This window comes from Ambystoma mexicanum, chromosome 14, assembly GCF_040938575.1.
Source record: "Ambystoma mexicanum isolate Mex_15411 chromosome 14, UKY_AmexF1_1, whole genome shotgun sequence".
In the NCBI taxonomy this organism is placed as follows: domain Eukaryota; kingdom Metazoa; phylum Chordata; class Amphibia; order Caudata; family Ambystomatidae; genus Ambystoma; species Ambystoma mexicanum.
Genome location: NC_090940.1, coordinates 298,504,958 through 298,577,046, shown reverse-complemented (window position 1 = coordinate 298,577,046; position 72,089 = coordinate 298,504,958). Strand labels below are relative to the sequence as shown.

The window sequence follows — 72,089 nt, the reverse complement described above, 5'->3', positions numbered from 1 at the left end:
TCCGCCCGCCGCCGCTCCGCACCTATGGCGTGGCCCAACCGCTGCCACACGGAAGACACTCTCTGTCCTGGGTCCCCCTGCCCTCCGGCCGATGCCTGCCCCTCCGATGTTGAAAGCCCCGAGCCTTCATGTCTCCCACCATCTTGCTGCTGCTGCTGCTGCTCTGCCTCTGCCCGTGCACTGCCTCCTGCTGCCTGCACATCCTCCGCCGGCTGGGGTGCACTTGTTGATGTGGCCACCCCTGCTGGACCTCCGACTCCCGACTGTGGCAGGGATGCCTCCTCCACCAGCCTGGCCGCACTGTCAGAGGCAGCTCCACAGGGCACCCAGGTGACTGATGGGTGGGAAGATGGCACAGAGGACGACTGGCGCGTAGGGGGTCCAGTTGAGGAGGGGGTCGGAGCAAGCCCCATCAGACAGCGGAATCCGGCCTGGGTGACCTGTCCCAGCAGGCTGACGTGGTCAACGAGTCATTCGAGATGACGTGCAGTCTCTCCATGAAAAGACTGCAGGTCACCTCGCATGGCCCGTTGACGCAACGCCACACCAGCCAGGACAGGCTCAACCCGGACCTGGATGGCCACGTCCGCAGGCAGAGGAAGGCCAGTTGACGTCAGCTCATGCCCTGCCTGAAAACGGGTCTGGACGTAGGCATCCCTGCTGGTGCAAGATGATGCAGGGACAGGATCGGGGACAGGATTGCACACAGGCACCTCCACGGCCGCTTGTGCTGCCTCCTGTCCCTGGTCCTGCACTGCACCACTAGCACCAGTGGGATCCCCACCTCCAGACCCTGTCTCTGGTGCTTGCGCTGCCCCCTCCTCCACCAAACCCCCCACCAACCTGGATGACTCTGTGCCATCTTCCGCTGTTGGGCCCTGTGGGGTCCCAGCTGCCCCTTCTGCTGCCGAGGAGTCCAACTGCAACCTCCGCCTCTTGGACCTCCCCCCGGCAGCTGCGGCCTGGGACGCGGCACCGGACTCCTCACTCCTCGACGAGATGACAACACGGGAGGGGAGCCGGGCCTTGCGTCTCCGGCTGGCGGTCGGATCCCCGCCGCTGTGCTCCACAGCACCTTCTCCGCCCTCTTCATCAGTTGACGCTGCAGACAGGGAGAAACAAAACACAGGCATCAGGGCACTGTACAATGGACACATACACGCATGACAGTTGCACATGAGTGGCATTGGCAAACCTCAGACATGTCATCACAATCCCCAACACACATGTCATTGCAACTGGCACACATGAGCCATACCACAGCCATATCGCAACTGCCAGCACCATCCCTACACATACAACAGCATCAGCAGCCAAAGGGGAGCCAGACATCACATGCAACACAGGAAGTGCACCACACATGTACACACACCACCACACTTGCATGCATGTCTACACCTCTGCCAAGTGTCGCACTGTTCAGACGGGCATCCATGTCACATCTGCCAATCAGGCTTCCACATACCGCTGTCACATGCATCCATGTAGCATCACTGTTGCACCCTTGTCAAATACACACACATGCACATGTACACAGTGCTCATACATGCAGTCGAAAACAACATACATGCCTGACATCACGGACATGTCTACTTACATACACATTCATCCAAACATGTGTGCACGCACAACTGCATTTGCCATGCAAGCCCACACACACAAGCACCATCCATGTCTCACACATTACAGCCCTCGCATGTGTCAGCCCCACGGCCCTGTACACCCCCACCCATACTCCACCCCATACAAACAGATGTGCAACCGGCACAATGGCGAATGATCACCACACGCCCTGCTCACAACCAGGATGCATGTACACTCACCGCTCGACTCCAGACGGCTCTGCTTCTCTAGGACCTGGACGTGGAGCGCTGGGGATATGCGTTCCAGGACCCCCATCTGTTCTTCCGACAAGTGGCCCCGGCGCCCCTTGGCATCCGCTGCCTTCAAGAGGCGCCGGGCCTTGTTCAGGGTCCTGGACCTGAAGTCCTCCCAGCGCTTCCTGACATGTTGTAAGTCCCGGACTGCCACCCCCTCCGCGTTGATGGCAGTCACGATGTCAGTCCAGATCCGAGTCCGTCCTTCCTTGTCAGCGCGGGAACTTCCAAAGAGGGCATCATACTGCCCTAGGACTTGCTCCACCAGGACACCAACTTCGGTGGCACTGAAGCTGGTGCCCCTCTGCCTCTCTGGCTGGGGGTTGTCAGTGGTCACAGATGGTGTTTGCCCCGACATGACAACCCCAGAGGCAGGAGTGGGTGGGCAACTGGGTCCTGGGGCTGGGCTGTGGAGCGATGGAATTCCAGTCGGGAGTCTTCTGTTCCAGCAGGGGTGGTCACAGCAACAGCACCCCTGGCTGATGTGCAGGCAGCAAATGGCAGTGCACGTGGGCAGCAGGCAGTCAGGCAGCAGCAGATAGCAGGTGGGAGCGTGCTCGGGGCTCTGGGGGGCAGTAGTTTGGCCTTCTGGGCAGGAGCGTGGTCTTCCGTGTGCTTACGCGTGGCCAGCTTGGTACGGAGTGATTTGGCACGTGAAAATCCTGCACGTCAGCGTGAAAACCGAGGAAAGGCCCTTAGCCCGTAAGCGCGTCAGCACGCATACGCGATTCTATTGGACCAAAGGCCCTCAGCGCGTAAGCGCGTCTGTGACGTGACCCGCACGGGTGTTTCCCACACAGCACGTGATGACAGAGCACACGTGGAAAGACTGCACGTCAGAGTCTCATCGCGTGTGATTGGTGGAAATGGCCGTACACGCATAAGTCACAAAGCGTGTAATTGGTGGAAATGGCCGTACACGCATAAGTCACAAAGCGTGTAATTGGTGGAAATGGCTGTACACGCATAAGTCACAAAGCGTGTAATTGGTGGAAATGGCCGTACACGCATAAGTCACAAAGCGTGTAATTGGTGCAAATGGCCCTAGCGCGTACACGCCGCGTAAGTGACGTTGAACGTGTGGGCCTGTATAAAAGGTACGCGTAGAACACCATTTCCTTGTACGTGCTTTTCGTGGAGAGCGAGTGGGTGAATTCTGTACTTCTTGTCGGTTCACACGCGATTTACTTCACGGCGTTTCAAGTTCGTATTCCCTGTTACCTCTGACAGATATTTCTCTTTTTTCTCTTTTACTGGTTTACCTGGGCCTGTTCCCTCAAACAGTGTTCCCTTCTACTGTTGTCCTGTCTCCTCAGACAGCGTACAAATCTTCTTTTGGCGGGGGTGTTGCCAACCAAACGCGCTCCTTTTTCACGCTCTTTTACCTGGCAGACGGTGAGTCACGCACGTATCTAACATCTGTGCTTGCCCCGTGTGTAGCCTACCCCTTCAGAGGTCATTCTAGGCTGCGTGTGACACGCATACGTTCATTCTTGTGTTACTGGGTGCCACAGCGTAGTGCAGGTTTTTCTTTCTGCACACGTGGTCTAGGAGGGGTTGCGTGCACGTCATCTCCCTTTTTTGGGGCTCCTGTGCGTAGCGTGACCCGTCATCTTTCCCCAGGGGTTACAATCAGCCTTGCAAGAGCACTAGGGTACAATTACCATCTGGTACCCAACCCCTTTGACCCCCAATTGCCCAGGACAATATTTGACAGCCACTCCCATACGCACATCAACATCAGTGCCATGGTTGGGAGGCGAGGATTCCGTAAGGGTGGCAAAGGTGGAAGAGCCACAAGTGGTGGCCGTGGTGGATCCGGTAGGGGACGTGGTCGTTACTTGCAGGGTGAGCCTTTCCCCCCATGTGTGGAGGACCAGTCAAGGGCACCCATAATCCCCCCCGCCCCCTCCCGTTGAGGCTGATGTGGCTGACACCATCCATGCTCAGCCCTTGTTGGACCAGCCCATTGTGGCACCAGACCTGGCTGACTCCATGGCTGACTTCCAGGTCAGCAGGCCTATGACACGTGCGCTGGTGCACGTTGATGTCACCATGCCACGTGCATCTGGGGCAGCAAGGTCATCTGCTGCACCAAGTAGGCAGGGCGGAGAGGCTGCAGGGGCAGCTGCGGCTCCATCCACCCCAGCCCTCACACACCCAGCCAGGACAGTGTCGGTCCTAGTCCATGCTGCTGATATTCCCCCTGACACCATCACACTAGAGCCAATGCCTGCACCAACTCCCATGCTGAGTGTGCAATCCCACACTCCTGAAACAGAGTCCACCAGGGCACCTGCCCCTAGTGTCCAGAGCGGCGCAGGACACTCAGGATCACCACCACCTTCCAAGCGGAAGAGGAAGAGTGCTCGTCCGGCACAGGCTGATGCCCCAGACACGGCTACACAGTCCGGCCCATCCAGGAAGCCCAGCTTCACGGATGACGAACTGAATGCACTTGTCGAGTATGTGTCCGGACATGATAACGAGATGGTCATTGTTGCAGGATCCAAGACCACACCTGCACAACACCAGGCACACTGGCAGACCGTTGCGGACATCGTAAGTGCCCTTGGAATCGTGAGGCGCACAGCCAATGATTGCTATAAGCGCTGGAATGACCTAAAGCGCAGGGCAAAGAGTAAGCTGGCCTCAAGTCATGCCGCAACTCTAGTGACTGGAGGTGGGTCTCCAGTTGTAGACATGGAACTCACTCCACATGAGTCAGTCGCTGGGACCTACGTCACGGAGGAACAGATCCAAGGCGTGGGAGATCTCCCTGATTACGAGGCATTGTCCGGTGAGTGCACATGCATGTGTGTGTCATCCATGTGCATGGTGTGTGTGAGGGCTTCTGCTTGTGTGCCAGGTGAGAGTGTGTGCGCCTGAGTCGTATGGGTCATCCATGTGCTTCATGCAATACATCCAGCGCAGCTGCATTTGGCCATAGCTGTATCCCTTCTGCCAACAGTAGACATGTAGTCCAACTGCACGCCAGTTGCCCTTGAAGTGTCACCTTGCCACAACATTGTTGCAAAATTTAGCACTGTTCATTTAGTCAGATATTTACCATTCCACCACTTTTACTAGGCATGTCGCAGTCCTCTAGTCACATGTCTGACATGGCTATGGTAAAGTTGAGTGACTTAGTTACCAGGATATCATTTGTTCAAACATGTCCCTGTGCAATTGCACCATTTCGGACTGGCAGCTCCAGGTGAAGAATCTGACCTGTTAGAATTAGAAAAGCTATTACATGCGGGAACTGGACAGTATGCATAGGTGCTGCCCTCCTCTCCATCTTCACTCAATAGCAATGGTACATGCCATCTGTCTGATGGCATGTGTGTTTCACCTGCCAATCACAGGCCAATGTGTGATGCCACTGCCAGGCAGCATGCAGAACATGTGTTCATCTCCAATCTTGGTGTCATCAGTGTGTGCCATTTGCCTGCCCTTCATACGCAGTGAGGCTGCATGCATGGGAGGGTTTTAGTCATGTGGGACATGTGTCAAACAAGTACTGTTTCTCTTGCTTCTCAGCCCTCATTGTGTGCCATGGTGCTAATGCCTGTTTCCATTTCTTTGTTTTTATGTCTTTGCAGGGGAAGACGCACCTGATACTGCTGGGGTTGTGGAGATGGTGCTGACCCAGGAGGGGCCCGAGGGCCGACCAACCACCAGTGAGGGACGTGGTGTGGTGGTGGGTGAGAACCCACAAGTGCTGCAGGTCCTGCTCTCAAGGGGTGTCTCTGGCTGCACCTCCCCCGAGCTGTACTCAGGTGTTGATTCGGATGAGACCTACGTGCCGTCGCAGGTGAGTGTTCCAGGGAGGGATTCTGTTCTGTCTCACCCACCTGCACCAGGGTCAGAACCCTCAATGGGGATGTCAGTGTTGGCAGCTACGCCTTTGGTGGTTACGGATGCAGGGTCACACTCCGCGACATCTGATCCTGTTCCTGGGCCAGCAGATCAGAGGGGGAATGCAGTCCTGCAGCCTCAGGCAGTGCCGGCACAGCAAGGCGCAGTTCGCCTTGCCCCAGACAGGTGTGGTGCCCGCCGACGTGGTGGCTGTACGCCACCTGGCAATACCGCATGGGAGCAATCCATTTACGGTATGGCAACCCAACAGGCAGCATCATCCGAGATGATGGCTCAGGCCATGGATAGGGTGGCCACTTCCATTGTCCCCCCTGAAAGGCTGATGGAGCGACTAGAGCAGGCAACCGACTCCATCTGCCAGTCACACAGGGAGGACATGTTGGGGTCCAACAGGGACAGGCGGGCGGCACTGGCGACTCTGCAGGAGGCCATCTCCATTGAGTCCCAGGGCCACAGGGAAGCCCTGAGGCAGGAGCTCCTTCACCTCAGGACGACTCTTGTTGAGCTTGAGGCTTCTACACACCAAAGGACAGAACAGCAGCTGGAGCGTCTCACCCGTACGCTCTCAGCTGAGATGCAGGCAACGAGGGCGGAGGTCCGGGCATCCCGTGAGTTGTTGCATGAGGACCTCCGCACACTCATCCTCCAGAACCAGACCTACCACACCCGCATGCTTGCAGCCATGGAGGAGCAGACTAGGGCCTTGCGTGGGCTGCCTCCCATAGTGCAACCACCTCCGGATGCAGCTGCACAGGGTGATAATAGCGACAGCAGTGATACTCCCACAATAGGGTAGCCGTGTGGGCCATGAGCCCATGGAGGTGTTTTTTTTTCCCAGGATCCACGCAGGTGGGTTCTGGTGTGCATCCTGTCCTCGGACCTCCTGGGTGGCCTCCCCAACCCCCCCGGGCCCTTCAATGGCCATTTTTGATTTTTATTTTTTTTTATTTTAATTTTTATTTCTTTTATTCCCAATTTTTTTGGGACAATTTGTTGGCTTCCGTGGTTCCTGTGAGCATACGCTGCATTGTGGCTGGGCACATGCAGGCTTGTAATGTATTTGGTTCAGATGCTTGGGTTTGAGTCACACACACCCCTCCTGCTTCCCGTTTCCATGGGCTTGCAAAGGGTGTGCCCAAGTGACAGTGAATTACACAGTGACGTTGGACTCCCATGAGCTGTGTGGGCAGTCTGTAGTCAATACTGTGTATACATTCCTAGTGCATACTGCTGTTGTGTTGTACACTGCATGTTGCATTGATGTGTAACTCATCTTCTGTGTCTACCTCCAAATTTGCAGGTCCCTTCCTCATGTCTACACAAGGACCTCTAGTCTGGAGATGTGGTCCATGTTGGCAGCAGTGCACCTACAACTCTACAGGCGCCAACACTGCACAGTTGGTAGTGGTGGGAGTGCAGGCATTTCCAGGTGGTGAGACTCATAATATTATACATTAGTGATGTCATGTTAATGGTAGTACGTGCTCAAGTTTGTTGTTGGTCAGGCATTACTGTGAGCATTTCAGGTGTTGCAAGTTTCTAATAGGGACACCGTACATTGTGACACTAGTGTCATGTTGTGGGGATTAATTTGTGTACGTGGAAATAGCATGACATGGCACGGTGTGTCGTGTGGCGGTGCTGGGGTTGGGTTGGCTGACATGGCACTGTCCTCTTGTTGCATTTTGCAAGTGGGTATTCATTTCAGCTGCTTGAATTTGTAACTTCACAAAACTGCATTGGTGGTGTCAGTGTGGGTAGGGATGCACACATTGTGACACTTCCAGGTGAACAATCTCAGGCTGATATGGTTTTCACGGTTCTTTCTCCAGACATTCAGGATCAGTGTCAGGTTGAGTCATCATTGATTGTCAGATGGAATGTGCCAGGGCAGTGTGCACTCCACAGGGGTGTGATTTCTATGTGAAGTAATTAGCCACTAGCTGTGTACGGGCTGCCTCCTCCCGTGCCCTTTCCCCTCCCATGCGCAGCGGCTGTGCATGTGGTTGGGGATGGGGGGGCACCACCATGTCCACGGCCAGGCCCCGGCGTGTTGCAACGTTGTGCAGGACACATGCTGCCACTATGATCCTGCACACTACTGGGGGAGCGTACAACAGCTGACCGCCAGAACGTTCAAGGGAGCGAAAGCGTGACTTCAGCACTCCAAATGTGCGCTCCACTATGCCCCGGGTTGTAATGTGGGCTGCGTTATATCTTACCTGGGGTGGCGTGGTGGGGTTCCGAATTGGCGTCATCATGTGGGGGCTGAGAGGGTAGGCACTGTCCCCTGTGGAGGTGGTGATTGGTATCATTGGTGGGGTTGTGACCTTGCTCAGTATCTGACATGCATGCATGTGCAGTGGCGTTCATACTCACCAAGCAGCCATGTATCGCCATGCCGGCCAGCTTCTAGGTCCCGGCTTAGGGTGGACATTCGGTAAATGAAGCTGTCGTGGGTTGACCCAGGATAGTTGGCATATAGTGAGGTGATGATTCCCTTGGCATTACATACTACCTGCACGTTGATGGAATGCCAGTGCTTGCGGTTCCTATAGATGTGCTCAGATGCCCTGGGGGGACGTAGAGCCACATGGGTGCAGTCAATGGCACCTGGCACTTTGGGGAATCGTGCCACAGCGTAGAAATCCAGGGCGGCAGCATGCCTTTCTGCAGGTGTTCTGGGCAGGTATATGTGCCTGCGGACTGATGGGCGTGCAGTGATGATGTTCAAGACCTGGTGTAGGCACCGTGACTGGGTGGCCTGTGATACACCACCCACAATGGCACTTGTCCGCTGAAATGATCCAGTGGCTAAGAAGTGCAGTACATTGAGGACCTTCTCCCGGGGGCTGAGTGCTTGGGAGCACAGGGTGGGTGATGTGAGGTCGTCCTCCCACTCACTCACCAGGTCCAGTATGATGTGTGGTGGAAACCTGTACCTCCCATGCACCTGGTCATCAGGCATCCCGAAAAGGCTGGTTCTGGGTGTGAATATTCTGGCCCTGACTATCCTCCTCCTCCTCCTTTGGTAGGCCACGCCCACTGCTGCTAGGAACGGTATGTTCATCCTGGGTCTGAGCTAGTTATTTTGTTAGCGCGCAAATTAATGCGTTGCGCGTGTTGTAGGCGAGCGTGTGACCCGCGCACCCCTCCAATCCAGTGCCCAGTACAATAGCGTGTGGAAATTGGCGCGCACACCGGGATACAGGTGCGCTGACGTACTTGCGTGTGTAAGTGTCCGCGCACACCTCATATACACGTACATAGGCCAATCGCGTGTACACGCACTTTTGTCCAATTACACGCGATGAGACTCTGACGTGCTGTCCAATTACACGCGATGAGACTCTGACGTGCAGTCTTTCCACGTGTGCTCTGTCATCACGTGGTGTGTGGGAAACACCCGTGCGGGTCACGTCACAGACGCGCTTACGCGCTGAGGGCCTTTGGTCCAATGGATTCGCGTATGCGTGCTGACGCGCTTACGCGCTGAGGGCCTTTGGTCCAATGGATTCGCGTATGCGTGCTGACGCGCTTACGCGCTAAGGGCCTTTCCTCGGTTTTCACGCTGACGTGCAGGATTTTCACGTGCCAATTCACTCCGTACCAAGCTGGCCACGCGTAAGCACACGGAAGACCACGCTCCTGCCCAGAAGGCCGAACTACTGCCCCCCAGAGCCCCGAGCACGCTCCCACCTGCCATCTGCTGCTGCCTGACTGCCTGCTGCTCACGTGCACTGCCATTTGCTGCCTGCACATCAGCCAGGGGTGCTGTTGCTGTGACCACCCCTGCTGGAACCGAAGACTCCCGACTGGAATACCATCGCTCCACAGCCCAGCCCCAGGACCCAGTTGCCCACAGACTCCTGCCTCTGGGGTTGTCATGTCGGGGCATACAACATCTGTGACCACTGACAACCCCCGGCCAGAGAGGCAGAGGGGCACCAGCTTCAGTGCCACCGAAGTTGGTGTCCTGGTGGAGCAAGTCCTGGGGCAGTATGATGCCCTCTTTGGAAGTTCCCGCGCCGACAAGGAAGGACGGACTCGGATCTGGACTGACATCGTGACTGCCATCAACGCGGAGGGGGTGGCAGTCCGGGACTTACAACATGTCAGGAAGCGCTGGGAGGACTTCAGGTCCAGGACCCTGAACAAGGCCCGGCGCCTCTTGAAGGCAGCGGATGCCAAGGGGCGCCGGGGCCACTTGTCGGAAGAACAGATGGGGGTCCTGGAACGCATATCCCCAGCGCTCCACGTCCAGGTCCTAGAGAAGCAGAGCCGTCTGGAGTCGAGCGGTGAGTGTACATGCATCCTGGTTGTGAGCAGGGCGTGTGGTGATCATTCGCCATTGTGCCGGTTGCACATCTGTTTGTATGGGGTGGAGTATGGGTGGGGGTGTACAGGGCCGTGGGGCTGACACATGCGAGGGCTGTAATGTGTGAGACATGGATGGTGCTTGTGTGTGTGGGCTTGCATGGCAAATGCAGTTGTGCGTGCACACATGTTTGGATGAATGTGTATGTAAGTAGACATGTCCGTGATGTCAGGCATGTATGTTGTTTTCGGCTGCATGTATGAGCACTGTGTACATGTGCATGTGTGTGTATTTGTCAAGGGTGCAACAGTGATGCTACATGGATGCATGTGACAGCGGTATGTGGAAGCCTGATTGGCAGATGTGACATGGATGCCCGTCTGAACAGTGCGACACTTGGCAGAGGTGTAGACATGCATGCAAGTGTGGTGGTGTGTGTACATGTGTGGTGCACTTCCTGTGTTGCATGTGATGTCTGGCTCCCCTTTGGCTGCTGATGCTGTTGTATGTGTAGGGATGGGGGTGGCAGTTGCAAAATGGCTGTGGTATGGCTCATGTGTGCCAGTTGCAATGACATGTGTGTTGGGGATTGTGATGACATGTCTGAGGTTTGCCAATGCCACTCATGTGCAACTGTCATGCGTGTATGTGTCCATTGTACAGTGCCCTGATGCCTGTGTTTTGTTTCTCCCTGTCTGCAGCGTCAACTGATGAAGAGGGCGGAGAAGGTGCTTTGGAGCACAGCGGCGGGGATCCGACCGCCAGCCGGAGACGCAAGGCCCGGCTCCCCTCCCGTGTTGTCATCTCGTCGGGGAGTGAGGAGTCCGGTGCCGCGTCCCAGGCCGCAGCTGCCGGGGGGAGGTCCAAAAGGCGGAGGTTGCAGTTGGACTCCTCGGCAGCAGAAGGGGCAGCTGGGACCCCACAGGGCCCAACAGGGGAAGATGGCACAGAGTCATCCAGGTTGGTGGGGGGTTTGGTGGAGGAGGGGGCCGCGCAAGCACCAGAGACGGGGTCTGGAGGTGGGGATCCCACTGGTGCTAGTGGTGCAGTGCAGGACCAGGGACAGGAGGCAGCACAGGCGGCCGCGGAGGTGCCTGTGTGCAATCCTGTCCCCGATCCTGTCCCTGCATCATCTTGCACCAGCAGGGATGCCTACGTCCAGACCCGTTTTCAGGCAGGGGATGAGCTAACGTCAACTGGCCTTCCTCTGCCTGCGGACGTGGCCATCCAGGTCCGGGTTGAGCCTGTCCTGGCTGGTGTGGCGTTGCGTCAACGGGCCATGCGAGGTGACCTGCAGTCTTTTCATGGAGAGACTGCACATCATCTCGAATGGCTCGTTGACCACGTCAGCCTGCTGGGACAGGTCACCCAGGCCGGATTCCTCCGTCTGATGGGGCTTGCTCCGACCCCCTCCTCAACTGGACCCCCTACGCGCCAGTCGTCCTCTGTGCCATCTTCCCACCCATCAGTCACCTGGGTGCCCTGTGGAGCTGCCTCTGACGGTGCGGCCAGGCTGGTGGAGGAGGCATCCCTGCCACAGTCGGGAGTCGGAGGTCCAGCAGGGGTGGCCACATCAACAAGTGCACCCCAGCCGGCGGAGGATGTGCAGGCAGCAGGAGGCAGTGCACGGGCAGAGGCAGAGCAGCAGCAGCAGCAACATGTTGGGAGCCATGAAGGCTCGGGGCTTTCAACATCGGAGGGGCGGCCATCGGCCGGAGGGCAGGGGGACCCAGGACAGAGAGTGTCTTCCGTGTGGCAGCGGTTGGGCCACGCCATAGGTGCGGAGCGGCGGCGGGCGGAAGAGGCGCGGCTCACAATGGTCAGGGCGGAGAAATCCATGCGGAGGGCCCTGAGGCGGGCCGAGTGCCTCGAGGCAATCCGCAGGGGGTTGGAGGAGGACACAGCGTCGTCCCTGCGGACCCTCGGGGCCATGGAACTAGCATACTTCACTGTGTGGTGTCATCTCATTGGTTTCATGCATGTCATGTTGTGTGTTTTCCCATTATATTGCAACCATTGTGTGTGACGGACATGGGTTCATTAGCTTCATGAAAATTGGGGGTGTGACATGTGATTTCCATTTCCATGTGGGTGAATGGGTTACTTGGTAGGGCTTTTTGGATGTGGAGGCTGTCCATTACGCACATGATTGGGGATTGTGAGCACCTGGTGGAGGGTGACCCTGCACTGCCGGGGGGTGGGGGTGGTGGGAGACATGAGTGGGGGCCTGGTGGAGGGTGACCCTGCACTGCCGGGGGGTGGGGGTGGTGGGAGACATGAGTGGGGGCCTGGTGGAGGCTGCCCCTGCACTGCTGGGGGGTGGGGGTGGTGGGAGACATGAGTGGGGGCCTGCTGGAGGCTGCCCCTGCACTGCTGGGGGGTGGGGGTGGTGGGAGACATGAGTGGGGGCCTGGTGGAGAGTGACCCTGGATGCTGGGGGGTGGGGGTGGTGGGAGACATGAGTGGGGGCCTGGTGGAGGGTGACCCTGGATGCTGGGGGGTGGGGGTGGTGGGAGACATGAGTGGGGGCCTGCTGGAGGCTGCCCCTGCACTGCTGGGGGGTGGGGGTGGTGGGAGACATGAGTGGGGGCCTGGTGGAGGGTGACCCTGGATGCTGGGGGGTGGGGGTGGTGGGAGACATGAGTGGGGGCCTGCTGGAGGTTGCCCCTGCACTGCTGAGGGGTGGGGGTGGTGGGAGACATGAGTGGGGGCCTGGTGGAGGGTGACCCTGCACTGCCGGGGGGTGGGGGTGGTGGGAGACATGAGTGGGGGCCTGGTGGAGGGTGACCCTGCACTGCCGGGGGGTGGGGGTGGTGGGAGACATGAGTGGGGGCCTGGTGGAGGCTGCCCCTGCACTGCTGGGGGGTGGGGGTGGTGGGAGACATGAGTGGGGGCCTGCTGGAGGCTGCCCCTGCACTGCTGGGGGGTGGGGGTGGTGGGAGACATGAGTGGGGGCCTGGTGGAGGGTGACCCTGGATGCTGGGGGGTGGGGGTGCAGGGGGACATGAGTGGGGTCCTGGTGGAGGGTGACCCTGCACTGCCGGGGGGTGGGGGTGGTGGGAGACATGAGTGGGGGCCTGGTGGAGGCTGCCCCTGCACTGCTGGGGGGTGGGGGTGGTGGGAGACATGAGTGGGGGCCTGGTGGAGGGTGACCCTGGATGCTGGGGGGTGGGGGTGCAGGGGGACATGAGTGGGGGCCTGGTGGAGGGTGACCCTGCACTGCCGGGGGGTGGGGGTGGTGGGAGACATGAGTGGGGGCCTGGTGGAGGGTGACCCTGGATGCTGGGGGGGTGGGGGTGCAGGGGGACATGAGTGGGGTCCTGGTGGAGGCTGCCCCTGCACTGCCGGGGGGTGGGGGTGGTGGGAGACATGAGTGGGGGCCTGGTGGAGGCTGCCCCTGCACTGCTGGGGGTGGGGGTGGTGGGAGACATGAGTGGGGGCCTGGTGGAGGGTGACCCTGGATGCTGGGGGGTGGGGGTGCAGGGGGACATGAGTGGGGGCCTGGTGGAGGGTGACCCTGCACTGCCGGGGGGTGGGGGTGGTGGGAGACATGAGTGGGGGCCTGGTGGAGGGTGACCCTGGATGCTGGGGGGTGGGGGTGCAGGGGGACATGAGTGGGGGCCTGCTGGAGGCCGCCCCTGCACTGCTGGGGGGTGGGGGTGGTGGGAGACATGAGTGGGGGCCTGGTGGAGGGTGACCCTGGATGCTGGGGGGTGGGGGTGGTGGGAGACATGAGTGGGGGCCTGCTGGAGGCTGCCCCTGCACTGCTGGGGGTGGGGGTGGTGGGAGACATGAGTGGGGGCCTGGTGGAGGGTGACCCTGCACTGCCGGGGGGTGGGGGTTGTGGGAGACATGAGTGGGGGCCTGGTGGAGGGTGACCCTACACTGCCGGGGGGTGGGGGTGGTGGGAGACATGAGTGGGGGCCTGGTGGAGGGTGACCCTGCACTGCTGGGGGGCAGGGGGGTGGGAGACATGAGTGGGGGCCTGGTGGAGGCTGCCCCTGGTGGCTGGGTGGTGGGGGTGGTGGGAGACATGAGTGGGGGCCTGGTGGGGGCTGGCCATGGTGGCAGGGGGGTGGGGGTGGTGGGAGACATGGGTGGGGGCCTGGTGGAGGGTGACCCTGGATGCTGGGGGGTGGGGGTGCAGGGGGACATGAGTGGGGTCCTGGTGGAGGGTGACCCTGCACTGCCGGGGGGTGGGGGTGGTGGGAGACATGAGTGGGGGCCTGGTGGAGGCTGTCCCTGCACTGCTGGGGGGTGGGGGTGGTGGGAGACATGAGTGGGGGCCTGGTGGAGGGTGACCCTGGATGCTGGGGGGTGGGGGTGCAGGGGGACATGAGTGGGGGCCTGGTGGAGGGTGACCCTGCACTGCCGGGGGGTGGGGGTGGTGGGAGACATGAGTGGGGGCCTGGTGGAGGGTGACCCTGGATGCTGGGGGGTGGGGGTGCAGGGGGACATGAGTGGGGTCCTGGTGGAGGCTGCCCCTGCACTGCCGGGGGGTGGGGGTGGTGGGAGACATGTGTGGGGGCCTGGTGGAGGCTGCCCCTGCACTGCTGGGGGGTGGGGGTGGTGGGAGACATGAGTGGGGGCCTGGTGGAGGGTGACCCTGGATGCTGGGGGGTGGGGGTGCAGGGGGACATGAGTGGGGGCCTGGTGGAGGGTGACCCTGCACTGCCGGGGGGTGGGGGTGGTGGGAGACATGAGTGGGGGCCTGGTGGAGGGTGACCCTGGATGCTGGGGGGTGGGGGTGCAGGGGGACATGAGTGGGGGCCTGCTGGAGGCTGCCCCTGCACTGCTGGGGGGTGGGGGTGGTGGGAGACATGAGTGGGGGTCTGGTGGAGGGTGACCCTGGATGCTGGGGGGTGGGGGTGGTGGGAGACATGAGTGGGGGCCTGCTGGAGGCTGCCCCTGCACTGCTGGGGGTGGGGGTGGTGGGAGACATGAGTGGGGGCCTGGTGGAGGGTGACCCTGCACTGCCGGGGGGTGGGGGTTGTGGGAGACATGAGTGGGGGCCTGGTGGAGGGTGACCCTGCACTGCCGGGGGGTGGGGGTGGTGGGAGACATGAGTGGGGGCCTGGTGGAGGGTGACCCTGCACTGCTGGGGGGTGCGGGGGGGTGGGAGACATGAGTGGGGGCCTGGTGGAGGCTGCCCCTGGTGGCTGGGGGGTGGGGGTGGTGGGAGACATGAGTGGGGGCCTGGTGGGGGCTGGCCATGGTGGCAGGGGGGTGGGGGTGGTGGGAGACATGAGTGGGGGCCTGGTGGAGGCTGCCCCTGCACTGCTGGGGGGTGGGGGTGGTGGGAGACATGAGTGGGGGCCTGGTGGAGGGTGACCATGGATGCTGGGGGGTGGGGGTGGTGGGAGACATGAGTGGGGGCCTGGTGGAGGGTGACCCTGGTGGCTGGGGGGTGGGGGTGGTGGGAGACATGAGTGGGGGCCTGGTGGAGGCTGCCCCTGCACTGCTGGGGGGTGGGGGTGGTGGGAGACATGAGTGGGGGCCTGGTGGAGGGTGACCCTGGATGCTGGGGGGTGGGGGTGGTGGGAGACATGAGTGGGGGCCTGGTGGAGGGTGACCCTGGTGGCTGGGGGGTGGGGGTGGTGGGACACATGAGTGGGGGCCTGGTGGAGGCTGCCCCTGCACTGCTGGGGGGTGGGGGTGGTGGGAGACATGTGTTGTTGATCAGTAGTGCAAGGTGACATGTGGAACGGCTGGGGGCATGCCCATGGTGGATGTGCTGCCTGCGGGACATGAGCAGGGGTGCAGGGTAGTCCCCCGTGGTGTGGGCTGCCTGCAGGGGCCGTGGAGGTTGTGGAGCGTACACCTGGGAGGACCCACAAGGCCAATTCACGTGTAGTACTCCCCAGAACCCCTGAAATACACGTACCCTGATGGAATAGCGTGTGCAACTTCCCGCGCACCCATGTAATACACGTACCCTGCTCGCACTGGCCCATTCGCGTGTGGAACTTCCCGCGCACCCCTGAAATACACGTACCCTGATGGAATCGCGTGTGGAACTTCCCGCGCACCCATGTAATACACGTACCCTGCTCGCACTGGGACTATCGCGTGTGTAACTTCCCGCGCACCCCTGAAATACACGTACCCTGCTCGCACTGGGACTATCGCGTGTGGAACTTCCCGCGCACCCCTGAAATACACGTACCCTGCTCGCACTGGGACTATCGCGTGTGGAACTTCCCGCGCACCCATGTAATACATGTACCCTGCTCGCACTGGCCCATTCGCGTGTGGAACTTCCCGCGCACCCCTGAAATACACGTACCCTGATGGAATCGCGTGTGGAACTTCCCGCGCACCCATGTAATACACGTACCCTGCTCGCACTGGCCCATTCGCGTGTGGAACTTCCCGCGCACCCCTGAAATGCACGTACCCTGCAGTATTCGCGTGTGGAACTTCCCGCGCACCCCTGAAATACACGTACCCTGATGGAATCGCGTGTGGAACTTCCCGCGCACCCCTGAAATACACGTACCCTGCTCGCACTGGGACTATCGCGTGTGTAACTTCCCGCGCACCCCTGAAATACACGTACCCTGCTCGCACTGGGACTATCGCGTGTGGAACTTCCCGCGCACCCATGTAATACACGTACCCTGCTCGCACTGGCCCATTCGCGTGTGGAACTTCCCGCGCACCCCTGAAATACACGTACCCTGATGGAATCGCGTGTGGAACTTCCCGCGCACCCATGTAATACACGTACCCTGCTCGCAGTGGCCCATTCGCGTGTGGGACTTCCCGCGCACCCCTGAAATCCACGTACCCGGCCAAATCACGTGTGAGACTTCCCGCGCACCCCGGTATACACGCACACGTATTTTTTGTCAGCGGGTCCGTGTTTGTGGGTACCCCTTTGCACGTCATTTGTCCTGGAGGGCCACAGTATAGGACATTCATCATGGCAGTTTATAGGTGCTATTTGTTGGCGCACCTTTTGGCGCACATTTCTGACAGCCGCAGAGACGCTACCGCCTGCTTTCTATTCCATGAATACGTGTTGTAGGCTAGCGTGTGGGCGTTCCGCGCACTTGTGCCCTGTACTTCCCCAGTGACGCCCACGTTTTGGCAAGTTGTTCCCCAGTCCGAGTGTTACGCCCGTGTTCCGCCTACTTTTGTTGCGTGCGCCGCGCTATGTGGATTTTCGCTCTGGCCTGTGCGATTTTCGCTGTGACCTGGCGCACGCTGTTAGATGGCCTGTGCGCCAACGTGCGCGGCGCACTTTTTTATCGCACATCCGCTGGTTTTCTCGCGCACGGACTTCCATGAATCGACGTGCGCTGCTTTTCGTGCGATTTTCGCACTTGCACTGCGATTTTCGCTATTCCACTGCGATTCGCACGTTTTTGCCCACTTGCGCCGCGCTAATTATTCCATGAATCGGCCTGTCAGTGTCTTTTCACTTTATCAGGTGACCACTCCAAAGACACTGAGTTCATTAATGCCACATACAACCAAATCGAGCTCTGGATGCTGTATAATGGCCTAGCCTTGAATAACTTAAAAACTGAGATTACTATCCTGGGCACCAGCCCCAAGTGGCGCCAGCTTGATCAGTCCTATTCGTTCTTTCAAATTGCAGACTGTCTGCTCCCCACTTTGAAAAAACAATAAAAACCTTGGTAGTCACGATTGAGGTCCCATATCAGCAGCCTTATGTCAAACTCAACATTATATTACATTATACTTTTGGCACAACTCAGACAATTCCTTGAGGTTGTGATCATAGAGAGCCGCCCGGACTTCTGTGGCAGCAGTCTACTTAGGGTAGGCAAAGGAGAGCTCAATCGTCTGCAAGCTGTCCAGAACAATGCAGTTAGGGTCGTTATGGGGATGCGCAAAACAGATCATGTCTCAAAAGCAAACCGAGCATTACATTGACTACTTATTACAAAGAGAATGAAGTTTCGTACCCTTTGCATTTCAGGGGCTTGCATGTATGGAATAAGCCCTTTTTATATGGCAGCACAGTTGAAGTGGCTATCTAACAGCCGTAATCTAAGATCCAATAACACAGGGTTGCTTTTCACCCCAAAGGCCAAACTGGTACAGGTGCAAAATGGATGCTTCCCAGCCACAATTCCTCACTTGTGGAATACTCTCCTGCCTGATTTGAGGCTGTGTGCCAGTCTTCCCAGGTTCAAATGTGTCCTGAAAACCTTGCCTTTTGAGTAAATGGATCCTTGACCTCCACTTGTTTCTCTCAGGTTTCTCCTTAAGCTTCGCTGAGCTTTATGTTTTTTATTGTATGTCATGTCAGCGCTCTTATGCCCCCGGGCCACTGTCGTTGTGCTTTAGAAATAAATTCAATAAATAAATAAATTAGAAATGAGAAAAGGTAAAAAGGCAGTGATCATTGCTGTGGTACTTAAATATATAGAGTTTTAAGAAGCTGTTTAAGTGTGATTGTTAGGTGATTAGTAATTAAGGGGATACAGAACAAGCTGTGTGAAACAATAACCTTGACATGCATTTCATTTCACGTCGTGTCTGCAAGAGATTTTTTGTAAATTCTCATTCATTGCTATGCTGTAGCTTGTAGGCTTCCATTCAGGATGGGGAAAATAAAGCTACAGTCATAAGGGATTCTTTTCCAGGTCAAGCAGAGTGGAAGAAGTGGCACTAAATGCCTTTAGCTCCACTTTGTATAAGCTACAGGATTTTGTATGATTTGCCAAGCGAAGTTGGAGAGCAGATCAGACTTAACAAGGCCCCCCTGCCAAATCCTATTGGCATTCCAGCAGCATGTATTTTTAAATTGGCTGAAATCCAATGGATTCCTATGAGATCTGCCAACTTTTACACATTGTAAAAGCGGACAGAGTCAAAAGGAATCCTTTGCGGATGACTCCCACAATCATTAATTGTGGAGGTGATTTAAACTTTTCCAGACACGTAGTGGTAAAGTAAAGAACTGTCATGATCTCTGCTTCCAAAAGGTCAGGGTTTTCCCAACTCCCTTGGAAGCAGATCCATAACCCAGGTTCCGAGTGCCAACCAGTCCCAATTGGGACCTTTTGGACCCAGTCCTGGCGCCAGTGGCACCAGGCTCATAAATATGCACAGTCCCAGCGCTGGAAGCGCCGGGCTCATAATGCTTGGGTGGACTTACCTTCAGCAGACCATGCTGCTTACTTGCCTGCCAGTTGAGCCTCTGATCCTCTTCTGTTTGGAACTACTTTTCCTGTTGGGTGGGGCTGGAGCCACTCCCTAGATTCAGAACACTGGAACTCTTCTGGAAGGCAGGAACTCTTTTCTTACTTAGGCGTGGCTGTGGAAGGAGACACCTAAGCACTACAGGAGGCTATTTAAACCACACCCGGTGGATGAATCTTGCTTTGCGTTATTCTGCAACCTCTGCAGCAGAACGCTCATCGTGTCTTCTGCATCCGGTCCTGGGCCTAAGGAAAAAGGCTTACCATCCTGAATCCAGTCTTCAGCAACACCTATAAAGACAAGAAAGAACAGGTTAGCATTCCGGCATCTGAAAGGCAAAGGCTTACCATCCTGAATCCAGTCTTCAGCAACACCTATAAAGACAAGAAAGAACAGGTTAGCATTCCGGCATCTGAAAGACAAAAGTTTACCAACTCTTCGGCGCTGCATCCCGCATCTGAAAGACAAAACAAGGTGCGTTTAAAGACATTGGGGAACTTTAATACTCATGTGCCATTACTCCTTTCCACATCTAATCCAGTGGGTATTCCGGCACCCTGCAGCCGCTCCGAACTCGTACCTGCAAAATAAAAAGACAGTTAGAGCGCATAGTGAAGCAGGCAACAAGCGCTTACTTACGTGCTTCCAGGCGCTTCTATTCATCACACGGGCTCCATCTTCAACTCACTTCAGCCCGTCATCCGCCATCGCCGGAACCCTGCAAAACAAGAGACATCATTACTAAAGACTTTAAAGACATTTGAATGACTCGAAACTTACCGTTCGTGCAGTAAACGACGGACAGCAGTCCTCTGAAGTCAAGAGGCCTGCGCTACCTATCCAGTGAAGAAACTGGTTACAGCACCCTGCCCCGAGGCAGATGGAGAGCTCGGCATTCACTTACCTAAGGTGAGAGCGTTAACCTTTGGGGGTCTACAGGAGAGGATAAGAGGAAAGAGATAGGGACACCCCAATAACCCCAGTTCATTAACCCCATATTTTCTATCTGCAGACATCTTACTCTACACGTCAGGCATACAGTGCACAGAGGTCCAGCCCAAAGAGCCAACCGGGTGCTACACATCACCTTTGAAGATACGGTAGTCGCCCAGTCAAGACCGGCGCCTCTGCGAGAATCAGGTGAGCGTTACAGAAAGCAAAGCCTACCGCAAAACTCTCGCCCAGGCGCTATGGAAACCTCGGATACTGACCCCCTAGCCCGGTTACTTGGGGAACTAAGGGCAGAAGTGCATGCAGCTCGTCAGGAAACGAATGCTCTAAGAAGGGAACTAATTATTTCCAAGGAGAGAACAGACAATCTTGCTAGACAAGTGCTACAGTCACAAGCCGGACAGACCCCGTTACCCGCATCAGGGGCAAATCTTCCTTCAACATCCTCTATGAATCCAGTGCAGATCAACCTACCTGGGAATGTACCTCTGGCTCCGCCCGAACGATTTTCTGGTGACCCAAAGAGGTTTGCAGTATTTATCAATCAGTGCCGGTTGCACTTCTTATGCCGGCCAGCAGCCTTTCCAACTGATCAAGCAAAAGTAGCTTTTGTACTTTCGTACCTTAGTGGCAATGCGGCAGACTGGTCGATCCCTCTAGTTAATCAAGATGATCCGGTTCTCCATGATTTTCAAGCCTTTCAGCTTAGTATGGAAAAACTGTTCGCAAGACATTCACAGGGGCAGGCCTTGGACAATGAGCTTCTTTCGTTGCGACAGGGTAATCAAGACCTTTTGGCTTATATTGCATCTTTCAATAGACTAATAGTGGAAACTCAATGGCCTGAGGACAAAAGGATTACGCTGTTTTATAGAGGTCTACGTGGAGAGCTCAAAGACGTTTTAGCCCAAGTAGTGAATCCCCCACAAGACTGTTCAGATTATATAGACTTGGTCGTTCAAATAGATCACAGGCTGCAGAACAGGAAGGCCGATCGTTCCAAGTTTGATGCTCGAGTATTTTCCAAACCGCCAACTCCTTCCAAAGGAGTAGACTCCGGGGAACCCATGCAAATAGGGGGTCTGAAAGGTCCTCTAACACAAAGGGAGCGGGAAAGGAGGAAACAGTTGCAATTATGCCTATATTGCGGAAACTCAGGGCACTTTCTTCGAGACTGTCCGGTGAAACCTGCCAAGAAGGCAGTAGGAGCTGCAGTTACCAAAGTTACAAACTCTGAGCAGGGAAACGACCTCGCCCGACAAGAATAGAGGTCCTCTTGCCGAGCGTGAAAACCAGTTCCGTGACCTCGCATTTCGTGATACCTATGGTCCTCATTAGCCCTGATAATCCGGATCGATTACATGCAATTGAAGCTTACGTCGACAGCGGTGCCATCGGCAATTATGTGGATCATGAAATGGTTTTGAGGATGAATCTAACTCTTTGTCCCAAGGCTGTAAAGGACGTCATTACTACGGTGGATGGTACGGAGATAGCCTCCGGGCCAGTAACGCATACCACTCAAGAGGTGACGCTAGTAAGTCAAGATGGACACCATGAGAAGATCGTGTTCGATGTGATCAAGGCCCCTCAGTTTCAGATTATTCTAGGAATACCTTGGTTAGAGAAACACAATCCTCTGATCGATTGGCGAGCAAGAACGGTCCAGTTTCCAGAATGTGTCTCTACTTGTCACCCTCCACCTGGTGTTGCACTGGCCGCAATTTCTTCAGAGACTCCCCAGTTACCTCCTGAATACCTAGAATACCAAGATGTTTTCCGGAAGGATCAGGCTAACTCTCTACCTCCTCATAGGTCTTATGACTGCCAGATAGACCTGATACCTGGATCTACTCCTCCTTGTAGTAGAATTTATGCCCTCACCGAGCCTGAGAACCTTCACCTTCGACAATACCTGGATCAATACCTGGCAAATGGGTTTATTCGTCCTTCCAAGTCCCCTGCTTCTTCAGCTTTGTTCTTCGTTCCAAAAAAGGAAGGAGACCTTAGAACTTGTATCGATTATCGCTCCCTGAACCAGATCACCGTTAAGAATAGATATCCGTTACCTTTGATCCCTGAACTCCTGGACCAAGTCAGAAAAGCATGCATATATACTAAGCTGGATCTTAGAGGAGCTTACCACTTGGTACGAGTAAAAGAGGGCGATGAATGGAAGACGGCCTTCCGCACCAAGTATGGGCTATTTGAATATCAGGTCATGCCCTTCGGACTTTGCAATGCCCCGGCCGCCTTTCAATATTTTATGAACGATGTCCTCAGAGAGCTCATAGATGTATGTGTTGTTGTTTACATTGACGACATCCTCGTTTATTCTTCATCGGAATCTGAACATCGGAAACACGTGAAAATGGTCCTCGAAAGATTGCGTCAACACAAACTTTTCGCTAAGTTGGAAAAATGTGTTTTCAACGTGACTGAAGTTGAATTCTTGGGATTCATATTATCACCTGGCGGAGTGCGTATGGATTCAAAGAAGGTCGATGCAGTTCTCAAATGGCCATCACCATCCTCCGTAAAAGGTGTGCAAAGCATGTTAGGCTTCGCTAACTTTTACCGCAGGTTTATCCCCGAATTCTCTCGAATAGTCCAGCCCATCACTGCCTTGTTAAAGAAAAACAAACGTTTTGAATGGTCTACCGAGGCGGAACAAGCTTTCCAGGATTTGAAGACTAAATTTATCTCTGCACCAATCTTAAAACACCCTCGCCCCGAACTCCCCTACATCGTGGAAACTGATGCTTCAAGCCTTGCCATGGGGGCAGTTCTATCACAAAAGGACCCGGTAACCAATCAGTTGCATCCCGTGGCATTTTGGTCCCGCAAATTCTCGCCTCCTGAAATCAATTACACGATTACTGACAAGGAACTTCTGGCTATCAAGTCTGCCTTTAAGGCTTGGCGGCATTATCTGCTGGGGGCCCGACACACCGTTACTGTGATTACGGATCACCGAAACCTGCAATATTTGAAGACCGCAAAAGCCCAATCCTCTAGACAACTCCGTTGGGCATTATTCTTTGCCGAGTTTGACTTCATAATTACCTATCGACCTGGTACAAAGAACGGTAAAGCCGATGCCCTTTCTCGGATGGGAGTGGAAGAACACTTGGTCAACCCTAAACCTGTACCAATCATTCCCGAACAAAGAATTCTGGGTGTAATCGCCACAGAATCCATAGAGGAAGTTAAGGATAAAGCCAGGCAACTTGTAACTCCAGCAGACATACAGAATTGGCATCTGCAGGGAAAGGACTTTGCAGTAAAGGACAACTTATTGTATTTCCAAGAACGATTATACCTACCCAGCACAGATTTACAGAAAAAAGTAATCTCTTGTTATCACGACTCTTTAATGGAAGGTCATCCCGGTATAGCCAAGACCTCAGAAAAGATCAAGCGCTACTTCTGGTGGCCATCTTGGAAAAAAGATATCAGAGACTTTATAATGTCCTGTGGAGTATGCGCCCAAAACAAGAGTCAAAAGGAAAGACCAGCAGGCCTCTTACGCCCTATTGACATCCCACCTCGCCCTTGGCATACGCTTTCTATGGACTTCATCACCGATCTACCTCCATGCTCGGGATACAATACGATTCTAGTAATCGTGGACTTATTCTCCAAGATGGCGCATTTCATTCCGCTCAAAGGCTTGCCAACAGCAGCAACTCTGGCCCGAGAATTTCTCGAAAACATCGTCCGACTGCACGGTTTTCCTTCGGTTCTAATTTCGGATCGAGGTAGTCAATTTATTTCTCATTTTTGGCGAAGTTGCTGTCGGTCGGCTCAAATTGATGTGAGACTATCGACCAGTCACCACCCTCAGACCGACGGACAAACCGAGAGGACCAATCAAACTCTGGAACAGTATTTACGCTGCATGCTGCAACAAACTGAAAAAACTTGGAAAGATATCCTTTGGATAGCCGAGTATGCCTACAATAACTCTGTCCATTCGGGAACTGGGAAAACCCCGTTTTTTCTTTTGTACGGCAGTCACCCTCGAACCTCGGAGTTGGATCCCCTCCAAGATCTTGAAACACCAGCAGTAGACTACCTGCATTCTACAATCCCCCAAGCCTTTAAGGAAGCTGTTTCTCACCTTCAAAGGGCTAAAGAACAATACAAGAAAGGAGCAGATCAACATCGGAAGGAAGCCCCTCACTATCAAGTAGGGGATCAAGTCTGGTTATCCACCAAATATCTATCTCTAAAGGGGCCACGCACATTCAACCCAAGATACCTTGGTCCCTATTCCATCACTACCATAGTAAACCCAGTAGCGGTCAAGTTGGACTTGCCCCCGCACATGAAGATACATCCGGTCTTCCACGTCTCTCTATTAAAACCCGTGCAACCTCAAACCCGACTAACCAAATCTCCAAAACCTATCCTAGTGGATGGAGAACTCGAGTTTGAAGTCAAAAGCATTCTGGACTCCAAGATCTCCAAATCTAAACTATTCTACCTAATTGACTGGAAAGGCTACGGCCCCCAAGAGAGATCCTGGGAACCTGCTGAATATGTCCACGCTCCTCGCCTAATCAAAAGATTTCACCGAACATTTCCTGACAAGCCAAAACCCCCGGAGAAGCCCGGTTTGGGAGGGGCCTTGAGGGGGGGTACTGTCATGATCTCTGCTTCCAAAAGGTCAGGGTTTTCCCAACTCCCTTGGAAGCAGATCCATAACCCAGGTTCCGAGTGCCAACCAGTCCCAATTGGGACCTTTTGGACCCAGTCCTGGCGCCAGTGGCACCAGGCTCATAAATATGCACAGTCCCAGCGCTGGAAGCGCCGGGCTCATAATGCTTGGGTGGACTTACCTTCAGCAGACCATGCTGCTTACTTGCCTGCCAGTTGAGCCTCTGATCCTCTTCTGTTTGGAACTACTTTTCCTGTTGGGTGGGGCTGGAGCCACTCCCTAGATTCAGAACACTGGAACTCTTCTGGAAGGCAGGAACTCTTTTCTTACCAGGAACCCTTTTCTTACTTAGGCGTGGCTGTGGAAGGAGACACCTAAGCACTACATGAGGCTATTTAAACCACACCCGGTGGATGAATCTTGCTTTGCGATATTCTGCAACCTCTGCAGCAGAACGCTCATCGTGTCTTCTGCATCCGGTCCTGGGCCTAAGGAAAAAGGCTTACCATCCTGAATCCAGTCTTCAGCAACACCTATAAAGACAAGAAAGAACAGGTTAGCATTCCGGCATCTGAAAGGCAAAGGCTTACCATCCTGAATCCAGTCTTCAGCAACACCTATAAAGACAAGAAAGAACAGGTTAGCATTCCGGCATCTGAAAGACAAAAGTTTACCAACTCTTCGGCGCTGCATCCCGCATCTGAAAGACAAAACAAGGTGCGTTTAAAGACATTGGGGAACTTTAATACTCATGTGCCATTACTCCTTTCCACATCTAATCCAGTGGGTATTCCGGCACCCTGCAGCCGCTCCGAACTCGTACCTCCAAAATAAAAAGACAGTTAGAGCGCATAGTGAAGCAGGCAACAAGCGCTTACTTACGTGCTTCCAGGCGCTTCTATTCATCACACGGGCTCCATCTTCAACTCACTTCAGCCCGTCATCCGCCATCGCCGGAACCCTGCAAAACAAGAGACATCATTACTAAAGACTTTAAAGACATTTGAATGACTCGAAACTTACCGTTCGTGCAGTAAACGACGGACAGCAGTCCTCTGAAGTCAAGAGGCCTGCGCTACCTATCCAGTGAAGAAACTGGTTACAGCACCCTGCCCCGAGGCAGATGGAGAGCTCGGCATTCACTTACCTAAGGTGAGAGCGTTAACCTTTGGGGGTCTACAGGAGAGGAGAAGAGGAAAGAGATAGGGACACCCCAATAACCCCAGTTCATTAACCCCATATTTTCTATCTGCAGACATCTTACTCTACACGTCAGGCATACAGTGCACAGAGGTCCAGCCCAAAGAGCCAACCGGGTGCTACACATCACCTTTGAAGATACGGTAGTCGCCCAGTCAAGACCGGCGCCTCTGCGAGAATCAGGTGAGCGTTACAAGAACAAAAGCGATTTTCACCCGTTTTAATCTTTACTTTTCCAGTACTTGGTGAAAACAATTAAAATTAATGAATGGCCCCTTTTGTAAAAAAGCGCAAACAGGAGAATTCTGCTCTATGCAGTTCAGGATTCAAAACAAAATGCCCCATCTTAATCTTTTCATCAACATGTTTCTACAATGAGGAATACATTGTTAAGTTGGTTTATCATGCGACTCGTGCATTTTTTAAGTAAACTGTATACAATTTAGTATTATTTTAGTTATTGGAAGCCAAACTTCAACACATATTTGTACCAACTTGAGCTCTGCAGATGTGTGGTCAAATATCTATATTTCAGGCTACGCTGAAATTATGGCTTTACCACTCAACCAAAGTGTGTGATCCTCAGCATATTTTTTTAATTTCACTCTGCCTTGCCTGTTAAAAGTAGGTGCCCCTAGAAGGGATTCAGTTTGCATTACAAGCTATTCCAAAAAACATCACTCATGATTTAATAGATGGCCAGCACAGGCATTAGGATACACACACACACACATCTAACTTTGAAAATATCCAGGCCACATTTATTGAAGAAAATTGTGTCATACCAGTGAACATATCAAACAAAGAGTCATCTCGGACAATTGCATTTTATAACCAGGATGTAAACAGTATGTACCAGACAATGATGTATAGGGGCATGACAGAGGAGCAAGACCCGCTCCTTCATGCCATACTCCACCAGGAGCGATACCAGGAGGCTGGAATACCCTCAACCAGCACCGTCTGCCTCCTGATGCAGCCCTTACAACCCTAGCACAGCCTTGCACTCTCAAATCAATTAAAATGTGCTGCGAAAATGCAACAAAATATAACATTTTGTGTTTCAAATTTAATATTGGACATGAACCATTGATGGGAGACATTCAGAATGGGACTAATGTAGGGGTTCAGTTGGAAAGGAGGGGGCATTTGTGGAATGGGTGGGTGAAGGGAGAATTGTATACATGTGTATGTTATAAGAAGATATGTTGTTGTGCTCTAAATATTGTTAAGATCAACAAGACTACCTGTATTGATTGGGCATGGTATGTTCTGTTCATGAAATAAAAAAAGTTAGAAAAAAATGTAATTTTGTGGGAAACAAAATCTCCTATTCCTTGCTTCAGTATTGTGGGGGGGGGTCTATCTTTCACAACAGGATGGAGGGAGCACAAGCATCCCCTTCGGGGCCCGCTGGGAGTAGCCACAGGCACCATCCATCTGCTCAGCCCTCTCAGAGGAAGAGGAGGAGGCATCGCCCTGAATTCTCTTAAACCAGGCCAGGAAATGCATGCTGGGTGCTGGTGTGAACAGGTGAAAGGGTAGGTAAATGGGAACAGTGATTAGGGCAGCTGAAGGAACGTGTCTGGATGGTGAAAGGTGAAGGAGGATCAGATATAACAGAAAGGGGAGAGCAGATGGGAAGGGAAGATAGGTAGATTGATGTTGCAATACGATTTTCCTTGCTTCTCTTTTGCTATGTACTTTTTTATGGAGGTGTGCAAATTTATTTATGGAGATCTGCAAAATCTGGATCAACGCCAGCACTTTGAATAGGGTTCTCCCAGACCCACACCCAATGGAATGTGGGCCCCCCTGGTCACAACCCTGGCCCACCCAGATGAAAATTCCTGGAGCCGGGCCTGCAAAGAGCCCTCCTCCACACTTGATACAGCATTTTCAAGAACGACCAGTGGATGGGAGTGCTCTGACCAGCGCTGGGTGGGAGGAAGAACAGTAGGAGTAGTTCCAGACACAATACCAGGGGTGTTAATGCAGGACCCAAAAGTCTGGACAGTAGTCTGGGCAGTCAAGACAGACATTCCAGCCGTAGTCGAAGTTGACTGATCGATTCTGCTGATTAACCTGGGATCCGTGACCTTGCTTTCACTGGGTTTGTCAGTTTTGTTAGATGACTCAACATTAATTGGGATATTCCTCCCCACCGGGTCCATACTGACAGGGGCGTTAAATGAACCCAAGAAGTGACGTATTTCACTTATAAGCAAAAGGTCTTCCCTCTGGGGCCTTGGGGGCTTAAGCAGACTGTTTTCGGCAACACATGATATGATATGGCATTTATAACGCGCCTATACACAAGTTACAAAAGGAGGAACTGTTTCAGGAACTATTCTATTTGCAGTTAGCAGTTTCCTTTTTGTTTAAGGTGCCAGTGCCAGATCTAATGCTGTGGACGTTGTGGACAGGTCAGGGGATAATATCTCAGAGATTGGGTTAACAGTCAGGAGAGTCAACAAAAAAGCCCTTTTTTAGAAAATATGACATGGGCGTACTGCACAAATCAAGTTCCCCTTAGAGCCTGGTTAGACCCAAATGAGCAGGTTCAACTCTAATAATAGCAGCGTTAGGACACGCCTTCCGGCCTTATCTCGTGTCTAGGCAAATCTGCAACGAGAGTAGATGGGCCAATTACACTTGCCTCGTGCACGACCTCCAAGAGCTGCGCAGCTTGCTCAGCGACTTTAGCAGTGAAAGCGAGCAATACCGGAAGAGAATTGCTCCTGTCTTCATTCGAATTCCAGGGGGATCAAGGGTTCAGCTCCTTGCCAGCCGCAAACTCCCTGTGACCACACATTCAACCCGAGAGGATGGATTAATGAGGCGCAAGCCTTGGTATCCAATAATCACAGCTGATGGAAGCAATCTATCAGCAAGCAGAAGAAAGAAGCTGCACTATGTCAACACATTAGTTTAAAAATGTTCTTGGAGGTTCTCACCTGAGGCAGGCCAGGTCTCAGATCCGACCAGACATCTGATGCAGGATCTCGGACCCAGCAAGAGCCGGCCCATCGATCAGCGCTTGTCGTGATCCAGTGTGAGTAACAAAAAGAAACCCCCGCCAAGGAACTGTTCACCCTCGGAGTTGTATGTCCGTTAAACAGTAGACCGGAGACAGTAAAACCTTCCCCCCAAGAGCGCGGCTTGCAGGATAATAAACACCTGACAGGCCAGGGGCTTGGGTGAAAAGTCAGGAGCAGCAACAGAGCTAAGGGAAAGAGACAAAGATCACAGGTTCACTGTACATACTTTGGAGCAGCAAAACCCTGTCACACCTCCCTTAGTAAGCCAACTCTTACCTGCTATGATTGATGACAAAGCGAAGAACCTACTTAAGTGTGGAGAGTTGGTGCTGGAAATGGGTGAAAATGCACAAGTGAGTTCCAAAAAGGTAAAGTCCCGAACAGCTACCCCTAAGGGCACGAGGGCGCAACTAATGTCCAAAATCTCTAGGCTATGAGCGCTTGCTACTCTCCTTGAGTACCCTCACCACGACATTTCAGCACCTGCCCTGCGGCTCGTCGAGTGCATTGAACATCATGATACCACCAGGTTGGTGGACATTTTCCACCCTCTGTTGTGATGACATGTCACTAGCTACCCAGGCTACGCCACATATATTTCTGGCTTTTCTTCCCAAGACACATCCTCGTAACTATTATTATGCTTCACCTTAATTACCAGCTTCGGATCGTGCCACTGAGGGACACACTAGCAGTCTCCCTGCACGATTCCGCTCTTTCACGGCCCCATTCACGGCGGCCACGATTCCATTAGCGTTGTCATAACAATGTTGTAGCCAACCTGTGCCTTACGCATGTGCGGGACTACTTCATACTAGTCCCCAGCGCATGCGCACCATACCATTCGTTGGTACAGCTCCCTCGCGGCTTCAGGAGAGCTCCAGTCGCAACGGAGAGCCACGTAACATTTCAGAAACATTGAGGCTCGATTCTACCACAGGTAAGTACTCGAGCACGCTAGAGGCTCTTACCACATGCCCTTTTCCAAGTAGGTTGGTTGTTTTCCTACTCCAATACCCCCCTTGTGCTAATTCCGGCACCCCTCTGCTTACTCCCTGCAGCTGTTTACTGTGGTGTACAAGAAGTGCGGACAGTCAGCATCAGCCTGCAGCACTCCAGCAAACCCATACTTTGCCACCCGACTGGGAACTAACCCATTAAGACTTCCCTCAAAGGTACAATGACTTTTGTTTTTAAATCTTGACATAATGTGATATACCCTTAGCTTTGTCTCTGGTTTGACACACTATTATAATGCTACAACGGTGTTGTTTCTATACTTGCATTTTAGATTCTCTACTTGCATTTTAGATTCTCACCCCTTGAGTTGACCCTTCCTACTACACACGGGACAACTAATACCCCCCTGAAACTGCATCCACCACGTGATAGCCGGACTAATCCTGCATGTGGATGCCTGGTTTCTAGTGTAAGACAGGATCCCGCCCCGTCGGGGCGAAGTCCAGCGGCTCCCACCCACAGGTTGGCCCCTTTGCAGCTCCATTATTTTAACATATCAGACTATGACTGACTTTGTTGGTATTATAGTATCAATATCTTTTACTCAGTTTGCATGCCAGGCAGCAATACTTTACCTTTTTAGCACATTTGCTTTTATTAGGTATTGAGGCCTTATTTAAGATCTCATTCCTCTCTTTTTCTTTTCTTTTCTCTGTTCCTTTCTCCTTTCATCATACAGAGATTTCCATACCGGAGGCCCAGACGAAGGCGTTCCATTCTCCAGCCGAAACGCCCCAAGGCCTAGCACTTTACGTGCCCCATTGACCTTTACAACTAGATAGGGGGCCCCACCCCCTGGCGTAGACCGATGGTTTTGGTCCTCCGTTATTGCAACTCAATTGACACCCTGATTTGATGTTTCCGTCCCTCTAAGTATAGCTGAGCTACTTGTGCACCTGGCCTTACTTGTGGACCAACAAATCGGGTTCTCCTTTCCAATACTTTCTCCTGTTTTCTGTGCACTATTTACAAGCATTTTTTTGGATAAACCAATTTGGTTCTGCCCTGACTGAATTCATGCTAACCCGTGAAACTTTACCTGTTGGACATCCAATTTAAAGCAAGGTTACTAGTCAGCCTTTGCTACAACATGGGCACCAAACAATTGGCCAGCATATTCCTTCTATTTGTGTTGTAGAAATACTGAACAACTTGTTGATACAACTGAAAAGACCTTGTTTCTTTCCATTCACTGTGCACAAATATGTTTTTTTTGCACCACTAGATGATACTAACCCACTCACTGTGTGACTACTGAACAGCGAGAGTATCCATTGTGAAATTGTTTTTCCAACAATTGTATTTATGTCTTATTTCTCTGTTTAGAAAATAGCCAGCTATGGTTCATGATTTTTTGGTTAACATGAACAAACCAATAAATTGAATTTAATTATAATTAAGAATGAGGGATTTGTGCCTTCTTCTGTCACATTTGATGACCTGATAATGCATGTAAAGGATATTTGGCTTACTATTTGAAGCTCTACCCTGAGGTTTTCACAACAGAATCATGCACTTACAAATTCAAGCATATCTAGAAACCAACAATCTTTTGGGCCTCAGACAATCTGGTTTCCGCCCTAGATATGGCACAGAAACCGCCTTGATTGACCTTGTAACACAAATGCATGACATCAAAGACAATGGTAAACTAGCACTCCTATTGCTACTCGACCTATCAGCGGCCTTCGACCTTGTCAACCACCAAATACTATGCCAACACCTAAAATCAGCTGCACACTTCTCTGACTCCACCACCTCTTGGATTAGTTCTTTCCTTGCTAACAGAACCATGAGAGTGTTCTCTCCCTCAGCCTCTGCTGAACCATCTCCTGTACTCTGTGGGGTCCCTCAAGGATCATGCGTCTCCCCTACGCTTTATAATGTCTTTACTAAGCCATTATTCGATATTCTTGACTCCATGGGTGTCTCGTATACTAATTATGCCGACGACACCCAGATACTAATCCCAATCTCAGGAAATCACGTTGAAGATTCCAAAGTCCTTAATGGTATTTACTCAGTAATCCAAGCCTGGATGGCGCATCATGGACTCTGTTTAAATGATGAGAAAACTGACATACTAATACTTGGCTCCCGCTCCAGACTGAACAAACTAGACCATTCATTCAAATCCTTCATTATTGACAGCAACACCATCTCAGCTTCCAATAATACTAAAACTCTTGGCATTTATTTAGATGACACCTTATCCTTCAATAGAAAAACCAATGCTGTTGTTGCAGCATCCGCTTACACCTGCAAGCTTATTACCGCGTGTATGCCTTTCCTCACGACACCCAACTGCATCACCCTGGCTAGAACGCTAGTTATGTCCAAAATCGACTATTGTAACTCACTCTTTCTAGGGACTAGCCTTAGAAACATGTGTAAATTACAAGTGACACAGAACAACGCTATCAGGGCTGCCCTTAACATCCCAAAGAAGTCACATATATCAGATGCAAGACGTAACCTTAATTGGCTATCAGTTAAACCCAGAATCGCTCTCAAAACTCTAGCCTTAACACACAAAGCCAGAACCCACCTTGCCCCAGTTTACCTTTCAAACAGACTCCTACCACACACTTCTTCAAGGCCCTTAAGCTCGGCACAAGCCCACACTATGTCCATTCCTAGATTTAAGCTGCAGAACTCAGGGGGTTCTAGCTTTCCTGTACAGGCGGCCAAGCTATGGAACACACTGCCAACGTCCATTAGATCGGAACCATCCTTCCATATCTTCAAAAGAAAATCTACACATTGGTTGCATGAACTTGACTGCCAAGCGAACAGGGGTGCCTACTAGCATGTCTGCGGCTACGGTTATGCCTTTTGCATTTTATTGCACTCATCCTTGTGTATTGTTTTATTGTTGCTGCAACTATGTAATTGTGTAACTGTACTCTCCTATGTAACTGTATTGCCTAAGAGCTTCATAGCTGTAAGATATGCGCCCAGCTGCCCCATGGCCAGGTGCACTATACAAATAAATAAAATATACAAAATAAATAAATATACAAATATGCAGACACCGCGACATTAGGCTAGTGCCTTGAAGTTTATCTGTGGTTGGAGCCTTTTTCGTTCTCCAAAAAAGACAATCCAGACAGCAGAGTTTCCCAAAGTAGCAATCCTTGAGGTGCAGCAAAGTGTCCCGAAAATCAAACCTTGAGGTGCAGCAAAAGTGTCCCAAAAAGCAAACCTTGAGGTGCAGCAAAAGTGTCCCAAAAAGCAATCCCAATAGAATTCAAAGTGTCCCAAAACAAATCTTCCAGAAAACAGCAAAGTGCCCCAAAACAATGTTCTTCCCAGTGAGTGAACAGTCAAGTGACCTAAGTGATCAGATGCAAGGCGTCCAGGGATCACTGTAGGTATGCTGTGGCCCCACACTTCCCCGGTAACTGCAGGAATATTTTATTCCATTGGAAGTACTGCACACAAGACGTGGATGTCTTCACTCGTATTCATCCTCATCATGAATAGAAAGAGGAGCAGGTGCAGAAGGGAGTCGGGTACCAGGAACATAGGGGCGAAGCAAGGAAACATGGAATACCGGGTGACCCCGCCAACGGACCGGAATGTCCAACCGGACAGTAACGGGATTGAGGCATTGAAGAACCCGATAGGGACCCACAAAACAGGGCAACAGCTTATGCTTTCCATGAATAAACAGATGCTTAGTGGAAAGCCAAACACGGTCCCCACAATGATATGAGGGGGCCGGAGATCTATGCTTATCCGCCTGATACTTCGCCCGGGATTGCGCATCCTGGAGGTGCTGGGAAATCGATAAATGGATAGATACCAACGAGTCTTGTATTGCTCTTGTCACAGGTTTCCCCCCTTCTCACCTGTTTGTGTTCTTGCTTCGATGGAGTCTTCCTGCGTACAGTACAGGTCGTATATAAACCCACGCGAATGTCCTCGGCTTCCAGCGTGCGTTCCGCGATCCGAGTCCTGGATCGTTCAGAAGGTCCGGGAATTCCTGGAAACAGTGAAGCTTACACTCGGCAGAGTGTACGCGGAGATCCGGGATGAAAAGGAGGGCAAGGGAAAGGATGTAGGTGGAGGGTTCAATGGAGCCAGGAACCAGGAACAAGAAGGTAGCGAGAGCGAACCTCGGCAGCACACGTCAACCACAGTAAACAGTAGCATTGAAATGCGCATGCCGCGGGGGCATGGCCGCTTTATAGAATGTGATGCGTGTGACACGGACACTGGTGCGCAGCGTTCCGCGGTCGGTGGCCATGTTGGATGTACTGCTGAGTGTAAGCCTCTATGGGTCAGGGACCAGGAAGTCCAGAAGGGACGAGTCCGATGGTTCATGACAGCATGCCTCCTCCGAAGACCTGTTCCTCCGGGTTTGCCGGGGTGTATAAGGTGGTACCTTTTGAGTAATCTAGGGGCATTAAGGTTGGTGAATGGTTCCCAGGTGCGTTCACTGGGAGGGTACCCTTTCCATTCAACCAGATATTGCAGCTGACCACGTCTGTACCTGGAGTCACATATTCTGGACACTTCTTATTCCAGCTGGTCATTGACAATCACTGGTGTAGACCTCGGGTGGACTCTCTTCCAGAAGTCTGGTAGTTTGAGTTGGAAGGCCACTGGGTTAATAATCTCCTTTATGGAGAAGGGACCATAGTACCGGGGGGCCAATTTATTTGGTCGTAAATCTCAGGGCAGTAGTTTCGAAGATAGCCAGATCTTATCACCTACTGCATAGGAGGGCCCTGGTCTTCTTTTGGAGTCTGCATAGAGCTTGGTAGTAGCTCAGGCCTTTTCAAGGTGTTCCTTGGCTTGTTTGTGCACGTTGATGAGGTTTTCAATCCAGGAGTCGAGTGTAGGGACTGGTGTAGGATGTGGAAGCAAGGATGGGAGAACCGAAGGATGGAACCCTTGGTTACACAAAAAAGGGCTGGTTTTGACAGCCGAGTGATCCAGATTGTTTTAGGCAAAATTCAGCCACAGGTATCAGAAGTGACCAATCGTCCTGGACCTTGGTGGTGAAACAACGAAGATATTGTTCCAGGGTTTAGTTCACACGTTCAGTAGCTCCATTGGTCTGGGGATGATAACCTGAGGAGAGGGCCTGTTGGATTCCTAGTATACGGCATAAGTGTTTCCAAAATTGAGATATGTATTGGGGTCCCCTGTCTGATATGATTTTGGAAGGGAGTCCGTGAAGTTGGAATATGTGTTCCTGGAAGATTCCAGCAAGTTCTGAGTAAGATGGTAGTTTGTATAAGGGCGTAAAAATGAGCCATGTGAGTGAACAAGTCAATGGTAACCATGATAGTTGTGTATCTCCTGCAAGGGGGCAACTCTACAATAAAATCCGTAGCAGTGAATTCCCAGGGCCTTGTTGGTAGTGTAGGTTCGAGTAGGAGCCCCGCCGGTCTCTTGTTGTCATACTTGTTTTAATTGCAGATTGGACAGGTTTGGATATAGCATTGATCCAATATTTGTGTTGCCTAGCGCACACCTAGGTTTAAGGTTTTTTTACAGGATTTGTTGAAAATTTACGGGGTGCCGGGGAGAATAACAACCTTGACACTGGGTTGTTTTAACCTATGTAAATCCAACAGATTGTCCACAAGATTGTGGAACTCTCCCGTCCCCTGCACACCCTTTATACTGTAGAAACAGTCAATATTTCTATACAATGGTAATATTCAGTTTCTTTCAGAAAAAAGAAGAAATTAATGAGAGAAGCTAATTCATGACACTATTATAATAAAACAGAATGATGGGGACCATCGGTTTTAATTGAATTTTAAATTAATTGTTATAGATATGAATTTCAATTCATTCATCATCCAGTCTTTGTAAACATAATAACATAAATGTGTTCATTTTGAGGTTACATTCAATATTATAATACAAGGGCATACAAGGTACTCATCACACTTTCTATACAATAGGCTTTTCACATGGTATATCCACAGAAAGTAATGATGAATATTTTCTCGACGCGTTTCGGGGTGTCCCCTTCTTCAGGAATTGATAGCCCTCTTCATTGCCGTTAATCTTTGTTTCGTCTATAATGTATGATACAATGATCAAATTTTAGATTCTCACTGATAACTGTCATTTAACTCTTGGGAGAAATTTTTAATAATAATCACCTGGATGTTCAATGTGGAATATCCTAACTGGATTTATTATCAATAGCAATATCAGCCCAATAATGGTTATTCAACCTGTAGATGTGATAAAAAGACAATAGGGAAAGCTCAATTAAAAACGGGATCTTAATTCATGAAGGAAAATCTAGTCATGTAATATCTAAGAAAAAATATTACCTTTCGGTATTTCTGTAAAAAGCTACTACATCCATGGAATGGGTCGCTGTGGTATGTAGAGAGTCCTCAGGTACGGAGGTAGTGCAGTAATGGGCGATTCCTCCACTCGTGTCTGTAAAAACACGTATATATACTATATTAGATACACGAAAACAATGGGGTGGGATCATTCTGTGGAGAGTATTCTGTGAAGGCCTCTAGGCTCATGATATGCAATTGGGGAGCTGTTTACAAAGGATTCTCTTACCTCCTTCCTGAGAAGATGGCCGGTGCTGTAGCTCGAACCGTTCTACACGGTTTTCGCTAAAGATGGCCACTATTTACATTATGACGTCATCACGTCGAAGCGTGACGACGTCACTATGTTTAGAACGTCAGCGTGTGACGGGAAAACAGACGTCATACGGACATATTTTAGAAAACAATGTGTAATTAACCAATAGTATATAGGTGTATATCTATACTGGTGCAGGGAGTTTGAGTCAAATGAAATAAAGGTGAAAAGAGTCGAAAGATAAATGTGAGGAGTGTCTCATGTAACTTCTGGGAAATCTATTGTTTACCACGGACAAAAGTTAATCGAATATTGGACATCCGTGTGTTTACTATTTCAAGAGAAGCATGCTCACATTCTATGGTCTGTAACTTAATACATCCTATGTCAGTAAAAAATCATCCTAAGTGAACTGAACAAATTCAAAAATGTATTTAACAGCAATTGATATTGTATCCACACTGGGTTTCTGATTGGGTCAGGGGAAACAGTATTTAGTTACAAAAATGAGGCTAAACTGTAATCTTCGTTCATCCCATTGGGAGCTAGACTGTTTAGTCTCTCTATCCAGAAGATTTCCCTCTGGTTCATACGTCTGGCATGATTGCCACCTCTTGGGGCTCTGTTCACAATTTCCAAAATCACAACCTTTAGTTGAGAAATATTATGTTTCTTTATGGAAAAATGTCTTGCTACAGGTGAGTTAACACTGTTGGTACGTATGTTACTTTTGTGTTCATTCCAGCGCTCCTTGGCTTTCCTTTGTGTCTGTCCAACATAGTAAATGCCGCATGGGCAGCTTAAACCATAAATGATTGATTTCGTGTCACAAGTGGCAAAATCCTTTAGTGGGATTTTTTGGCCATTTGATGGGTGTCTTACATAGCTTCCCTTCATTATGTTGTTACAATTGCCACAACTGAGACAGGCAAACGTACCTATTTTCCTCTTGGTGAGGGTTCTTTGATTGTCCACTCTCGGTCTTTCTGCTTTAACTAGGCTATCCCTGAAGTTCCGACCCCTCTTGTAGGCGATTATGGGTGGTTCAGGAAATAGTCTCTTTAGTTGTGGATCCAATTTGATTATACCCCAGTTCTTCTTGATCATCCTTGTTATGTGATGACTCTGTGCTGAATATCTTAAAGCGTAGAGAAATGGGATCTCCTTAGATCTATTTCTTGATATACGGAGGTCTTTCCTCTCCAATGTGAGTGTTTTTTCTTCTGCTTTCTTGATGATAGACTCTGGATAGCCTCTTTCCTTGTATCTTTGTGTCATCAATAGATTTTCATTCCTCAGGGTGTCAGTTGTTGAGATAATTCTCTTTAGTCTAAGGAATTGACTGTAGGGCAAATTATTCTTTAAATGCGTCGGATGATGGCTCCTGAAGTGTAACGTGTTGTTAACATCGGTGGGTTTGTGATAAATATTGGTGATTATCCCATCTTCCCCAATCTCTAGTTCAACGTCCAAAAAATGTAGTTTAGGGGTTCCAATTTCCATCGTGAATTTGATTCTGTCGTGGCCTGAATTGATGTATTTTAGGAATTCCTCTAGTTCGTGATGTTGTCCTCTCCAAATGACGAAAACATCGTCAATGTATCTTTTCCAGGTGATGATTTTTTTGCTAAATTTTGTTGGTATCAAAATCCATTTCATCTCCAAATGGTACATGAATAGATTAGCATAGGCTGGGGCCATTGCTGACCCCATTGAAGTTCCTGATGCTTGTAAATAGTACTGCGTCCTGTATCTGAAATAGTTGTTAATGAGTATAATGTTGCTTAATTTCATTAGGAAGGTTTTGTTTGCTTCACATTCATTTCTTAGTAGACACCATTCGAGTGCTTCCAAACCGTCTTGATGTGGGATGCATGTATATAGACTCTGTACATCAAACGAAACCAGTAGATCATTTCTGTTAATATCTGTTAAGGTGTCTAGGTGATTGAGAAAATCTGTGGTATCTTTAAGATATGTTGTGGTTGTTTGGACTATGGGTTGTAATGCCTTGTCCACATAAACTGCTAGTGGGTTGAAGATACTATCAGTTCCCGCAACAATCGGTCTGAGGGGGGGTTTTGTCAAGTTCTTATGTATTTTTGGCAGTCCATAGAAGATTGGAGTAATAGGATGTTCATTAATCAAAAACAATTTAGTCTTGTTGGAAATCCATCCTTGGTCCTCAGCTTCCTCAAGCGTAGTTTCAATAATGCTTGATATTTCTCTGACCGGATCTTGTTCAATTTTTATGTACGTGTTCTCATCTGTTAGGAGCTCTAAAATCTTCTCCTCATAGTATGTAGTGTCCATAATAACTATGGCCCCTCCTTTGTCTGCCGGTTTTAGGGTCAGGCTTCTGTCATCCGCAAGGTTCTTGATGATTTCATTCTGCCTTCTCCTGGTATTGTAGTTCCTTGTTCTGGTGAAATTAACCCTTTTGAGATCTTTTATCATCTGTTCTTCAAACATTCTGATGGTTATGTTATTGACTTGAGGGTCGAAATGACTCTTGGGTTTCATTTCTAAGTATTGATGTGGCTCTTGTGTAGTGTTGATTCCCATTTGTGAATCAAAAAAGACTTTGAGTCTCATTTTCCGTGCCAGTCTGTGAAGATTGATTTTTTCTTCCAGCAAATTGGAATTCTGGGTTGGTATAAATGTTAAACCTAGGTTCAATGTGTCCGTTTGGTCTTTGGATAGTGGTTTTGATGAAATATTAACAACTAGTTGTTTGGTTTGTTCCGCGATCTTAGATTTCTTATTGCCTCTTCGCGTAGTCTTTTGTCTAAAAAAACCGAGGGAGTGGTTTGTGCGTTAGAGGTAGTCGCTTCTTGTGATGTATGTATAATCGGTCCACTTTCCGCGTTCTCCCTATTGATAACTTCGTCCCCACTTGTAGGTATTTCGCTACTGGATCCACTTGGTTCTTGTCCCGGTATTGGTGTTTTGTGGTTTTGTGGTCTTCTACCTGGTGCGGTTTTGTTTTGTGCGTAGTATTCTTGCCAGGAGTATACTATATCCTGAAGATAATCCAACGTATCTCTTCTGAATTTTCGGACTTTGCGTTGTTCTATGTCCTTTTTGTAGTTGTCCAATGTTCTGTTCACTTCCTCTATGATGGTTGTTAATTCCTCTTTGTTTTTAAATTTCGACAGTTGTTCTGTCAGGTCTTCGATTTCACTGTCGAGTTTGCTGACAGATTTTGCTAATTCCTCGATTGTCAATAATATAAGATCCAAAGAGCATTTATTTAAGATCTGCTCCCATTTCTTCACAAAATCTGGGTTGTCCTTGCACAGTGTGGGTCTTAAATATACCCTTAGTCCTCTTGGGATTCTTTGTGCTCGGTAGTATTGTGCTAATGTAGTAGCGTGTAGTTTTTGCGATATCTCCCTTCTGATGACCCTCTCCAATTGTGTAATAAGTTTCTCTGGACTAGTCGTTGTTGGTGTGGTTGTTTCGATTTCCTTCAAAAGCCCTAAAATTCGTGTGGCTTCCTCTTCGTTAAATGCCAAAGTTGTGGCGTGTTTTTCTGTAATTGCATTGATCTTTGAAAAAGACATCCCTTAGGGAGGCGGAGGTGATTGTTAGTATTTCTATTGGGTGCTGCTATGGCTGTTGTGTCACTCCCTAAGCATTTTTAGGGGGGCAGAGAGCAAGAATCCAATATTTGTGTTGCCTAGCGCACACCTAGGTTTAAGGTTTTTTTACAGGATTTGTTGAAAATTTACGGGGTGCCGGGGAGAATAACAACCTTGACACTGGGTTGTTTTAACCTATGTAAATCCAACAGATTGTCCACAAGATTGTGGAACTCTCCCGTCCCCTGCACACCCTTTATACTGTAGAAACAGTCAATATTTCTATACAATGGTAATATTCAGTTTCTTTCAGAAAAAAGAAGAAATTAATGAGAGAAGCTAATTCATGACACTATTATAATAAAACAGAATGATGGGGACCATCGGTTTTAATTGAATTTTAAATTAATTGTTATAGATATGAATTTCAATTCATTCATCATCCAGTCTTTGTAAACATAATAACATAAATGTGTTCATTTTGAGGTTACATTCAATATTATAATACAAGGGCATACAAGGTACTCATCACACTTTCTATACAGAGGGAAATCTTCTGGATAGAGAGACTAAACAGTCTAGCTCCCAATGGGATGAACGAAGATTACAGTTTAGCCTCATTTTTGTAACTAAATACTGTTTCCCCTGACCCAATCAGAAACCCAGTGTGGATACAATATCAATTGCTGTTAAATACATTTTTGAATTTGTTCAGTTCACTTAGGATGATTTTTTACTGACATAGGATGTATTAAGTTACAGACCATAGAATGTGAGCATGCTTCTCTTGAAATAGTAAACACACGGATGTCCAATATTCGATTAACTTTTGTCCGTGGTAAACAATAGATTTCCCAGAAGTTACATGAGACACTCCTCACATTTATCTTTCGACTCTTTTCACCTTTATTTCATTTGACTCAAACTCCCTGCACCAGTATAGATATACACCTATATACTATTGGTTAATTACACATTGTTTTCTAAAATATGTCCGTATGACGTCTGTTTTCCCGTCACACGCTGACGTTCTAAACATAGTGACGTCGTCACGCTTCGACGTGATGACGTCATAATGTAAATAGTGGCCATCTTTAGCGAAAACCGTGTAGAACGGTTCGAGCTACAGCACCGGCCATCTTCTCAGGAAGGAGGTAAGAGAATCCTTTGTAAACAGCTCCCCAATTGCATATCATGAGCCTAGAGGCCTTCACAGAATACTCTCCACAGAATGATCCCACCCCATTGTTTTCGTGTATCTAATATAGTATATATACGTGTTTTTACAGACACGAGTGGAGGAATCGCCCATTACTGCACTACCTCCGTACCTGAGGACTCTCTACATACCACAGCGACCCATTCCATGGATGTAGTAGCTTTTTACAGAAATACCGAAAGGTAATATTTTTTCTTAGATATTACATGACTAGATTTTCCTTCATGAATTAAGATCCCGTTTTTAATTGAGCTTTCCCTATTGTCTTTTTATCACATCTACAGGTTGAATAACCATTATTGGGCTGATATTGCTATTGATAATAAATCCAGTTAGGATATTCCACATTGAACATCCAGGTGATTATTATTAAAAATTTCTCCCAAGAGTTAAATGACAGTTATCAGTGAGAATCTAAAATTTGATCATTGTATCATACATTATAGACGAAACAAAGATTAACGGCAATGAAGAGGGCTATCAATTCCTGAAGAAGGGGACACCCCGAAACGCGTCGAGAAAATATTCATCATTACTTTCTGTGGATATACCATGTGAAAAGCCTATTGTATAGAAAGTGTGATGAGTACCTTGTATGCCCTTGTATTATAATATTGAATGTAACCTCAAAATGAACACATTTATGTTATTATGTTTACAAAGACTGGATGATGAATGAATTGAAATTCATATCTATAACAATTAATTTAAAATTCAATTAAAACCGATGGTCCCCATCATTCTGTTTTATTATAATAGTGTCATGAATTAGCTTCTCTCATTAATTTCTTCTTTTTTCTGAAAGAAACTGAATATTACCATTGTATAGAAATATTGACTGTTTCTACAGTATAAAGGGTGTGCAGGGGACGGGAGAGTTCCACAATCTTGTGGACAATCTGTTGGATTTACATAGGTTAAAACAACCCAGTGTCAAGGTTGTTATTCTCCCCGGCACCCCGTAAATTTTCAACAAATCCTGTAAAAAACCTTAAACCTAGGTGTGCGCTAGGCAACACAAATATTGGATTCTTGCTCTCTGCCCCCCTAAAAATGCTTAGGGAGTGACACAACAGCCATAGCAGCACCCAATAGAAATACTAACAATCACCTCCGCCTCCCTAAGGGATGTCTTTTTCAAAGATCAATGCAATTACAGAAAAACACGCCACAACTTTGGCATTTAACGAAGAGGAAGCCACACGAATTTTAGGGCTTTTGAAGGAAATCGAAACAACCACACCAACAACGACTAGTCCAGAGAAACTTATTACACAATTGGAGAGGGTCATCAGAAGGGAGATATCGCAAAAACTACACGCTACTACATTAGCACAATACTACCGAGCACAAAGAATCCCAAGAGGACTAAGGGTATATTTAAGACCCACACTGTGCAAGGACAACCCAGATTTTGTGAAGAAATGGGAGCAGATCTTAAATAAATGCTCTTTGGATCTTATATTATTGACAATCGAGGAATTAGCAAAATCTGTCAGCAAACTCGACAGTGAAATCGAAGACCTGACAGAACAACTGTCGAAATTTAAAAACAAAGAGGAATTAACAACCATCATAGAGGAAGTGAACAGAACATTGGACAACTACAAAAAGGACATAGAACAACGCAAAGTCCGAAAATTCAGAAGAGATACGTTGGATTATCTTCAGGATATAGTATACTCCTGGCAAGAATACTACGCACAAAACAAAACCGCACCAGGTAGAAGACCACAAAACCACAAAACACCAATACCGGGACAAGAACCAAGTGGATCCAGTAGCGAAATACCTACAAGTGGGGACGAAGTTATCAATAGGGAGAACGCGGAAAGTGGACCGATTATACATACATCACAAGAAGCGACTACCTCTAACGCACAAACCACTCCCTCGGTTTTTTTAGACAAAAGACTACGCGAAGAGGCAATAAGAAATCTAAGATCGCGGAACAAACCAAACAACTAGTTGTTAATATTTCATCAAAACCACTATCCAAAGACCAAACGGACACATTGAACCTAGGTTTAACATTTATACCAACCCAGAATTCCAATTTGCTGGAAGAAAAAATCAATCTTCACAGACTGGCACGGAAAATGAGACTCAAAGTCTTTTTTGATTCACAAATGGGAATCAACACTACACAAGAGCCACATCAATACTTAGAAATGAAACCCAAGAGTCATTTCGACCCTCAAGTCAATAACATAACCATCAGAATGTTTGAAGAACAGATGATAAAAGATCTCAAAAGGGTTAATTTCACCAGAACAAGGAACTACAATACCAGGAGAAGGCAGAATGAAATCATCAAGAACCTTGCGGATGACAGAAGCCTGACCCTAAAACCGGCAGACAAAGGAGGGGCCATAGTTATTATGGACACTACATACTATGAGGAGAAGATTTTAGAGCTCCTAACAGATGAGAACACGTACATAAAAATTGAACAAGATCCGGTCAGAGAAATATCAAGCATTATTGAAACTACGCTTGAGGAAGCTGAGGACCAAGGATGGATTTCCAACAAGACTAAATTGTTTTTGATTAATGAACATCCTATTACTCCAATCTTCTATGGACTGCCAAAAATACATAAGAACTTGACAAAACCCCCCCTCAGACCGATTGTTGCGGGAACTGATAGTATCTTCAACCCACTAGCAGTTTATGTGGACAAGGCATTACAACCCATAGTCCAAACAACCACAACATATCTTAAAGATACCACAGATTTTCTCAATCACCTAGACACCTTAACAGATATTAACAGAAATGATCTACTGGTTTCGTTTGATGTACAGAGTCTATATACATGCATCCCACATCAAGACGGTTTGGAAGCACTCGAATGGTGTCTACTAAGAAATGAATGTGAAGCAAACAAAACCTTCCTAATGAAATTAAGCAAAATTATACTCATTAACAACTATTTCAGATACAGGACGCAGTACTATTTACAAGCATCAGGAACTTCAATGGGGTCAGCAATGGCCCCAGCCTATGCTAATCTATTCATGTACCATTTGGAGATGAAATGGATTTTGATACCAACAAAATTTAGCAAAAAAATCATCACCTGGAAAAGATACATTGACGATGTTTTCGTCATTTGGAGAGGACAACATCACGAACTAGAGGAATTCCTAAAATACATCAATTCAGGCCACGACAGAATCAAATTCACGATGGAAATTGGAACCCCTAAACTACATTTTTTGGACGTTGAACTAGAGATTGGGGAAGATGGGATAATCACCAATATTTATCACAAACCCACCGATGTTAACAACACGTTACACTTCAGGAGCCATCATCCGACGCATTTAAAGAATAATTTGCCCTACAGTCAATTCCTTAGACTAAAGAGAATTATCTCAACAACTGACACCCTGAGGAATGAAAATCTATTGATGACACAAAGATACAAGGAAAGAGGCTATCCAGAGTCTATCATCAAGAAAGCAGAAGAAAAAACACTCACATTGGAGAGGAAAGACCTCCGTATATCAAGAAATAGATCTAAGGAGATCCCATTTCTCTACGCTTTAAGATATTCAGCACAGAGTCATCACATAACAAGGATGATCAAGAAGAACTGGGGTATAATCAAATTGGATCCACAACTAAAGAGACTATTTCCTGAACCACCCATAATCGCCTACAAGAGGGGTCGGAACTTCAGGGATAGCCTAGTTAAAGCAGAAAGACCGAGAGTGGACAATCAAAGAACCCTCACCAAGAGGAAAATAGGTACGTTTGCCTGTCTCAGTTGTGGCAATTGTAACAACATAATGAAGGGAAGCTATGTAAGACACCCATCAAATGGCCAAAAAATCCCACTAAAGGATTTTGCCACTTGTGACACGAAATCAATCATTTATGGTTTAAGCTGCCCATGCGGCATTTACTATGTTGGACAGACACAAAGGAAAGCCAAGGAGCGCTGGAATGAACACAAAAGTAACATACGTACCAACAGTGTTAACTCACCTGTAGCAAGACATTTTTCCATAAAGAAACATAATATTTCTCAACTAAAGGTTGTGATTTTGGAAATTGTGAACAGAGCCCCAAGAGGTGGCAATCATGCCAGACGTATGAACCAGAGGGAAATCTTCTGGATAGAGAGACTAAACAGTCTAGCTCCCAATGGGATGAACGAAGATTACAGTTTAGCCTCATTTTTGTAACTAAATACTGTTTCCCCTGACCCAATCAGAAACCCAGTGTGGATACAATATCAATTGCTGTTAAATACATTTTTGAATTTGTTCAGTTCACTTAGGATGATTTTTTACTGACATAGGATGTATTAAGTTACAGACCATAGAATGTGAGCATGCTTCTCTTGAAATAGTAAACACACGGATGTCCAATATTCGATTAACTTTTGTCCGTGGTAAACAATAGATTTCCCAGAAGTTACATGAGACACTCCTCACATTTATCTTTCGACTCTTTTCACCTTTATTTCATTTGACTCAAACTCCCTGCACCAGTATAGATATACACCTATATACTATTGGTTAATTACACATTGTTTTCTAAAATATGTCCGTATGACGTCTGTTTTCCCGTCACACGCTGACGTTCTAAACATAGTGACGTCGTCACGCTTCGACGTGATGACGTCATAATGTAAATAGTGGCCATCTTTAGCGAAAACCGTGTAGAACGGTTCGAGCTACAGCACCGGCCATCTTCTCAGGAAGGAGGTAAGAGAATCCTTTGTAAACAGCTCCCCAATTGCATATCATGAGCCTAGAGGCCTTCACAGAATACTCTCCACAGAATGATCCCACCCCATTGTTTTCGTGTATCTAATATAGTATATATACGTGTTTTTACAGACACGAGTGGAGGAATCGCCCATTACTGCACTACCTCCGTACCTGAGGACTCTCTACATACCACAGCGACCCATTCCATGGATGTAGTAGCTTTTTACAGAAATACCGAAAGGTAATATTTTTTCTTAGATATTACATGACTAGATTTTCCTTCATGAATTAAGATCCCGTTTTTAATTGAGCTTTCCCTATTGTCTTTTTATCACATCTACAGGTTGAATAACCATTATTGGGCTGATATTGCTATTGATAATAAATCCAGTTAGGATATTCCACATTGAACATCCAGGTGATTATTATTAAAAATTTCTCCCAAGAGTTAAATGACAGTTATCAGTGAGAATCTAAAATTTGATCATTGTATCATACATTATAGACGAAACAAAGATTAACGGCAATGAAGAGGGCTATCAATTCCTGAAGAAGGGGACACCCCGAAACGCGTCGAGAAAATATTCATCATTACTTTCTGTGGATATACCATGTGAAAAGCCTATTGTATAGAAAGTGTGATGAGTACCTTGTATGCCCTTGTATTATAATATTGAATGTAACCTCAAAATGAACACATTTATGTTATTATGTTTACAAAGACTGGATGATGAATGAATTGAAATTCATATCTATAACAATTAATTTAAAATTCAATTAAAACCGATGGTCCCCATCATTCTGTTTTATTATAATAGTGTCATGAATTAGCTTCTCTCATTAATTTCTTCTTTTTTCTGAAAGAAACTGAATATTACCATTGTATAGAAATATTGACTGTTTCTACAGTATAAAGGGTGTGCAGGGGACGGGAGAGTTCCACAATCTTGTGGACAATCTGTTGGATTTACATTGGATATAGCATTGGACATCGACTTTCATTTTAGGCCACCAAAACTGTCTTTGTATCAAACGGAGAGTATTGAAGATGCCACGATGTCCTGAATGGAGGGTATCATGGCAGAGGTTCATGATCCTTTTTCACAGTCTTTGTGTGGGAATAACCAGGTCATTGGGCCTCATTACGACCCTGGCGCTAAGTGAAAAACGATGGTGGTAAATGATTACCGCCATCGTTTTCCGCTAGGTCCGATTATGACCCGTGACCGTTAACTACGATGCCATTAGCGGCATCGTAGTTAACGCTGCCGCTAACTGCCCCAAGGACGCGCGCATGCGACCTCCCACACCGTAATTACCGGCATGGCGGAAAGGTACGCGAATGCCGACCCAAGCGGACATGCACCTAACACCATCACCCAGCCCGTTAAGTACCTTACCGCCATGGTGCTAATTACGCCATCGCGAACCAACCGTAAATGGCCATGTAAAGTGAATCCAGCTGCCACAGGTGCACAGAAACAGCACAGGTGGAGGCAATACAGACTCAGGAAGTACAAAAAGAGCACACCCCTCCCCTTCCCACACCCAGTCACACTCCACAATGATACCAATAGGACTAGCAATGTTGGGGCTGGAGGACCTGATAGCAATGCATTTGCTACAACAACAACAACAACAACAACAACAGGCAGCACAGAGGAGACGCAGGAGGAGAAGGAGGGCAAGGCAGGGCCAGCAAGCCCCACAAACACAGCCAGTGCCACCACGCAGGCAGCCCCCAATCCCACGCATCAGAGCCAGTCCATTCAACCTCACTGCTGAGCAGATCCACACCCTGTACCGTTTGGACTGGGACACCATCACCGCCATCGCAGACATGACACACAACAACATCGTCAGCATGATAGAAACACCAACCGCCATCCCACCCCTACTGAAGGTAGTGTCTGTACTCCACTTCCTGGCCACAGGCACCTACCAGCACACAGTGGGGCACTTGCATGGCATTTCACAACCATTATTCTCACGTACACTTATCCATGTGCTCAATGCCCTCCTCAAGCACACAGACGACCACATCTCATTACCACGGACTGCCCAGGAGATTGCAAACACCAAAGTGGGTTTCCATGCACTAGCCGGCATACCTGGTTGCATTGGTGCCATCGACTGCACCCATGTGGAATTGGTGGTTCCACATGCCATGGAGGTACCGTACCGCAACCGGAAACAATTCCACTCAATCAACGTGCAAATGGTCTGTGACTCCAACAGGATCATCACACATTGTTGTGCCCGATTCCCCGGAGCAACCCATGATTCAATGGTCCTGAGGAACTCCACAATACCACGCTTCATGGAGCGACATGCAGGCCCAAGATCCTGGCTACTCGGTGAGTCTAATGTCATGACCATGGAAATGCGAAGTGGGTAGGTGAACGACGTACCAATGCATACTCCACCTGGCTGAAAGGGGGGGGGGATGATGCATACTCCACCTGGCTGAAAGGGGGGGGGATGATGCATACTCCACCTGGCTGAAAGGGGGGGGGAATGATGCATACTCCACCTGGCTGAAGGGGGGGGAATGATGCATACTCCACCTGGCTGAAAGGGGGGGGAATGATGCATACTCCACCTGGCTGAAAGGGGGGGGATGATGCATACTCCACCTGGCTGAAAGGGGGGGGAATGATGCAAACTCCACCTGGCTGAAAGGGGGGGGATGATGCATACTCCACCTGGCTGTGAGTAGCAGAGACAACGGAGCCAGATCATACCCTAAAGCAACCCAAACTTCACCCAACACCAGTAAACCCAATACATGATGTATGCAGCCCTACCATGTGAATGAAGTCGTGTCCCAACCATGACACAACCATCTGCAAGTGCATTGTACCAATTCAGACCACTACAACGAAATGCACCTACATGCACGTCACCAAACACCATCAACCGAAAGGCCTGTCCCCCATAACTGCGCACGAAGGAGGCACATGACGGACAGAAACATCAACACACCATTACACAGACAGCAGGGCCCCCAAAATGTCCCTATCAACATCAGTATTGCTCACTGGGGTCATGATGAGGCCGACAGCAATGTTGCAATGATGTGAGCATTGACATCACAGGACACGTGCCAGGCCACCAAAACAAACGGCATGCACGAACACAGTGGATGGGCACTCACAAGGCACTCGACCCCTCTGCATACATTGGTTGATGGCATGCAAAACAGGCCATGAGAGCCATGAGCATATACCGGTCGCATAGTGTGAATCAATTAGTGCATTTAGAAGTGGTCCAAAGTAACAGTTGGATGCAAGACGTCATGACTGACACATACATTCTCGCCCACATACAGGTGATGCAGGCTATCCCCTGAAGAGGTGGCTCCTTACACCAGTCCGGAACCCACAGAACCAGCACAAGGAGGACTTTAACCGTGCACATACACGTACCCATGTGGTCATTGAGCAGGCATTCGGCCTCTTGAAGGCACGGTTTCGCTGCCTCAGCAGGTCTGGCGGGGCACTCCTGTACCGCCATGAGAAGGTGGCAAAGATGGTCATGGCATGTGTCATGCTACACAATATGTGCGTCAGACGAAATGTGCCCCTGCCCCCTGACGCAGAACTGCAACCACCTGACGATGAGGATGAGGAGGGTGCAGATGGGACCGCACCTCATGGAGGAGGCGATGCACAGGAGGGGTGTGAAATGCGTCAAAATATCATCAACCAATGCTTCTAGCACACACGGCTGGTGTGTATCACATGGAGACGGCACTTGGGGCACTGTGTGTCTCTGGGTCATGCACACTGTGGACTGTACGCCAATAAAGCACACATACGCAATGAAAATGTCCACACATTTGATTTGGGAAAAAGGAAAATTTGTATTTCAATTGTAAATTCTTGTGACACACCCCCTCCCCCCTGAACACCCCAACACACCCCCTCCCCCCTGAACACCCCAACACACCCCCTCCCCCCTGAACGCCCCAACACACCCCCTCCCCCCTGAACACCCCAACACACCCCCTCCCCCCTGAACACCCCAACACACCCCCTCCCCCCTCCCCCCTGAACAACCCAACACCTACCCTGTGAGTGGCTAAAGATGCCTGTAACAGTGGGCACACACTATTGTAAGCCCCCTCTCCCGGCCCCCGGGGCACCCCTGCCTGTGGAGCGCAGGTTCCGTCCTGATCGTCGGACGGGGCTGCTTTGGGCAGAACTGGCAGCGGAGGATGTCCCTGGCGGCTCACGTGCATACATGTCCTGAAGGGTGTGGGACAGCTCCGAGAGCACACGGCGCACGGCGCCAAGTTCCCCACAAATGTCCCTTGAGGTGGACTGCATTGCAGCCCTCAGGGTCTCCGTGCTCCGCTCAATTTCGGACCTTAGGGTCTCCGTAGATTGTTCTATGGCTGCCCTAGCCCCCCCACATTCCGCAGCATGCTCATTGAGGAGCGTGGACAGCTGTTGCTGACATGCAATGACATCCTCAAGGGACTGTTGCCTCTGCTGGGCCATGCCCATTCCAGGTGGTGTCACAGAGGGGCTGCTCCCCTCCTGTGGACTTTCAGCGGGGCATGGGGTGGATGGCCAGTCCTCTTCCTCTGGGTGCCCCTGTGTGGGATCCTCATGGGGGCTGGTATGGGACAAACAGGGGGAATGAGGCAGGTCAGTGGGGCGTCCAACATCGGGCTCCTCTGTATCGGAGTCAGAGCATGCTGCAATGGCAGCTGTTTCCCCTATGGTGCTGCTGCCTGCAGAAGCGGTGCCTTCGGTGGTGGACAATGTGGGGACGTGTGGTGCTGCTGCTGCTGGTATGCTACCTGCTGGGGTGCCTGTCGGTGGCCCGTCCTGTGTGCTGGCAGAGGATTTTGCCTGCTGCGGGGTCTGGCTCACTGCAGCTGAGGTGGAGGGTCTGTGCACGGTGGTCTTGGCCCTCTTGGCTTTTTTTGTGGCAGGGGTGTCCTCATCCTCGGGGTTGGATTCTGAGCCTGTGGTGGAGCAAAGGAGGGAGAGTGTTATTGATGGGTCTGTGGACATTGGAATGGCAATGATTGACATGATTTTGGTCACTAGATGAGGCACATTTGAGGCAGGGGCATGCAGGTTGTCTCCTTTTTGTGTGGAATAAGGATGGAGGTATGTGGGTGCCTGCAGTTAGGGTGTGCATGCTACATGTATACAGGGTGGAGGTCGCATGTGGCTGTGGGCAGTGTCCAGCTGATGTGTTGCATTTACACTCTAGGGCAACATTGTGCTACACATGAATGGACTTCAGTGACTATAGCATGTCTTGATTTGAGGCACCTACCTTCATCGCCTGATGTCGGCGCTCCTCTTTCCATCCCTCCTACACCTTCGATGCCTTCCATGCCTATTGTGCTGGCACATATTTCCTCCCATGGTTGGAGTTTGATAGGGGAGTCAGCTCCTCCCCCAGTAGCCAGGCCCAGGTTGCGATTAGCGGAGATGATGCTTCTGACGCAGAGCCTCAGGTCATCCCACCGCTTCCTGCACTGCTGTGGGTTGCGGGGTACGGTCCCCACCGAACTGACACGCTCTGCCACCAGGGACCATATAGCCTTCTTTTTGGCTATTGCTGGCCTGGTCATTTGCGTAGAAAATACTACGGCAGCATTGTCCTGAAGAGTCTCAGCGAGCATGGTCAGTTCCTCCCGAGAAAATCGGTCCTGGCGCTGCCGATCGCATGCCTTCTTCACAACTTTGGGCATTTTTATGTAGGTAATTGGGTGGGTGATGGGTTGGGACAGGTCTCAGAGTTGGATCTGGTATGGTTGGGGAGGATGGCAATGGATTGTGTTTTTCAAGATGGCCGCCGTGCTGTTTCCCGTTCCGCCGCAATGATGCTACTTCTGGTTCCGCTTATTTACGGTGACCGCTAATTACTGTGTCCGCTCACTACGGTCGCCGCTAAGATGGGTGGCGGTAGTGCACCTTGCGCGGCGTACGATGCCAGTAGGGGCTGTTTCCGCCATGGCGTAATTTACATTACCGCCATGGCGTAATGCTCGTGCGCGATGGGTCAGAATGTGACGCTCTTTCCGCCATCGATCCACGGCGTAAACGTTCATTACGCCATGGCGGTAATATCAGATACTTACCGCCTGGGTCGTAATGACCTCCATTGTCTTTAAACAGATACCCATCCTTAGTTCTGAGATTCCAATGATTCTTTCCAGTAAATTCTTTCCAGACCTCGGAGGACTGGGTTTGAATTCGAATGTCTTCCAGGAGGCTGATTGCTTGGGCTACAAAAATTATGTCAGGAAACATCTTGGGAAAGGATCGATCTTCAAGAGTTTCATAGTCGGGACGTCGAGATAAGGCATTAGCAATTATGTTGTGAGTTCCAGGAACATGTTGTATTTGGAACTGATACAGCAGGCTTGACAACTATTCCTACATTCCAGGGATTGTAGCACTTGAAGATTCCGATGGTCCGTACGGACCTGAACAGGATGTTTTGCCCCCAAAAGTAGATGACGCCACTCTGTAAAGGTTTGACGGATGGCTAACAGTTCCTTTTCTAGGACAGAATAATGAGTCTCGCTGGGAGTTAGGGTTCGCGAGAGATAAGTGATGGGGTGTTCTAATTTGTCCTCGAGTTCCTGCTTGAGAACTGCTCCGATGGTGTAGTTAGAGGCATCCGTCTCCACTATGAAAAGTCGATCGATGTCTGGTTGAGCCAAGATGGGGGCTTGTGTAAACTCCGATTTTAATCATTGGAAGGCTTTATCTTGGGCTGCTGACTAGAGAAAGGGAGTATCCTTCTTCAACAGTGTAACGATTGGTTGAACTATCTTCGAGAAGGGCGGTATAAATTTCTGGTAAAAGTTGGCAAGCCCCAGGAAGGATTGAATCTGTTTCACGGAGGTTGGGACTGGCCTGGATAGTATGGCTTTTACCTTTGAATGGTCCATTCCGATTCCTTCAGGAATCAGGACGAATCCTAGATAATGAAAAGTAGAGACATGGAAAAGGCATTTCTTGGGTTTAGCCAGAAGTTTATGCTCACGTAACCGCTGTAGGACTGCCTTAACATGCTCTTCATGCTTGAGATGGTCCTTGGAGTATATTAGAATATCATCCAGGTAAACTATGATGAAAAGAAACAGTATATCGGAGAACACTCGGTCCATGAAACGTTGAAAGACCGCCGGGGCATTGGCGAGTCCGAAGGGCATAACCAAATATTCAAAATGTCCAAAGGGGGTTCTAAAGGCTGTTTTCCATTCGTCACCCTCCTTTATACGGATTAGATGATAGGCACCTCTGAGATCCAATTTCGTGAAGACTACCGCTCCTCTCACCGCTTCCAGGATATCCGAGATTAAGGGTAACGGATAACGGTCCTTGAGGGTACATTGGTTTAGACCACGATAATCAAGACAGGGCCTAAGCTCCTTGGTATCTTTTTTGGGAACAAAAAACAACGAAGCTCCTGCTGGAGATTTGGAGGATCGTATGGTGCCGTTTTCTATGTTGGTATCCAAATATTCTCATAGGGCCTTTTTCTCTGGTTCGGATAGTATGAACATCCTTCCAAAGGGGATTACTGCTGAAGGCTCAGTATCTATAGCACAGTCTTCAGGTCTGTGAATGGGTAGAGTCTGAACGATAGCAGTTGAAAACACATCCGAGTAATCCTGATAGGCCCGAGGAACCTGGATAATATTTGAGACTGTGAATGGGCCTTGCTGTTTTGTGGGCGCATCTTCTGGGGAGGATGGCGAGGAATCCATGGATAGACAATGAGATATACAATGTTCGGAACCAAGAAACAAGGATCCTGCTGCCCAATTGATGTATGGGTTGTGCTTCTGCAACCAGGGCATACCCAGCACCATTGGATAATGGGCAGACTTTATGATGTCAAATCTGATATTCTCTCGATGATGGTTTATGGAGAGTTGGATCTCTTTGGTTTGTAAGGTGATGGTTCCTGAAGAGAGGGGTCTTCCATCGATAGCTTCTACAGGCTGCATGATGCCCCGAGTTTCATATGGAATGTGGTGGGTAGTGACGCAATCTTGATCTATAAATATCCCCATGGCCCCACAATCCACCAATGCCAGAAAAGGGTAGGTTTCTTTCTTGGATGGCGATAGGAAGGCCTGTAAGATCACTAGATTGCTTTGTCCAGGAGAGTTCAAGGATGGAATAGATGTGGAGCAAACATCTCTCTCCCGAAACTGTGCTCCATCTAGGATCGAGAGCTGGCTGTGGGGGAGCCAAGGGACATTCTCTCACAAGATGTTTGTCTGAGGCACAATACATACACAACCCAGTGTGGATCCATCGCATTCTTTCTTGCAGGGATATGGGTCCACGGAAGGCCCCCAATTGCACAGTTTCTGGGTCTGTAGAGGAGGCAGAAAATGGCTCAGGTTTAGAGGAAGGTTCTATGGAGCCTTTTTGGCAAGTCATCTTGGTCTTCTTCTTTTCCGCCTTCCTTTCCTGGATACGGAAGTCTATTTATAAGGAGAGATCCATAAGAGCCTGGAAGGAAAATGGGCGAGCTACCCTTGCTAGGTCATCTTTGATTTCCTCATTCAATCGTCTTCGAAAAAGGCTAAAGCAGGCCTCTGGGGACCAATCTGCGTCCTTGGCCAGTTGCTTAAAGCGTGTCACATAGGTCAGCATATCCTGGGAACCTTGTTGGAAGTCCAGTAGCCGCTCCTGGGCACTGTAGACCTGTTCTGGGTGGTCAAACATGGCCTTTAAAGCTTGTACAAAACCATCATAGTCATCCAGGAGGGCATCTCTAGAGTTAACCAAGGGCGTAGCCCAGGTTAGTGCATTCCCTGAAAGATGCGAAATCATAAAGCCCACTTTTGCTCTGGGGGTAGAGAAGTAATAGGGCTTAAAAGTAAAGTGGACTAAACACGAATCAAGGAATCAGCGAAGGTTTCTTGATGAGCCATCATATTTATCCACTATTCCGCCCAGCAATACACTTTCTTTGGTCGCGGAATCACGTGATAGGACTAACTGTTTTAATGCAGCATTCTCGGCCTTGAGATTCTGAACTTCTGTTGTTAACTCCTGCATGCCGCGCATGAGGTCTTGGACAGCCACCTCCATGTCCGTATCACTGTCGGTTTGTTGGCGTCTCAATCTGTCACAGGTTTCCCCCCTTCTCACCTGTTTGTGTTCTTTCTTCGATGGAGTCTTCCTGCGTACGGTACGGGTCTTATATAAACCCACGCGAATGTCCTCGGCTTCCAGCGTGCGTTCCGCGATCTGAGTCCTGGATCGTTCAGAATGTCTGGGAATTCCTGGAAACAGTGAAGCTTACACTGGGCAGAGTGTACGCGGAGATTCGGGATGAAAAAGAGGGCAAGGGAAAGGAGGTAGGTGGAGGGTTCAATGGAGCCAGGAACCAGGAACAAGAAGGTAGCGAGAGCGAACTTCGGCAACACACGTCAACCACAGTAAACAGTAGCGTTGAGACGCGCAGAGCCGCGGGGGTGTGGCCGCTTTATAGAACGTGATGTGTGCGACACAGAAACTGGTGTGCAGCGTTCCACGGTCGGTGGCCATGTTGGATGTACTGCTGAGTGTAAGCCTCTATGGGTCAGGGACCAGGAAGTCCAGAAGGGACAAGTCCGATGGTGCATGACAGCTCTGGCAGCAAGAACCTGCTCTAAAGAGGGAAGAACAGTAGGAAGAAACCGGAGGTGTTGACCGTACAGAGCATAGAATGGAGAGCAACCCACCGAGGAATGCCTAGAATTGTTATAGGCAAATTCTGCTGCCCCCAAAACAGACAACCAGTTTGCCTGATGTTGCAGACATAAACATTGAAGAAACTGTTCCATGGTAGGGTACGTGCGCTCGTTTTGTCTGTCAGTTTGGGGATGATAAGCCGAGGAGAGGCGGGCATCAATACCTAAAGAAGAGGTTAACGCACACCAACAGCGTGAAGTAAACTGTGAACCGCGGTCTGAAATCATCACAGTAGGAAGACCTAAGAACCGTACCACATGATCAAAAAAACAATGCTGCCAATTTAGTGGCTGACGGTATGCCAGGACATGGTATAAAACGAGCCATTTTAGTAAAGACATCAACCACCACCAAAACCGTCAACATGTTCTGGATCACTGGTAATTTCAAATCAAAGTCCAGAGTGACCGTGTGCCATGGACGTGGAGGCAAAGGCATTTTCATCAGAATGCCCACTCGTTTGCCTGACTGTCTTTTACATTGTATATAGCTAGCACATCGGGAGACGTAATGGTTAATGTCTTCTTTCATACTCGCCCACCAACACCATCGATGCAATAGATCGTAGGTCTTAGCCTGACCTGGTGTGCAGCCAAGCGTGAATCATGGGACCATTCCAGGGCCTTGTTCCTGGAAAGGGTATCAGGTAAATATAGGAACTCTTGCACATAGGGAAGACCTGAAACAAGCCTGGCACCTAAACCTTCCAAAAAAGAGGCATGATCCTTGGCCCATTGCCTAAATCACTCCAGGAGAGAAGATGAGACGGAGCATACACAGATCACCGATCCGGAGGGTAGAACAGACGGACAAGTTTTAGGAGTGTCCAGATCAATGCCAATACGGGATAAGGCATCAGCCTTTCCATTCAATGGGCCAGGCCGATATGTGACAGTGAAATCAAACAATGTAAAAAACAGGTGCCAATGGATCTGCATGGGGTCGGTACACTTGGCATGAGATAGGGCCTGGAGGTTGCAGTGCTCGGTGTACACAACGACCGGATGCCGGGCGCCCAGAAGATGGTGCCTCCCCTCTTTGAACGCAGCTCTGATGGCGAGTAACTCCCTCTCCATGATCGTATAATTGCGTTCTGCCGGTGACAATGACCGGGAATAATAGGATACCGGATGCAGGTGTTGAGTGGTAGGGCATATCTGAGATAGGATGGCCCCAACTGCAAAAGCAGAGGCATCTGCTTCCACAATGAATGGAAGAGAAGGATTAGGGTGTTGTAGGACAGGGGCAGAGGTGAAAGCTTCTTTCAATGCCTGAAAAGCCGATTGCGTATGTTGGTCCCAATGAAACTGGACAGAAGGACTGGTAAGGCGAGTAAGGCGGCAACAATCTCAGAAAAGGAGGCAATAAAACGCCTATAGAAGTTTGAGAAGCCCAGGATTCGTAGAGACCGAATTTAGTCTTAAAAGCGGTCTTCCATTCATCACCCCGCTGAACCCACACCAGATTATATGCACCCCTCAAGTCGAGCCTGGTAAACATAGTGGAAGAAGACAACTTGTCCAAGAGCTCCGATATGAGAGGCAGCAGGTATTGGTTCTTAATAGTGATATTATAGGGCTCAGTAGTCCACACATGGGCCTAAATCCCCCTCCTTCTTTGGCACAAAGAAGATTGGAGAAGCCGCAGGAGACCGAGAAGGTCGGATATGACCCAGGTGGAAGGCCTTCAACACATACTCTTGTAGGTGTTCCTCCTCCTTTTGAGGAAGCGAGTAGATAGGTCCATGTGGAATGACTGTCCCAGGCACCAAATCAATGGGGCAATCGTAACTCTGATGAGGAGTATGTTTTTCAGACAGACACACATCAAAGGCATCGGAGTATTCCGCATATTCTGATGGTAGTTCTGAAACAGTAGCCTGTAATGTGGCACTGATCGAAGGGATGTTAGCAACCATAGCCAGTCAGGGCGAGAACGCTGCGGCAGGATGGGTCTGAAGACATTGCGTAGCACAATGCTCAGAAGAGAATTTAACTGTTTGTTTCACCCAATCAATGCTGGGGTTATGGAGTCTCAACCAGGACAAGCCGAGAATGACCCCAAACTGGGGGGTCGAAATAAGGTCAAAAGTGATCCATTCGGTATGTCCCTCTGGTGTGGACATAACAACAGGACCCGCATGTTCCGTGACCTGCCCTAACACCAGACATGATCCGTCCACGGCCTGTACTTCTTCAGGTTCGATCTTTGGAAACACTGGTATCCCGTGGTGTCTAGCCAATTTTATGTCCATATAATTGCCGCTATCACCAGAATCCAGCATAACTGGACAGGAAAAGGTCACATTGGTTGGTGTGGAAAAACACATAAACAAATAAACATGCAAAGATAGGAAAGAAACCTCCGAACCGTCCATAGGTAGACTCATTCTCCCGGTCCGGTTCAAGGATGAGTCTTGGCATTTCCCACAGGTTTAACAGGTCTTTTGGGGCATACCCAAATGTAATGACCTGATTGCCCACAATAAAAGCATACATTGTTAGCCATTCGCCTCTCCCTTTCAGCCTTGGTCAGAGGACCTCTTATGGCCCCAATCTGCATTGGCTCAGAATGACGGAGAGGAAGAGGGCAAATCTGATTTGGAAGAACACATGTCGGGTATTCGACGTTCACCACATCGTTGCCGTAGCTGGGCATCTACCTGCAAGACTAAGTCCATCAACTCGGGAAACCCTGCAGGGATTGAAGGCACAATGTTCTGTCTTGACTGTCGTGTAGGCAGAAGAGACCTCTGTCCACAAGTGCCGGAGAGTCCAAATCACTCTCTGTACAACCTTTGAGGCCACAGGTGGGAGATGTTCTTCCGGAGCCGCGAACTTCTGGGAACACCTGGACCACTGCAATAAAATTGAAAGGGGCCCCTAGGGGACCCTGACGTCTGTGGAAACAAGGCGGGTCACCACACACGATAGAGACACCAGACACGAGGTTGTATTTCCAACGCTAGGGTTTTATTGCAAAGCAAAAGTCTCAGTTGGCCAACTCGGTCTCACGCCCCGTGACGTGTATCTCTAGACCTCGAGGGACGCAAGAGAGTGAATTACGTACATCAGTTACATATATACAAAATGCATATCAAACAATCAGCTATGACATCTTTAAAACCCCTCTTTATTGGGTTTCTTTGAACTTGGTGTGATGATGGACATCTCCGACCACTATGACACCTTCAAACATCTATTCTAGTAACAATTTGCAATTTGTGAGTGCGTAGGCATCTTTTGGTTATTGAATAGAACACAGCGCTTCTGTTCTTGGAAGTGAACTACATACGGGGGAGTTGCATTCCGGACCTTGCTATCTATCAGGTGCTATTTGCATCCTGGGAGCCGACATGTTCTTAGCGGGCTCAGCAATGGGGGGCCGTTAGAAAAGCATAATTCAAGCCTTTAGCGGTATTATTCTAACATATTCTACCATATAATGAGACTGGCTGGCAGCTGTGAAATGATTAAATGCCCTGCAGCTCTGCTTCAAGGCTACATTAAGGAGGGAGCCGGGCATTCTTCCTGGCGCTGCCTATGTTTGTGTTTCAGCGAACTCTTGTTATCCTCTCGGCCCTGCGACCTTGTCCTTTTCACATACAGACAACAATGTTCCACAGTCGAGCAGTGTAAGCGGAACATATACTGCTAAGCAATAGGAACAGAAAGCAATGAGCAATGGTTAGAAAACAAAATGCCGATTCTTGGTACATCAAAATGGCCGTTCATTGACAAACTCGAAAACCTATATTCTGTCGTATCATGAATGAGACGGTTGGTCCACGGCCACCAAAATGCGTTTGCGGTCTCAAATTAGAGGTATCCGTATTTCTAGACTGACAAACCCTCCTTTGGCCCTATGCCAAACGTCTCATCTATTTATTGAAACCGCCTCTAGTGATGATGAATCTGAAGTACTTATGTCTGAGTCTCGCATGCTATCGTGGACATCATTGTCTTCATCAATATCTATTGCCATCAACTCTTTCACTACTCTCATCTCATTTGGGTCTGGGCTAGTTCGATCATGAGGATGTTTTTTCTTTGTTATCATATGCATGCATCCTTCCGTACATCCCTCAGTTACCTCTGCACAAACTATGGGTAAACAATGTATACAACAACAGTACATTAGGAATTTTCCGAACACCACTTTTAATATTGAGAGCAACTTCCATCCCCAAGATCGTAGTATTCCCCAAAACCAAGATCCTATTCCCCAGCTCCCTTCTCCCGTGGGGAGTTCAGAGCTTAGAACGTGCATTTTCTTTATTGCTTCAAAGATCGTGGGGGAATAGTCATCGACATAAACGCAACATGCTGATCCCACTATTTTGCAAATTCCCCCACGATCAACCGGAATTGCATCAAGAGCCATTCTATTTTGCAACGTCATTAACCTGATTCCTCTTTCTTCCAACGTCATGTTAAATAATATATCTGTTGTTGTGTTTATTGTATTCTTTAGGATTCTGGACAGTTGCCTTATATTATAGGAGTTCACCATCTGTCCTAAGAATGGAATGAATGATTTCACTACATCAGTTGCTATTAAAACACCTTTGTGAGTCCTTTTGACTCTAGTTCTAGATAATCTGGCCATGGCTGCTGTTTCTAAGAGGAATACTCCTGGGAACAGTAGCCCTAGGTAACATGTACCTCCCCAGTTTCTGGGCAACCAAGGGTATGCTTTCTCTCCACATATAAAATAAACTGGATCACCTACGTATACTGGTTCTATTTCCCATTTTAGTACCACTGTATTCATACAACCAGTATATGTTCCGACTGAAAAAGGGCCTTTCTTTTTTATACAAAAAGGGACAGTTCTTGGGCTATAATTCACCGTGTAAGATGGGGGAATTGCATCTTTGTTCCCTTCTGTTCTTACACGAAACGTCATTACAGATGTTTTTCTGGCGGGGACAATCTATCTCGTCTATTTTGTCGTGTTATCTTCCGTGTACTTTTCCTCGTGGGCTCTGGGGCTATTACTTGTGCTTTATGGAAAATGGACAACCCACAGGCTTCATTATTATCTCCTCAAACTCATTCATGTTGGTTCTGTCTAATTGACCCGTATTACTCTTATTCCACTTCCCATAGAACATTGCACCGAAAGATGCACTACATGCAGAACTTAATGGTAATGGCTGCACATACCACCCTATTCCTTTCCCGGCATGCTGTTGTAAATGGGCACATACCCAGCAGTTTGTTTTCTTTAGGATTGCATGTGTCATGTTCATTATCAGAAGTAAGGTGTTATTTCTAAAACCTTCCCTGTGTTTTTCTTCCATTGGGGGTAGGGTATAAGTGATCACCTGAACCGGGCTTTCAGTAGTGGATATATTAATTATTGGTAAAAACATTTCTAATGGGTGTATTGTTTCTACCCACCATAATATTAGGGCTGTCGATATTGGTGCTACCACACTCATAAAGCACATTATTATCGTTAGTGTCAGCATACAATTTGTTTTACCATGCGTTTTTCTTAAGTTTATAGTCTTTATAACTGACTCATTCTCAGCGGTTGTAGTGCAGGAGGAGGCTGGAACCGGTCCTGGCATGTTTCTCGTCGTCCTTCTTCTTCCTTATCACAGTTCGTTGTGGATATCTCTCTTCGTCGCGCTTGCTCTGATGTCTATAAGTTCAATGGAATTCTCACAATTCAGTTTTACCTGTCCTTTTTAGCCTGGATTCGATTATTCATTTTTTTAGGCGAGATCACTTGTCCCTTCTTATACTGCTCAGAGGACCTTTGATCAGTTATCGCCTCAGTATCATGTGCACCCAGCTTGTCCGCTCTGGTTCCGGATACATGTACTGTTAATCAATTATCTCACTTGCCATAGTACCATGTGCGCCCGGCTTGTCCGTTCTGGTTCAGGACACATGTACTTTTTATGATCGCACCGAGGAGCGCGAGTCTTGAATTGTCCAACTTGCACAATTCTCACACTTCTCTCCTCTACACCCCTGGTTCCTTCTCGGTCCATGCGCTGAACCAGAAGTTGACATAAACACCAAACAAAAACAAAAAAAAGAATGCGGATCACTTTGCCTTCCGAGGCCGTAGGTTGTATCGCCTTCCTCCTCGTATCGTATGATCCGTGAACAGTGCCGGTGCACTTTCAGATTCAGGCTTGAAGTCAGCCTGTGGTGCTACTGCAGGTGCTGGTGTGTGCTGCGCCAATGTTGCAAATCTGTTCTTTGGCGTGCTGGCAAGTGCTGGTGGGCGCCAAAGGGGTACACAATTTGGTTTTGCTGGTATCTGCAAGGCAGATTTCACGTCGGTCAGCAGTGATGTGGATTCTGCTGGGCAACGTTGGGGCACTTTTTTCCCTTCCCCCCTTTTGGCAATCGTCTCAGGCTTTGTTTCGAGTTTCACTTCACGTTTTGGCAGATCAGGTGGCTGCTCACTGGCAACAGTTTCTTTCGTTTCTGGGACCGCTGTCTCTTTCCGGATAGCAGTGTCAGGCAAGACTTTCAGTGCAGTTGGAATCTTTTTGGCATGGGTGGCATGGATCCACGACTTCCTTCCATCCACCCGTATTGCCGTCTGCGTCACCAAAAGTACTTGATGGGGCCCGCGCCACCTGGGTGCTAATGATGACTTTCTTTCAAAGTTTTTTAGCAGCACCCAGTCTCCTGGCTCCAGCGCGTGCCCCGGACCGGTATACCGTACGGGTAATGCCTCTTTCACCTGCTGATGAATCAAACGCAATTTCTGCATTTTAAGGCCACAATAAGTACTAAGCACAGGATGTTCTATCTCACTAAGTCGTTTTGGCTGAGGTGCGCACCAAACATTTGCCGGCCTCCCCATCACAATCTCGTATGGGGAGAGCCCAGTTTTAGCCTGTACAGACGTATGCATGCATAATAGTGCTATTGGTAATGCATCCACCCAACTCAACTTGCTTCCCGCACAAATCTTGCTAATCTTTGATTTAAGAATCCCGCTGTGCCTCTCCACAAGACCGGCAGAACTCGGATGCCTTGAACTATGGAATCTCTTATCAATCTGAAGACCAGCACATATCTGTAATACCACTGCACCCACAAAATGTGGTCCGTTATCAGACCATAGGACACGGGGCAAGCCAAATCTGGAAAAATAATCCTTCAACATTACTTTTGCCGTAGTCATTGCTGTGCAATTTTTTAAAGGATATGCCTCCACCCACTTACTGAATGCACAGATTACCACCAAGACGTATTTTAAGTTTTGGCACCTCTCCATCTCTATGAAATCAAAATGAACTACCTCAAACGGCATGGAGGGCGGGCCAAAACTGCCTGTTGGTGTCACTGTTTCCTTTCCTACATTGTGTTGTAAACACGTGATACAGTTCTGCACCAACCTCTCTGCATTCTTTTTTATGTTTACATTCTGCCATACTGTAGAAAGGTGCTGTATCATTTTCTTGGCACAGATGTGCGTAGGGCTGTGGGCCATTGTGACCATTGCAGTCACATATGAATTTGGCAACATCCAGTTTCTAGTTCCCTTGTCCACCCAACAACCCTCCAAATCCAACTCAGCAGATCCCTCTGCCCATCCCTGTATTTCATCGGCCGTAGCCTCGGCCTGCATTTCTTTGACAGTCGCAACTCCATCTTCTATCATACAGGGTACTTCCTCTGTCTGTACCGTCATCATTTTGGTATTCAAATCAGTGGCAGTTTGTTTCGCAATCCTGTCTGCAAACGCGTTTCCCTCTCCTATTTTGCATGTTACTTTTTTATGTGCTTCGCATTTCACTATTGCTAGGCGCTTTGGAAACGTGAGTGCAGAGAGCAATCGTACAATCAAAGGGCTGTTGAATTCTGGCACCATGTGATGTCAGAAACCCTCTCTCAGGCCAGAGTCGACCAAAGTTATGAACCACTCCAAACGCGTACTGACTATCAGTATATATATTCACATTCAAATTTTCAGAAATCTCGCAGGCTCTGGTTACTGCTATTATTTCCGCGGCTTGTGGTGAATTATAGGGGATTCTTTTGCTTTCTACAAGACTCTCTAGGGTAGTGATAGCGTATGCGGCAGTTGTCGTGCCATCTGGTAATTTAAAACATGAGCCGTCACAAAATAACTCTCCATCCGGCTCTTTCTGTGGAATATCACTTAAATCAACTCTCCCCTTGGTTTCTTCCTCAGTGACCATTAAGCAATCGTGGGGGGGGGTGATTCATTCTTCCCAATTTCTTTTATGGTTAGTGGCATTAATTCTGCAGGATTCAAAGCGCTACACCTCATAATTTGGATATAGGGCGCGAACAAGATAATCTCATATCTTGTCAATCTAGCAGAGGTGAGGTGTTGCGTCTGTGTCCTATTTAATAGAACGTCTATGGCATGTGGAACCATCAAAATTAAAGTGTGCCCCAATACCATCCCTTCCGTTTGTTTCACTGACACAGCAGCCGCCGCGACAGTTCGTAAACATCGTGGTAGTGCGTGCGCTACAGGGTCCAGCGCAGAAGAAAAATAGCTGCAAGGCCTATTTCTTCCATCTTGTTCCTGTGTCAAAACCGCCAATGCACATCCTTCACTTTCACACACAAATAGTCTAAAAATGTTCTTATAGTTCGGCGTACCCAAAACTGGAGCCGAGCATAATGCAGTTTTCAATCCATCAAATGCTCTCTGACATTCCTCATCCCACTGCAAAGGCATAACCGCACCTTTTCTAGTCAAATTCACTAATGGTTTCACAATTAACGCAAAATTACCAATCCATTGTCGGCAATATGAAGCCATGCCTATTATGGCTCTGACTCCTTTTTGTGTCTTTGGAATAGGCATACAAGAAATACTTTCTATGCGTTCTGGCGTTAGTCTTCTCCCTCCTTTCGAAAGTAGGTAGCCCAAATAAGCTACCTCCTTTCGATTATACTGAAATTTCTTCAAACTAGCTTTATGGCCATGTGCCGCTGGTGTGACATTAGTAATACAGTGCTTTCTTTACAAATCTCCTCTGTGTCTGCAGCTATCAATAAATCGTCTATGTATTGCAAAAGTACACAACCCACGGCCAATTCCAGCATGTCTAGCTGTTCTTTTAATGCTCTACTGTAAATACTTGGACTTTCCGTATAATCTTGCGGAATCCGCGTAAATGTAAAAGATCGTCCTCCTAATGTGAACGCGAACAAATATCTACTTTCCTTGTCCACTGGAATACTAAAGAATGCGTTTTTCAAATCTATTACACTAAAATATTCTGCTGAAACAGGTATCATTGTCAATATTGTAGTGACGTCTGGTACTAGAGGAAATTGCGGATCTACTACCTTATTCAATGCGCGTAGATCAATTATGAAACGGTATGGTACCTCATTACCTCCTTTTTTATAAACCGGAAGAATCGGGCTGTTACATGTACTGCCTGTGATTTCCTCTATTAACCCTAATTTCACCAAATCGGGAACAATACTCTTCAATCCTTTCTCACCTTCAACCGAAATTTTGTATTGGGGTATTCGCGGTAGGGTAACACCTTCTTTTAAAATAATCTTTACTGGCTCTATCTTTAAACATCCCACATTGTTGTCATGCATTGCCCATATACAGGTTGGTACTTTACTTAGTTCCCCTGGTAACGCTTCGGACATGAATTCTGACAAAGGGCATCGTGTGGCCATATCATTAGAAACACTCCGTCTGCCGTGCAATGTATAACAGAACCTAGTTTTTTCAACAAATTTAATCCCAACAAATTTTCTCCACAATTTTCTGTTAGAAGGAAAGGACAATGTTCGGTAAATGGTCCTATGGTAACTGGGACTGGTTTGGACACTGGGTTTATGACTGGTGTACCTGCGAACCCTACGGAAATATTCTTTTGCCCTGACAGTGGTATATTCGGAACCAAGTGATGGTCTATTGAACACTTCTGTGCTCCTGTATCTACAAGAAAGCGGTGCTCCTCATCCCCGACTCTCATTTTCTACGTAGGGTCCTCTCTGATTCACGGGAATAGACACTGGTTCCGACCCCTGTCCTGGGCTGTCCTATTGGGGAAATAACACATTGTCCGATGTGTAATCATTACTATTACTGTAATACGTGTTTGGCTGTGTATCAAAAACATTTCCACTCTTCCCTCTATTTTCCCCACTCTGATTTCCATATTGTTGATTTTGCTGTCCCTGACTCTGGTTTGGGCCATTTTGGTTTTGGCCTTGGTTTTGATTACCTCCGTTATTATGATGCTGCTGCATACTATTCCTATTTGGTCCATTCGCTCCTGGGTGTCCTCTATGCTGTCTCCTCTGACCAGACCCATTTCTATTCTGTAGATGCGGGCATTGCGCTCGCCAATGTCCTTCCTCTTTACAATATGCACACTGATTCGGCCCCACTGTTCGTTCCCCCATGCATATTCAAACTACTCCTTCCTTGTGCGTTCCCTCGCCCTCTATTATGTCCTACCACTTGCTGCATTAATACCTGTGTTCTAATTAGACATTCCTTCAAGTCTGCCCCCACCTGTTTTAGCAACGATAATTTGTTCACCATCTCCTTCTGCCCCGGCGATGGTAACTGCTGCCGTTTATTATGCGACCCCTTTTTCTCCTTCCCAGGTCTCCCGACTTCCCTACTCCTGTACCCAGGTGTAGTAAACATTTCGGCATAGTCATTATCTAATTCATCTTTAAGATCAAAAAGTCTATACACATGTTCTCTCACTTCTTCATCCCTCTCCCTACAGCGTGCTAATGCATTCAAATCTAACAATCGCTGCGGTGGTCATTTCCCAATTAGCTGTTTCCATTTCTCCACCAAATATTCACCCATGCATTCCAACACTACCTGTCTTTCGTTGCTTCTACGAAAGTCATATATCGAAGCCAATGTTGCCGTCCCATCATTCCCGTCTTTATACATCTCTGCCTGTTGCTGCAATTCCACCTTCCTTTCCTTGCTGATTGCGCTCCGGGTTACCCTCGTGCACTCCCGTTGGTCAGTCCTGGCTCTTGCCCCCGTGGTTTCAACTTCAACCCCGAGAGGAACGGACGGTACCGAGTCTGTGTCTAAGGCGGGAGGTGCGGATGGGACAATGGGAACAGCGAGTGTCTGTTGTGGGCCTGGTTGTCTAGTAGGAAGTGTTACATGCGCGGTCTGTGGCTGTGAGAGGACTTGAGCTACCGGAGGGGGAGCTTGGGCTATGGGCGGGATCTGGGCAGTAGCTACTGACGTATCTGGTCTTACCTCTGATCTTGGGCCTTGTTTCGTATGGGTCAATATATTTTCTATCAATTCATCTGTCATGTGTAATTCTCGTTGTGGGTATATCTTTTCTATATTCAACTGGTTACGCCTGCCTGCCCTTCTTAGACTCTCAGTCCACTCCTCCTCTTCTTTTTGTTCCGCTACCTCACCTTTTGATTTATGCCTGCGCGCATGCTTTGCTCTGCTTTTAAAACGGAGCATTGCTTCCTTTATCCAGTCTTTAATAGTTTCAAATGCTGCAGAACGCGCTTTCTTTCTTATCAACACCCTTTCCAAGTTATCTATCCTCGCCATCTCAAAACTGCCATTAATTGGCCACTGATGGTCTTGTTGCTTTCTGGTGTGCCTATGCCAAGTCTGACTGAATATTATCGCACCCACTCCATACTTCACATACATCTCATACGCCGGCGTTCCCCCAGGTGGTACAAGTTGGCCATTTTCCAAAGATTGTCTACCACAGCGGAAAAACCCCGCTAAGGTGGACAATACCCCAGGCATGTTTCAACCTTCCCCCTGGTTAATCAACCTTACCTAGGGCGTTTGATTTTGCAAAGTCAACTCTCAACTAATATCACGATACTTTGAATCGGGGAATGACTCACCTGATAAATCAAGTCATCTGTATACTGACGCACCAAAGGACGTCGTGTCTGCGTTTCTTGGCTTCCGTCTCGTTTCGGGACCCTCACCTCCTTGTTCTCTAGCCAGGCACATCGATCAGGGATCAGATGTGTGCAGATCTGCAAAGGAGTCTCTCATCACTTTTACAGGGCGCCCCGAACACCTCTTGATCCCGGCCGATCGTCCCGTCCTCGCCGTTCTCTGCCTTTCTCAATTATAACGTTACGCGAAGGAACAAGTGGGGGAGGATCTCTATTCGGGCGCCATCTTGAAAGGGGCCCCTAGGGGACCCTGACGTCTATGGAAACAAGGCGGGTCACCACACACCATAGAGACGCCAGACATGAGGTTGTATTCCCAAAGCTAGGGTTTTATTGCAAAGCAAAAGTCTCAGTTGGCCAACTAGGTCTCACGCCCCGCGACGTGCATCTCTAGACCTCGAGGGACGCAAGAGAGTGAATTACGTACATCAGTTACATATATACAAAATGCATATCAAACAATCAGCTATGACATGTTTAACACCCCTCTTTATTGGGTTTCTTTGAACTTGGTGTGATGATGGACATCTCCGACCACTATGACACCTTCAAACATCTATTCTAGTAACAATTTGCAATTTGTGAGTGCGTAGGCATCTTTCGGTTATTGAATAGAACACAGCGCTTCTGTTGTTGGAAGCGAACTACATACGGGGGGGGAGTTGCATTCCGGACCTTGCTATCTATCAGGTGCTAGTCGCGTCCTGGGTGTCAGATACCGAGGCTTCCTCCCCCAACTCCTCACCTGTTTCTTCCGGAATGGGTTCTGTAAGAGTAGCCTCTGATCTCTTCTGATCCCTCTTCCTTGTGGGAGTCTTGTCCTTTGGTGCTCGGGCCTTTTTATCGTACAGATAGGGTCTGTCCCCTCCGGAGGCCACCTTGGCAGAGATAATCCCTGACCGCGGGGATCCCCAGGGGGCCAGTCCTAGATTCAGGGAAAAAGCACTAAGGCAGAAAAAACCCTGTTCCCAATTGGGTTCTGCTGGGTGGCAATTAGAACTCCTCTCTTCCAATTATGAAAGTTCCATTTGCAGCAGGCAAGGAAGTCCGTTAGACTTGAGAACAAACTCCCCCGCTGATGAATGCTCAGTGTATCCAGGAGAAGTGGAATAATAGAACAGGAGATATAAGAAGCTACTAGAACCAGTGGTTAAGACTAAACAGAATGACAGAGAAAAGTATTAGAAAGGATAAGTAGGTAAAGAATGAAAGAACCCATACAAAGCAGACCGCGAAGACGAACCATTAGGAAGAAGGAAGAAGTATAGAAAGAAACCCACTCACCAGTTTAGAAATGCTCCTTAAGGTCCCAGTGAGCAAGGCTAGCTCGCAAAAACAGAGTGACGGCACCGGTAGCAATATACCCCCGGTACCTACAAGAAATGAAAAGACCAAAAGTGCTCAAAGAATAAAGGCAAGAGTAAGTAAGCACGGCACGGCCCAAAGCAAGCCGATACCGCGTATAGTGCAGTAGAATTTGGGCTGAGGAATACAGAAGGGAATCACTCAGTAGGCGAAAATAGGAAGCCGGAACGGATGAATTTCACGAGAGAATCTCCACACGAACCGAGCGCTGGTAAACAGATACAACGCGTCGGTTTGTGGGAGGAGTCAGCCTATAAAGGGTCGGCGGCCATCTTGGGTGAGGACTGGAGCGTGATCGATCGGCGGCCATCTTGGGTGAGATCGGCGGCCATCTTGGGTGAGGACTGGAGAGTGATCGATCGGCGGCCATCTTGGGTGAGGACTGGAGCGTGATCAAAGCTTCCAGCGCTTCCACAGCCTCCAATTCCTGACAGTATACCCCCTCTTTCTCGGGGCGCCCCCGGGTTTGCCCGGATGGAGTTGATGGAACTTCTGCACCAGACGCGGGGCGTGTAAATGACCTACAGGTTCCCACGTCCTCTCTGCTACTGGATAGTTCTTCCAATGGACCAGATAGTACAACCGCCCTTTGCGGTACTTAGAATCCACCAGATGAGACACCTCGTATTCTTCAGGTGTTGGTTTCACTCGGGCTCGTGTACGGATTACAGGTCTCTTGAAAGGATCCTCCTTATGTTCTTTGAGAAGGGAGACATGAAAGACAGGATGTATCCTTCTGAGGTATTCTGGCATCCTGAGTTTATAAGCAACTGGATTGATTTGTTGTATGATGGAAAATGGCCCAAGGAAACGAGAGGAGAACTTCCCCCTATGAACCCACTTGGGTAGGAATCTGGTGGATAACCAGACTAATTGTCCCACCTTCCAGCTGGGATGGGCTCTCCGACCTTTGTCGGCCCATCTCTTTTGTGAAAGTTGACTTGCTTGGTGTGCCTCCTTAGCGAGTTTGTGAGCTTCTTGCAAGTCCTGTAGAATCGTATCCAGAGTTGGAATCTTGGTTGAAGGCGGACTGAGCCCGGGCAGGTGTTGAGGATGGTAGCCATAGGTACAATAGAAAGGACTCATCTGGATCGAGGTGTGAAGTGAGTTGTTGTAGGCGAATTCCGCTTGCGGGAGAAAGCGATACCATTCTTCCTGCTGGGGACTACAAAAACACCTGAGATACTGCTCTAGATTGGCATTGAGTCTCTCAGTTTGGCCGTTGCTTTGAGGATGGTATCCTGAGGAAAGAGCCTTATGAATCCCGAGAACCTGGCAGAGGGAAGACCAAAATTTTGAGGTAAATTGTGGTCCTCTGTCCGAAACTATGGTCTTAGGTAGACCATGTAGACGGACTATGTCTTGGAGAAATGTTGCAGCCATCTCTGAGGCCGAAGGCACTTGCTTGAAGGCGGAGAAATGTGCCAGCTTGCTAAAGGAATCGACCGTCACCATGATCGTGGTCATTCCGTATGAAGGAGGCAGATCCACAATAAAGTCAGTGGATAAGTGTTCCCATGGGCGATCCGGTAAGGAGTGTTGGTGTAATAACCCCAGAGGTTTTCCTGTTTGATGTTTGTTGGAAGCACATATTGAACAAGTAGAGACATACTGACCTACGTCCCTTCGTAGGGTAGGCCACCAGAATCCTCTCCGGACCAAATCAAAAGTCTTCCTAATACCAGAATGCCCTGTCAGGGGGGTGTCATGACACCAAGAAAGTATCTGTTCTTGCAGCTTCTTTGTGGGGATATAGAGGGCTCCTTCATGATAAAACAACCCGTCCTTTTCCTGTTTAGTAGATAGCGGAAATTCCGCACACGTCTGATAATGAGGGATTAGATCTTGAAGAAACGAAACCGTAGAAGCCAACACAGTGAGATGTGGTAAAACCAGTTCATGTCCTATATAGGATCCGGATGGATCTCCTAGGCTTCTAGATAAGGCGTCTGCCTTCTTGTTTTCTGTGCCTGGTATGTAAGTCATCATGAAGTCGTATTGTAGGAAAAAATACGCCCATCTGGCATGTCTGGCGTTGGAACATTCCAATTGTTGTAAGACCCGTAGGTTGCGGTGGTCAGTTCGAATAGTGAAAGGATGTGTGGCTCCTTGCAGGAGGTGTCTCCATTCTTGGCAGGCCAGCTTTATTGCCAAAAGTTCCTTTTCGATAACCGAGTAGTTTCGCTCACTACTAGTTAAAGTCTTGGAATAGTATGCGATCGGATGTTCATAGCTGTCTTCTGCCTCTTGAAGTAATACTGCCCCTACTGCCCCCGTAGAAGCATCAGTTTCCAGAATAAAGGGCTTAGTCTGATCTGGTTGAACCAAGATGGGTGCTGTAGAAAAGCAATCCTTTAAAAAGTCGAATGCTTTTCGAGGTTCACCGTCAAAAGCAAATCTAACACCCTTCTTCAACAAGGAGGTCAGAGGGAGTACTTTTTTGGAATAATTGGGAATGAACCTCCTATAAAAATTTGCCAATCCTAGAAACCCTTGCAGTTCCTTGATGTTGGTAGGATCTTTCCAGTTTCTTATGGCCTTTACCTTATTAGCATCCATTTCAACGCCTTCCTTGGACAATACGAAACCCAAGTAGGACACCCTCTTGGATTCAAATGAACACTTCTCTGGTTTTACTAGCAGATAGTGAGACTGCAAACGTTGTAAAACTAGTCGGACCAATGATCTGTGCTCAGACAAGGACTTGGAGTAGATCAGGATGTCGTCCAGGTACACCACTACCGACACAAACAGCATGTCAGCGAAAACCTTGTCCATGTACCTTTGGAAGACGGCTGGTGCGTTTACTAGGCCAAAGGGCATCA

The 72,089-nt window shown here is 48.8% G+C and overlaps 2 protein-coding genes and 1 long non-coding RNA gene across 6 annotated transcripts; 2 read left to right on the top strand and 1 right to left on the bottom strand.

Annotated features, from left to right (window-relative positions):
• Positions 1 to 35,866: 35,866 nt before the first annotated feature.
• On the bottom strand, positions 35,867 to 38,481 carry LOC138526752 (uncharacterized). Of its 2 annotated transcripts, none has more exons than XM_069637418.1 (2): positions 36,264 to 38,481; positions 35,867 to 36,176 (listed from the first exon to the last, which is right to left on the bottom strand). In XM_069637418.1, the coding sequence occupies exon 1, from the start codon at positions 38,425 to 38,427 to the stop codon at positions 37,213 to 37,215; it is 1,215 nt and encodes a 404-aa protein (XP_069493519.1). In that variant the 5' UTR covers positions 38,428 to 38,481; the 3' UTR covers positions 35,867 to 36,176; positions 36,264 to 37,212. The 2 variants fall into 2 exon arrangements, with proteins under 2 accessions (XP_069493519.1, XP_069493518.1); XM_069637417.1 differs by having other exon boundaries at positions 35,867 to 36,338; positions 36,441 to 38,481.
• Positions 38,482 to 40,855: 2,374 nt separating this feature from the next.
• On the top strand, positions 40,856 to 42,273 carry LOC138526751 (uncharacterized). The gene is made up of 2 exons (XR_011283727.1): positions 40,856 to 41,876; positions 41,964 to 42,273. It is a non-coding gene; the product is annotated as an uncharacterized lncRNA (long non-coding RNA).
• A 247-nt stretch (positions 42,274 to 42,520) lies between these two features.
• LOC138526750 (uncharacterized) lies at positions 42,521 to 47,059 on the top strand. Of its 3 annotated transcripts, XM_069637416.1 has the most exons (3): positions 42,521 to 46,485; positions 46,588 to 46,662; positions 46,750 to 47,059. In XM_069637416.1, exon 1 carries the CDS (start codon positions 43,617 to 43,619, stop codon positions 45,711 to 45,713), a length of 2,097 nt encoding a protein of 698 aa, XP_069493517.1. In that variant the 5' UTR covers positions 42,521 to 43,616; the 3' UTR covers positions 45,714 to 46,485; positions 46,588 to 46,662; positions 46,750 to 47,059. The 3 variants fall into 3 exon arrangements, with proteins under 3 accessions (XP_069493517.1, XP_069493516.1, XP_069493515.1); XM_069637415.1 differs by having other exon boundaries at positions 46,588 to 47,059; XM_069637414.1 differs by having other exon boundaries at positions 42,521 to 46,662.
• Positions 47,060 to 72,089: the final 25,030 nt, after the last annotated feature.

Coding starts and splice junctions, on each gene's coding strand:
- LOC138526752 (XM_069637418.1), bottom strand. CDS start 38,427: ATGGGGTCAGCAATGGCCCCAGCCTATGCTAATCTATTCATGTACCAT.
- LOC138526750 (XM_069637416.1), top strand. CDS start 43,617: ATGAGACTCAAAGTCTTTTTTGATTCACAAATGGGAATCAACACTACA.